At 32.6% G+C, this 53,650-nt stretch overlaps 4 protein-coding genes across 7 annotated transcripts; 1 reads left to right on the top strand and 3 right to left on the bottom strand.

Annotated features, from left to right (window-relative positions):
• Window positions 1-448: 448 nt before the first annotated feature.
• On the bottom strand, window positions 449-2,277 carry LOC137832051 (tyrosine decarboxylase-like). Its single transcript, XM_068640024.1, has one exon. It carries the CDS (start codon window positions 2,129-2,131, stop codon window positions 641-643), a length of 1,491 nt encoding a protein of 496 aa, XP_068496125.1. The 5' UTR covers window positions 2,132-2,277; the 3' UTR covers window positions 449-640.
• Window positions 2,278-12,411: 10,134 nt separating this feature from the next.
• LOC137832052 (LOB domain-containing protein 4-like) lies at window positions 12,412-16,215 on the bottom strand. Its single transcript, XM_068640025.1, has 3 exons — window positions 16,111-16,215; window positions 15,794-15,982; window positions 12,412-13,067 (listed from the first exon to the last, which is right to left on the bottom strand). Exons 2-3 carry the CDS (start codon window positions 15,971-15,973, stop codon window positions 12,735-12,737), a joined length of 513 nt encoding a protein of 170 aa, XP_068496126.1. The 5' UTR covers window positions 15,974-15,982; window positions 16,111-16,215; the 3' UTR covers window positions 12,412-12,734.
• A 13,093-nt stretch (window positions 16,216-29,308) lies between these two features.
• On the top strand, window positions 29,309-36,057 carry LOC137832054 (CBBY-like protein). 4 transcript variants are annotated; one of them, XR_011084507.1, is made up of 13 exons: window positions 29,332-29,659; window positions 29,747-29,796; window positions 29,877-29,940; window positions 30,183-30,231; window positions 30,357-30,425; window positions 32,075-32,136; window positions 32,820-32,900; window positions 33,179-33,333; window positions 33,436-33,520; window positions 35,050-35,193; window positions 35,355-35,474; window positions 35,555-35,682; window positions 35,815-36,057. XR_011084507.1 is itself a non-coding variant. In XM_068640027.1 (12 exons), coding segments are annotated over exons 1-12 (1,125 nt in total). In that variant the 5' UTR covers window positions 29,309-29,414; the 3' UTR covers window positions 35,581-36,057. The 4 variants fall into 4 exon arrangements, 1 of the variants encoding a protein (XP_068496128.1); XR_011084509.1 differs by having other exon boundaries at window positions 29,333-29,659; window positions 35,551-35,682; XR_011084508.1 differs by having other exon boundaries at window positions 29,334-29,659; window positions 35,580-35,682.
• A 638-nt stretch (window positions 36,058-36,695) lies between these two features.
• LOC137832053 (protein ROOT HAIR DEFECTIVE 3 homolog 2) lies at window positions 36,696-50,340 on the bottom strand. Its single transcript, XM_068640026.1, has 22 exons — window positions 49,910-50,340; window positions 49,394-49,460; window positions 49,169-49,271; window positions 48,494-48,564; window positions 47,906-47,969; window positions 47,759-47,824; window positions 47,620-47,667; window positions 47,466-47,528; window positions 47,329-47,385; window positions 46,868-47,026; window positions 46,726-46,794; window positions 46,554-46,645; window positions 45,904-45,982; window positions 43,312-43,477; window positions 41,303-41,427; window positions 40,943-41,205; window positions 40,521-40,617; window positions 40,211-40,381; window positions 40,020-40,124; window positions 38,050-38,144; window positions 37,833-37,929; window positions 36,696-37,228 (listed from the first exon to the last, which is right to left on the bottom strand). Exons 1-22 carry the CDS (start codon window positions 50,058-50,060, stop codon window positions 36,947-36,949), a joined length of 2,490 nt encoding a protein of 829 aa, XP_068496127.1. The 5' UTR covers window positions 50,061-50,340; the 3' UTR covers window positions 36,696-36,946.
• Window positions 50,341-53,650: the final 3,310 nt, after the last annotated feature.

The following is a 53,650-nucleotide window of genomic DNA, read 5'->3' on the forward strand; positions in this document are numbered from 1 at the left end:
AGCTTTCGGATTACATAATCCGGAAGTCTTTTCTAGATATGAAATTGACTTCCGAATTATGTAATCCGGAATTTATCCGGATTACATAATCTATAGGCTTATTATTTCAAATCCAAAGGGGTGAAAAAAAAAGGATAAAATGGTATTTTCATATTTAGTATGGGAGTGGCACAAGAAGATACGGAGGGTGTGGAGGTGTAGGAAAAAAGAGTCGGCACTACCATAATAGACCCACCTACTAATTGTGATAGCTGAAATTTATTTATTTTTATTCTACCTATTATTCCTGTCAAATCCAGTTGGCAGATGATAAGTAGTGGATATCACAATCAAAATATTTATTAATATAAAACTGAATTTTTTTATTAATATTTTACTTTCGAACATGTCGATCAGCATACAAACACATAACAGACTTTTCCATAAATATGAATAGATATAATGTTACTTTTAGTTGATAACAGTAAAAGTAATTATTTTCAATTATAAAAGGAAAAGACACTTTACCCAATCAACCAGGAAAGTACATTGAAAGCAAATTTTGTTTTGCTACCAGTAACGAATGCAGTTCCTGAAGAATTAGATTGTACAATAAAGAAAGAAAGCAAAAACTCTTTTTTCTGTCAAATTTAGACTTGACTCAGTAATTAAGAATGGCATCTGCATATTCCTGCACCACCTTCCAGGCCATGATAACATGTTTTGTTTCAGTGAGGGTTGCTCCTATGGCACACCTAATCACGAAAACCCCTCCAACAATTGCATGAGTCATGTACACAGTGCCTGAACCATTGATTGAATCCAGCAATCTACGGTTGATATCATTTGCAACATCCTCATTTTTGAAACCTCCATTTTGAACCTTGCCATTACCAATCTTTGCAACTGCTGAAGGTAAAAGCCTAAAGCAAATCAGAGCAAGATTTCTAGGCACAAAGATCTCAAATCTTTTGTCCCTTCTCACCAACTTTTCAAAAGTCTTGGCCATTTCAACGTGGCTTCTGAGGAAGTTTCTAAGATTAGCAACACCATAGCTTCTCAGAACAAGCCAAACTTTTAGTGCACGGAATCTTCTGCTCAAGGTTATCTGCCAATCCTTGTAGTCCACCACTTGTTTTGAATCAGTAGCACTGTTCTCTAAATACACTGAATGTGTTGATAGGGATTTTATCACAGAAGCTGGATCCTTCACCCAAAGACAGCAACAATCTAAGTTAGTGAGAAACCATTTGTGAGCATTGAAACTAAACGAGTTTGCATCCTCAACTCCATCAATCAAGTGTCTGAACTCAGGACAAATGCACACGCTACCAGCATAAGCAGCATCAACATGGACCCACATGCCATATTTTTTTGCCACCTTGCACAGTGGTCCCAATGGATCAACAGCAGTGGTTGAAGTTGTGCCCACTGTGACACAAAGATAACAAGGAACCAACCCATTTTGCACGTCTGTTTGAATGGCGGATAACAGTGATTCTGGCAATAAAGTGAAAGAAGTAGACTTCATAGTCTTGATTACCCTAATATTTTTGGGTTGAATTCCTATTATATGAGCTGCTTTCTGAACAGCACAATGTGTTTGATCAGACACATAAACGACTAGCTCACAAATATTTTCTCTACCAATTCGGCTAAGCATTTTATCTCTAGCAGCAACTAGTGTGACCAAAAGGGCCTCACATGTTGTCCCTAACAACACGCCTCCACCATTACCTGAAAAGAGAAAAGCCTTGGGGAGCTTCAGCACCTGGCCCAGCCAATCCATGACGACACTTTCTAGCTCTGTTGCAGCCGGTGATGACACCCAATTGAACCCTACCAAGTTCAATCCTGTGCTCAGCATCTCACCAAGAAACCCTGCTGTGCTGCCACTGGAGGGAAAGTAGGCAAAGTAATTAGGGCTTTGCCAGTGTGTTATGCCAGGAACTATGTGCTGCTGAAAATCTTGAAGGATGGTTTCAATAGGTTCAGGTTTGAGAGGGGCAAAATCTGGTATGAGATTTCTAAGATAACCTGGCTCTACTTGACTTAACACTGGATAGTTGCCAACATTCTGGTAATAATCAGCAAGGAAGTCAATCATCATGTGCCCTTGCCTCCTAAATTCTTTAGGATCTAAAGGATTCATGATGAATGTGGGATTAGCTTGCAGCCTGAAAAAATAGAGAGACACTTAGTGCAGTGTGTAATCAATCTTTTTATTCTTGGTTTCAGACTAATACGTTTTAAAATACCCCTTTTTTTTATATAGCAGAATATAATTATCTTTAATAATATTCATTAATTTATAGAGTCATATATAAACTTTTCTTCTGGAATTGATATTACTTTTATCACTGTATAGGATAAGAATTTTGTTATTTATATACCGATTATTATATATGAAGTCAAATCCGTATTTAAATTAAATATTTTATATGGATTTTAAATACAAATTTAAATCTGTATGTAAAATGATATTACATACGAATTTTTACATACAGATCTTGATCCATATGTAAAATAAATATTACGAACTGTTCTGTATGTAAAGTTAACATTACATACGCGTCTTTACATACGAATTTGGATACGTATAATCAACGTTATATATGAATTTTTATATACAGATTTTAAATCCATATGTAAAATTAACATTACATACGAATTTACTTTAAATATTTTTAATAATTGTAATTATTGATATTTAGTGATAATATTAATATTAATATTTTTATTAACATTAATATTAATAATTTAATAATAATAATGTTATTATTATTTATAATATTTATAATATTTAATAATATTTAATAATATTTATAATATTTAATAATATTTGATAATATTAACAGTATTTAATAATATTTAATAATATAAATGATATTAATAATAAGTATAATAAAAATTATAAAAAAATATGATAACATATATAATAATTATAACTAATAATAAAAAATAGACATAAATAATAATTATAGATAATAATTAGAAATAAATAAAAAAGATAAAAATAATAATAGAAAAATTAAAAATAAAATCTGCTGAATTTACAGATTTGTATTGTATGTAATACTAATTCCGAAACACTTCACCTTGTTTTTATTTGCTTCCAAGTGTCACAGTCGGAGACCTATTCAATTTAGCATATGAAAATAATTTTGGCACCGCCTAATTAATAATTAGACTTTTTTTTTATCGGCAATTAATAATTAGACTTGGTGATTTAATTTTGCGAACTAACTCATTCACATTCTAGATGTCATTAAAAGAGCGTAGTTAGTTGAAAGATGTGAATGTATGGCTTGCATCATTATAATATTCGTCATTGCCGTATGCTTATTCAATGTCATGTCCTCAACTATAACAAAATAATTAATGTTTTCAACATTTTGCTGATATCTCCTTACTTAGGTCACTGTTTCTCTAGTGTTAGTTCAACCAACTTTCTTACATAAGTAGCAAGAAAATAAATGTTGGTACAAGGCTCTCTATTGTGATTGAAAACTAACGTGAAATTTACTAAGAGAAACTTGAGAGAGTTTGAAAGTATTGAAATTGGGAATTTTATTAATCGAAAACAGAGCATTACAACAACAACGTAATCTCAAGTAAAATCAATCTCTATATATTTTTTTAGTTCTGTTTACAACCTCTATTTATAAGAAAAACTAATCTAACTAACTCTAACAACTTCTTACTGTCAATGCCGCAACAGCATGGAGTTAGTTACAAGGCTAACAGAAAACTATGCTTCAGTAGCACAACCATCAGAGTCTGATCATGATAACTTGCACTACAACAACACACCTCCTAGTACAAGTTATCCAAGCTTTCCATTCCCATAAGCTTCTTCAATTCCTCAAACCTCACTCTCTTAAGAGGTTTGGTCAGTATGTCAGCCAACTGAACCTCGGTTCTACAATGCTCCACATCAAGCTTGTCTTCATTCACTTGTTCTCTAAGAAAATGATACCTCCTCTCAATGTGCTTGCTCCTGCCATGGCTAACAGGGTGTTTTGCAAGATCAATTGCAGACTTGTTATCAATCAGCAGCTTCACCTTGGTACTGTCACAAATCCTCATTTCTTCCAATAGCATTTTGATCCACATAGCTTGACAAGCAGCATATGATGCAGCTACATACTCTGCCTCACACGATGACAAAGCTACCACATCCTGTTTCTTTGAGCTCCAGCATATCAATGCCTTCCCAATCATGAACAAATACCCAGCAGTACTCTTCTTATCATCCACATCACCTCCCCAGTCAGAATCTGAATACCCCAAAACTTCAATTTTCTTCAAATTGTTTTCACTTGGCATCAACACGCCATGATCAGTAGTTCCTCTGATAAACCTCAAAATTCTCTTGACTGCAAGCAAGTGGCATGACCTTGGCTGTTCCATGAATCTGCTCAATAACCCAACACTATGACTGATGTCAGGTCTAGTGTTGCACAAGTATCTCAGTGAACCAATGATCTGTTTGTACAGTGTAGCATCTACAAGCTCCCCTGGTGATTCTCTGCTCAGTTTCAAACCAGTCTCCATAGGTGTAATAGCTGGATTGCAGTTTGCCATTTTGAACCTCTTCAAAATGTCTTCAGCATACTTCTTTTGATGAAGAAAGACCCCTCTGTCAGTGAATTTAAATTCCATCCCTAGAAAATATGACAAATTTCCTAGATCACTCATCTCAAATTCCTTCATCAGCATTGACTTGAACTTCATATTCTCTTGCTCATTTGCACCTGTGATCAGTAAATCATCCACATAAAGACATAGGATTATATGATCAGACTTACTAGAGCCCTTCACATATACTCCATGTTCTGAAACACACTTAGTGCATCCTGCCTTTATCAGAAAACTATCAATCCTCTTATTCCAAGCTCTTGGAGCTTGTTTCAGCCCATACAGTGCCTTCTTGAGCCTATACACCTTGCTCTCTTGACCCTTAACTTCAAAACCTGGTGGTTGCTTCACATAGACTTCCTCTTCTAATGGACCATTCAAAAATGCAGATTTTACATCCAGTTGATGCAAATTCCATCCATACTGTGTTGCTATTGCTACCAAAATCCTGACAGTCTCTAGTCTAGCTACTGGTGCATATACCTCATTAAAGTCAATACCTGCCCTCTGCAGAAACCCCTTTGCTACCAACCTTGCCTTATACTTTGCAATCTCACCATTTGGCCTCAGCTTCAGCTTGCAAACCCACTTTACATCAATTGCCTTCTTCTCAGTTTGTGACACAAGTACCCAAGTCTTATTCTTCTCAATAGCTGCCAATTCCTCTTTCATAGCATCTAACCAATTTGAATCTCTCATTGCTAATTCGAGATTTATTGGTTCTGATTCAGCTAACATGTTTTCCTCAAGTAATTCACCCTCTTGGCCTATTGCTTGATCAGGAAACACATCATACTCTGTCAATCTCACTGAAGGTACCCTTGTTCTAGTTGATCTTCTGACCGCTGGTTGTTCAGGTCCAGTTTCAGTACCAACCTTGATAGGATTCTCTTCAGCATCACAGTCATCAAGAGTGGCTCTAACTGTAGGTGGTACAATTTCTCTCTGTGTTGAATTTTCATTCCAGCACCAGCCTCTTGCCTCATCAAATTGTACATCCCTACTCTTGACCATCTTGTGATCTGTTGGTGAATACAATTTGTAAGCACCAGTTGAGTGATAACCAACGAACACCATTGTTTGACTTCTATCATCCAACTTTTTTCTCAATTGTTCTGGTACATGTCTATAGCACAGTGAGCCAAACACCCTAAAGTGACCAACACTTGGCTTCTCACTAGTCCATCCTTCATAAGGTGTCACACCTTGCAGCTTCTTTGTAGGACTTCTATTCAGAATGTACACTGCAGTAGCAGCAGCTTCTGCCCAGAACCTCTTTGGCATTCCTTTTCCATTGAGCATACTTCTAGCCATATTCATTATGCTCCTATTCTTCCTCTCAGCAATGCCATTATGTTGTGGTGTGTATAGAGCTACAATCTCATGAATTATGCCCTCATTCTCACAGAATTTGGCAAATTCAAGGGAAGTGTATTCACCTCCACCATCAGTTCTCAATTTCTTAATGCTACAACCACTGTCCTTCTCAACAAGTAGCTTAAATTTCTTGAACTGTGGGAAGGTTTCACTCTTTTTCTCAATCATATATATCCACACATATCTAGTGTACTCATCAATGAAAGTGAGAAAATAGTGATTACCTCCAATAGATTGAGCCTCCATAGGACCACACAAATCAGAATGTACAACTTGCAATTTCTGTGATGATTTCATGGGTAAATCATGCTTGAATGCCTTTCTTGCAGACTTAGCAATGCAGCATTCTTTGCAAAGTTGTCTTGGAACCTGAATTTTAGGAAGACCAGTCACCATACCCTTTGCATTCAACATGCTCAGGTTCCTAAAATTCAAATGGCCATATCTATGATGCCATGTCCAATTCTGATCATCAGCAACAGTGGTAACAAAACATTTGTGATCAATCATGTTAATGCACACTTTGAAGGTTTTGTTACTTGACAGTGGAGCTTTAAGAACCAATCTCTCTTTTGAATCAAAAAGCTTTATTTCTTTATCCACCATCTTCACTGTATAATTCTTCTCAAGTAATTGACCAACACTAATCAAGTTACTCCTCATGCTTGGCACATACAACACATCTGTGATGATAGCCTCTTTGCCATCCTTCCTCTTCACCATGATGCTTCCAATGCCCTCAGAATTCACTTGACTATTGTCTGCAAATCTGATTCCTCTAGAACTAGATTCATCCAGATCTACAAACCAACCTCTGTTTCCAGTCATGTGGTTGCTGCAACCTGTGTCTAGGTACCACACATTTGATGTGTCATCATCCAATTGTGTTGTAGCCATCAACATTGCATCATCTGAGTCACTTTCTGCCAGTTGAGCCTCATCTTTCCCTTGATTGTTTGATCCTCTACTTGGACAATCTCTTGCATAATGACCATACTTCTCACAACAAAAACATTGTACCTCATTCAGATCCTTCTTCTTTGGATTCTTACTACTAGAAGCACCTTTGTTCTTGGCATCATTCTGATTCTTTGAACATTTGTTCTCAGATTCAGTATTACCCTTCTTCTTTTTCCACTTCTCTTTGTTCTTCTTGAACCATGAAGCCTCATCTTTGACCTTCTTGGTGAATTTTGCTTGCAAAGCCTGATCTGTTCCCTTCTCTGTTTTCCTCTGCTTCAGCCTCATCTCATGAGCTTCCAGAGTAGCTTGTAACTCCTCAAGCTTCATAACAGAAAGATCTTTAGACTCTTCAATTGCAACTACAATGTGATCAAAATTTGCAGTTAAGGCCCTCAACACCTTCTCAATCTTCTGCAAACCAGTGACCGTTTCACCACATGTTTTCATCTGATTGGTCAAGACTACCAATCTTGAAAAGAATTCTGATATGGCTTCACCTTCTTTCATATTCAACACCTCATACTGCTTCCTCAAAGCCTGTAACTTCACCTTCTTTAACTTTTCATCACCTCCATAGAGCCTTTTTAGAGTCTCCCATGCTCCCTTCGCCGTTTCTTCCTCAATGATCTTCTCAAAGACATTACCATCAACGCATTGATGTATGATGAACAAAGCCTTTCCATCTTTCTTCTTCATATCATGATGCAAGGTTCTTGCAGCCTCATTGGTATCTGCTGCCAATTCTGCAACTCCATCATTCACAATTTCAAGCACATCTTGAAATCTGAATATGACCTTCATCTGCGCACACCACCGATCGTAATTCTCGCCTTTGAACACCGGAAGATTCGCTGGAAATTGGGAACTCGTCGTACTTTGATTTGCCATTGTGGAAATTGGATCTTAACCAATGCTCTTGATACCAGTTTGTTGGTACAAGGCTCTCTATTGTGATTGAAAACTAACGTGAAATTTACTAAGAGAAACTTGAGAGAGTTTGAAAGTATTGAAATTGGGAATTTTATTAATCGAAAACAGAGCATTACAACAACAACGTAATCTCAAGTAAAATCAATCTCTATATATTTTTTTAGTTCTGTTTACAACCTCTATTTATAAGCAAAACTAATCTAACTAACTCTAACAACTTCTTACTGTCAATGCCGCAACAGCATGGAGTTAGTTACAAGGCTAACAGAAAACTACGCTTCAGTAGCACAACCATCAGAGTCTGATCATGATAACTTGCACTACAACAACAATAAATACATGCAAGAGGTCGTACATAAAACATTCAATCACGTGTTTAAATCGCGTCAAGTTGTCCCGTTGGATGATTTATGTTGTAAATAGATTGGTTCGTTATTACTCCCTCCATTTCTAGTTAAGTGTGACATTTTTTAAATATTTTATTTTTATTTAAATACTATTATATATTATAATTCATTTAGGGAGTGAATGAAAAAGCCGCAGGTTGTGAAGGATTAAAGGACCAGGTTGTGAAATTGTTTGAAGGAGCAGTAAATATATAGGAGTATATGACAATTTCACAAGTGGGGTTTAATTTGTAATACTAAGTTAAGGATAGTTAGATTGTTTGTTTTAGGATTTTTAAATGTTGGGAAGCAAGTTTGGTTTTGTATTAGGTGGGAGCACGCTTTGCTGTAATATGATCTCCTTATATCCCTAATCTTCTGTTTTTATTTTCTGTTCTATAAAGGTTAAGGTTGGAATATTTATAAAATGTTTCACTTTATTTAGTTTATTCTTTATCAATAAAAAAAATATATTATAATCCTCACTTGCAGACAGTCATTATTGAGTTGGTCAATCTATTATGAATTTAATTCTTCTCAAATCTACATTCAATTTAATTAAATCACCGTGTACTGTATGTATTCATTTCATTATCTTAAATATTTAGATTATGTGTAAAATAGTGCAATCATTCAAATTCTTGAAAATACTAGCAAGAATACAAACTACTATATGAAATACCACACCTAATTGGATGGTTGCAATAAACACATTTCAGACAACCATTCAAGGATATACGAATATCCTTCTTTGGTCCCCTACGTACATCACCATTATTTGCATCACTCTCCACCTTCAACACGAGGCCTACAACCTTTTTCTTCCATTACACACCAGAAATTAGGTTATTCTTTTAACTCTTAGATATTTTTTTTCATTAGCAAGCTCCAAAATCACATCAAACTCCAAAATACAAACAGACATAATTAGCTCATCAAACATTAAAACTACAGTAGTTATAAGTTTAATTAGCACCATACCTATAGTAAGAGATACCATAGTGAGCTTTGGAGTGGTTTCTTCGTGGACAATGCCACCAAATAAAAAAGGCATTTCCTTTTACAAAAAGTACAACACTTTAACATACCATGAACACAACAAATACACAAAAAGAACATAATTTTTGCGCAACACAATTACTCCTCCAAAAAGTCATAATAATCTAATGTAAGAAGGAGATGCTCCTATTGCAATATATATCTTTATTTCATCCAGATAGTCAGATTATTTACAACAAATCTGCAAAACGCACAACTTCTTCCTTTCTAAAACAAGGATTAGCATTACATACCAAAGAAAAGTAAGCAAAATTATTTAACAGATTTCATACATATCATGGGTTACAAACATTAGATTGTAAGATGATCAGAGTTTGAATAATGCCACCATGCATCTGTATTAAAACAAAACCGTATTGCATTGAGTGTTATTTGGTATCCACATGTTATCACAAACAAAAAACTTCAAAGTAGTAAATCACTAGCTTTGAGGCATGTGAAAGACGCAACCACAATCTCACACCCATTGAATATACAATTGTTGTCTAGAAACAATAGTGAGTACTAAGTCAAATTTTGAGTGTCTTTTTGAACTATAGTTGCTACGTGAATTTTATTTAACAATATTGCACAATCATTCTTATAGTGTCTCAACTGTTAGTAGAAATTACACTTTTCTTTTGAATTAGTCTTGGTATTTCTCTATTTCTTGATTTTATTGTCTCTTTTGATTACTAGCAATCCGAAAGACTTTTTTCTTCTTCATTTTCTTTTGTGTTAAGGCAAAGTTCTCTTACATAAAATTTATACTTAACATCTTCTAGCATAATATAATATTTTTCTATACTCAAAAACCTCACCAAGCTCTCATAAAAATGGCAAGAGAGAGGTTTGCAAAGATCATCATTACATTTTCATCTTCTATTTTCACATATATGTTGTGAAGCTCCATCTAAATTGAATTTTGTTTATCAATATAAGTTTTGGCATATCCTCCACCATACACAATTCAAAGATTCATCTTTAACAACTTGTTACAAATGTACTTAGTCATAAAGAGTTTCTTCTATTTTAGTCACAACAACATCAAAGTGTTCTTTCAATAACCTAAAAGAAAATCATCTGACAAATAAAAAAGAATCATTGAATGCATATTTTCTTCTTGCATCTAGAACACATCTTTTTATTCGTTACAAACTCCTTGAGAGTAATGTTCAAATACCTTGTTCCTTCATAGGTTTGAATTATTTTTTCTATTGAATTTTTAGATCTCGGAAGCGATACCCATTTTCTTAAAAGATTTTATCACCAATAGATGTGAAATGAGATCAAATTGATTCTAATATCAGTTTGTTATACATAAGGTATCAAATGAAAGTCCGAGAATGATGAAACAGTTGTGCAAACAAAACAAATTACACTAATAGAGGTGAAGAACACATGAATAAATTACTATGTAGTAATGAGTGACAATATATAATTGTTAAACTTTTTTTTATCAACCAATAAATAAATTAAACAAGATGCTTAAAGGTGTCTAAACTCTTTTTACAAAGAAAACCAATTCAAACTAGGCCTAACCACCAATGTCCAACCTAAGAAACAAAGAGAAAAAGAAGCACATGTTATCCTACCCTTGTATAAGGACAAGACAATTACAAATTAAATAGGACAAAACAAATCTAATAAATTTAATTGAAATAATGCACATGTAGGGTGAGGATAATAAATATATATAATTAATTTTTGTTTATTATTTTTCTCTAATACACAAATAGGACGAGGTTGTAATTTTATATTTGAATAAAAATAGAAAGACAATTGTATGTTTAATATTATTATGATTTTTATTATATTTATTATTATTGGTAATATTGATAATATTGGTAATATTAATAATATTAATAATATTATTAATATAAATAATATAAATATAATATTAATAATATGAATATAATTTATATTATTATTAATATAATTTATATTATTATTATTAATATAATTTATATTATTATTATTATAATTTATATTATAATTATTATAATTTATATTATTATTATTAATAAGTATAATAAAAATCATGAAAGAATTGTCTGGTTTTAGTGTTAATGATCGGGGTATTATCATGTTAGGACATTTAGTTTTTGTTTAAAGCTGTTGGGTTTTGGACATTAATTCTGTTGGATACTTTGCATAACCATTCTACTTCAGGATATTTTTGTTGCTGTTGGTAGATTCTGTTCGCATTTTGATTGCTGTAAAGTTCAAGTGACTGGTTATTTTCAAAACCAATCTCAACTTTTACATCCTCTTTCACATCGAATGAAGAAGTTAGATTAATTTTTCCAGTTTCACTTTTTTCCTGTTCTACTTAATTCAGTATTTCAGTAGTTTTACTAAATATTCTATTTGACTGTGTTAAATAAATTATTATATATCATAGATTGCATTAGTTATCTTATGAAAATTAGTTAGTCAGATCATATTTAAATTATGTTTAATTCTTGATAACATTAAGTACGTATACTTTTTTACTTAATAATAAACGATTAAAAGAAAATAGGAGAAAACAATAAAGATTTATTTTCAACATGTAATTTGATATTTTTTAACTCAAAAATTAAGAATTGTGCATGCTAGAAACACTCAATGATGGAATAATTGCTTCTCTGTTTGTTATTAGTTATCACGATACTCTGCAATTATTTCCCTTCAAAAACTTTATTACTAGAAATAGTGAATTTTTATTTGATTCTAACAACAAAACTCAACATGTTTAAAACAAAAAAAAATATTGCTACCAACCGACACTATTTAAGTTGGCCTATTTTTTTTTATAGGTACGAAATGTAATAAATGTCTGGATATGTCACAATAATTAAAGGCTACAATTTTGACAAATATATCACAAGCAATCAATTCGATCACCAATTTCTTAATTCTCATTAATTCGAACTGTCTGGTATTAGCTAGCTACAACAACTCTATAGAAAAACAAACAACTTTGAAAATGAGATAGGAACACAACACGTAAATTAAGAGTGATTAAGACCAAGTAAATTACCAAATACATTAATTTTATTTCATAAATTATACTCTATATACTCCAACCCTAAATTTATTCTATAGATCAAACTGCAGAAAAAAAAAATCCTTGCAACCATAGAGTCCAAATACATTCACTTCATAAACTTGTCTCATTCAAAGTAATAATAATATTTACACCTTACCTTCAATGACACATCCTTCCCAAAAATTAATTAAGCGGGCGAACGGCCTCCACCACAGCTCCTCCATCACCACCACGGTGGCCAGCCACCACCGGCTCCACCACTCCAACACTCACCAAGTGGAAGTGTAGGCCAATGTATATATTTTTCCTATGCTCCACTAAATAAGGTACTTACTAACTATACTATAATAATATTTATTATTATTATATTATTTTAGTAGAAATCATCACCACATTGAACTCCCATAGCTGGCATGGTCCATCACCATGTCCATGTCAAAAATAGGCTTGGCATGTGAGTCCAAGGTCTTGGGTGATGGAAACCCACTATTGGTTGGGCTATTGGGTCTAGGCCCATAACTTGAAAAAGGCCTATTTTGTCTCACCCTAAGGTGGGCCACCTCAGCCTGGGCCAGGGCCAATTGGGTCTGTAGCACATCAATTTGTTGCTGAAGAGAAGAGATGGCCCCAACACAGCCATAAACGAGGTCTCGGACTCTGGCATTCGCCTCATACACCATGCTACTCACTGCATCCCCTCTTTGATGCATTGGTAGATCCTGAAAATAATTCACAATTATTATGCTCTCATCAAAACAAAAAACCATCACTATCTTTTATTCGTGTAGAATAAACCATAAAACCCTAAATACAAATCAATTCTACGAATTTTGTCATTTTATTTTGATCATGATTAATTCGATCTCACAATTTTGTTTATGTCTTTCTTTATTAAGTCAACAAAATAATATAAATAAGTAGTAAAAAAATAATAATATATTAACAATCAAGTATCATTTTACAATTAAAAAAGAAATATTTTTTATTAAAATAAAGTAATTTTGAAATTATATTAATTATAATTATAAACTGTGTTGTCTTAGCTGTTGGTATAGTAACATTTAAAAAAAAATATAGTTTCTACTTCTAGCGTTGCTTGTTATGTATCTCAACGTTACAATTCGTCTTCACCTTGACTTTTGCATGCAACATCACGTTTGCAATCTCCCATTGGGTACCCAAATGATAATGAAAGAAACTAAAAAGTTTTTTCAAATGATTAAACAAGTTAATCTGCTTTTGAAATTTAAACAACTATTCAATCAGCACAGTCTAATTCAGTCTTTAAAAAGAAAGAAAAATTAAAGAAGCCTAATTAAACATATTCAACTGTTTATCATTCACACACACAACCAAAATCAATGTTGTTTATTGAAAACTGTTTTAAACAAACCAAAACATTCAGCTTATGTTTGATTAGTTTAAAATTTAATAATTTTAGTAAAGTCAAATTAAATGTCCAGTGTAATTTTAACTATAAATTGAATTTTAAACATACACGAAATAGAGAAGGAATATTGATATCAATATTATAAAAGAGAAACACGTATTAGGTGGGGCTTTTAGGTGTAGAAATTTTTGCTCAGGATGTGGTGGGGGTTTAAATTTAAAACACTTAAGATGCTTTTTTAAAAAAAAATTAAAACTACAAAATTTACACAGATGTGAACTTTTAGCGACAAAACATTGTTGTCAACTTTATCAAAATATGAAGAGCATATACAAGGACAGGGTTGTCAAGAAAAAGCCAGTTGTTGTGTCTCTAAGTCATTTCTTTCTCATATATACATTTATTTTTAATATATATATATATATATATATATGTTTTCTTTAAATAAATGACCAGACGGTGTAATTTAATCATTTGTCCAGATAAAAGTTAAAATTAACTTTTTTATATGTACCAAAAAATTCCTTTTATCCTATAAACCAATTTCACAATTAAAAATTATTTAAAAGTTGCATAATAGCCTCATTCATTTTTTGTATATAGTTCAAAATTGTTATCAAAGAATTTTGTAACATATGCTCCCATTTATGTCCAAAATCATATGAGCGAAATCAGATAATTAAAATTACTTGACTTTGATTATGGAATTAATTAAAATAATTTTGGAAGTAAGGCTGAAAACACATTAAAAAGTAACAATACAACATAATTAACAACAACACTGATTTTAAATCAAATTTATAGATAACTCATACTATCATAACTAATACAATATTAATTAATATTTGCAAAATATTAAGAAGATACTTGTAAAATAAACGACAAGATTATTCCAAAAAACTAAAAAAAAATTATCTTGATGATAAAAAGCAAATTTATTTTTTATTGACTAGAAAATATATATATATATATATATATATATATATATGAACATTTTTTTAAGAAAGAATAAATTAAAATAATAGTTCAAAAAACCAAATAATTATGTTTGGATAGTGTTTACATTCGAATAATTAGAAGATCTCCTTTCACATGGCGTGCCCCCAAGATTTTAGCAGAGGTGCCTTTCTGTTATTCTCAAAAGAGTGAAAAAAAAATAAAAAATTCAACGACCTATGCTAAGTAAAAGAGGCGAAAGATTGAAAAATAATTAACTTATTATTTTTTTTTGGTAGAACTTAAATCCTAATATTAAAAAATAAATTAGGAATTTTGTTTTTAAACCTGCATTTTTTTTTTATACCAAACATAGTTGTTAGGAATGAATTAAGAAACGTAAAACTCTCTTAATGTTTGTAAATGTAGAAAACTATCTGCATAAGCCTTAAAAATCTTACAGCTTGCAAAACAAGATACATTATGTTTATAGAAAAATTTACTCAAAAGCTCTAAAAGATAAAAGAAGAACTTGTAAGACAAGCCTTTGAATAGACATAAGATACATTGCATTAATATATGCAAGCAATTTAAATATTCGTATTAATTTTTTAAGACTTGTAATTTAGTAATTTTTTATTTTCGAAATTTGTATAAAATAGAATAATATAACTAAATCAAACATTTGTCTTGAATTTCTTTCTTTGAAACATGTTAGAAATTACGAATCTGATTAAATTAATTAGGTAGGTTTTTGACCGTTAGTTTAAATCTTATAGGACAAAAAAATGTTTCTATCAATAGATCGTGACTAGGCCTTCATCTTAAAATCTAACAAGTTTGCTATTACTTTAAAAAAGCTGCTAAGTTCATCTAAACAAAAGAGGACAACATAACATAAATAGCATTTTTAAACTTACCTTGTAAATTAGCTTTATGTTTAATAAACTTAGACTATTTTCTGAAATATAATGTGTTTGAATGCATTAGGAGGGAATGAGGAACAAAGTCCAATGAAAAAAACCATTTATAATAAACACTGAGAATCAAAAGTTGCATAAGCAAGACATGTGGGGTAGTGATCTATGTAATTGGGAATAAAGAAACAAAAGAGTGAACCTGAAGCATCTTGTTGACATTGCTAGCACCAAACACCTTGTGCACATTTGCAAACTTTTGAGGTTCATCTGCTGGAAAATATGGAGCAAAAACACAATCCTGAGCACACCTTCTTCTCAGAAGCTTGCATGCAGCACAGGGTGAGGCTGCACCCTGCTTTCTACCACCACTTTCCTTCATCAATTCCACCTGCAATCAGAGTATTCCAAACTAATATTTTCTTCTTATTTTTTACCTTCTTCTGTGAAAGAAACTAAATAGAGGGAGAAAAAAAGTGTCGGTACAAAAGAATGGCTAATAAGACACAAGAAAGATACCCAGTTAGTGAGGGAATGGAAAATGGTGAATGGAAGAAGAAAAATAGATGGAAAGTGAACAAAAGTGAGAGACTAAAAAAGAGTGAGGCATGTGGGAGAGAGGAGTGGCAAGCATTATATAATTGTTATTATTACTATTATTATTATTATAAGGTAAGGCCAAAACGTCAATGAAAGAAAAAAAAAGTTGAGGCACCACTACGTCAGGATAAAGTAATCATTCTTAATCAGTAAAAAAAATGTTTATTGTTTTTACAGGTTTTTTAATCATTAAAAAACCACATTTTTTACCGTCCGTTAATCAGTTATCAGTTATTACATGTCAGTTTGAGATTTATAAAGATATCTTAGGCCTAGCTTAGAAATGGCGTTGGGAGAATAGAAATATAAGTTGGGAATTTTTATTTCTTGCTCTACAAAATAGGGCATAGGTCAATAAACTTACAAAAATATTGAAATAGCAACTAAAAATGATCTCAAATTATGCCTAGCTCCGAGATTTATTATGTGCAAATTATTCGTTATATAAGCAATGATATTATTTAATATATGTTTTTTTAAATTTCAATGTCTTAATTTTCTGTGTTTTGATTGATTTAGTGTTGATTGAATTAAATTTTTATGACTATATTGTTATTTTTTTTATTTTTAGTAACAAGAAAGAAATTTATACATATGTTCGCACGTTTGATCGAATAGATTTTTTAAAATAAATTTTCTTTGAACTTTTTTTCATCAAAAGACAATGTCTTAGAAGTATTCGTTTCGGCGCAAGTAAATGTTTGGTCTTTGATTTTTGCAAAGTCTCGCTTTGCTTATTTTTCCTATCTTAGTTGAGTTTTGGATCCTTTAACTTGTATGGTTGATTCTCTAATAAAGTTTGTTAGTGATTGTTTAGGTAGTTTCTTAGTCAAGTTGATAGGCGTGTCTAACTAGGAGAATGATTTTGTGTATTCCTGTAAAAAGGTTAGACCCCTCTAAAGTGGTTCCTATTTATTTATTTTTTTATTGTTAAACTTCTAAAAATTAATAAATTGCACCATTTCAAGGGATTGATTTCTCTACTATATAAATTTAAGATTAAGTGTAAGTTAGGTTTTAATCATTTGGTAAGAAATAATTGATACTTATATAATTATGTATTTTTAATAAATTTTATTATAAACTATTGTAAATGTAGAATAAAGTTTCGAATACACACTAATGGGTTGTCCACTTCATTAAAAAAAAAGATACACTATAATTGTTTACGACAAAAGTAATATGTCACCATGTGTTTGACTGAGGCAACATTACATAAAGAATGCATATTTTCTTAATTTAAGGAATATTTTTTTTTTTTATAAAAGTTCTCATGTTAGGCATCACAATGCAACTTGTCATCTCAGCAAGGCTGACACCTCAAGTAACAACAATCATCTGCCATCACATGAAAAAAAGTATTATTAAAAAAAAGAAAAAAAAAGAAAAAACAAAAATATGGGAGGACTAGACCAAAACCCACATGTTAACAAAAACGATACATAGGTAGACTATACCTATTCATAAAGAATTCTAAAAACAGACTAGATGGAAGTCTATTATACCAATGAAATGATTCTCTATGAATGAACCCTAAATTAGCCAACTTATCAGCACATGCATTCCCCTCCCGAAAAATATGAGTAACCCTAAACCTGATTGTCCCACAGTAATTAAGACAAGAATTCCATCGATTACGAAGCATCCACGGAACATTAGTCCTAGCAGTAAACGCAGCACAAACCAAGACCGAATCACATTCAAGCCAAACATTTGTAAGTCCCATCTTTTGAGCTTCCTCCATAGCATGTATAACTCCATAAAACTCAGCAACCAAAGCAGTCTGAACTTCAAGAAACCCTGAAAAAGCACCAATAAATTCTCCCATACTCCCACGAAAAATACCTCCACAAGAAGCAAGACCAGGATACCCCCTAGCAGCCCCATCCGTGTTAATTTTAACCCAACCTGGTGAAGGAAATTCCCATCTAACAGGAAGAGGACGAAGAACTTTCCCACTACGAGTCTTACTACCAAAAAACTTAATCACATTGAAATCCAACATATCATTCTTCATTGAAGCTTTAGACGAATTTCCCACTAGACAAGTTAAATCTTTAATTACCGAAATAGCCTTAGAAACTTCAATCTTTTCCTGAAATCTAGCATAATTTCTCATACGCCATATCATCCATATAGAAAAGGTTGTCACAGCAAGCTTAATCAATTTAACCAAAGGACTACCATCACTCTTAATAAAAGAAAGAAGATCATCCTTATTAGAGAAATGAGAAGTAAGAAAAATCTGTCGAACCCAACTCCAAATATGTAATGCAGTAGAACATTCAAAAAATAGATGTTGAATAGATTCTTCATGCTTTTCACAAAGCGTACACATAGAACATATATGCAAACCCTTATTCTGAATATGCTTATCCGTAGGAAGTCGCCCATGAAAAGTTTTCCAGAGTACTAGAGTTTTGGAAGGCGGAATAGATGAAGACCAAATGAACTTACCCCAATCACATGGAACTCCTGGTTCCAAGAAAAAAGTCCTAGCCGATTTAAGAGTGAAACGACCAGACTCATCTAGAGTCCAATTAGGAATATCTTGTTCCTCTCTAACCATGATATGATTAAAAAACTGCGGCATATGCTGTAAAGATAAGGGAATATTCCAATCATAACCTGACCAAAATTGAGAGACTGTATCTGGAATGCTAGCCCTATCAGATAACCCTGCAATATTTGCTAAAGAAGTAGTAGAACACCATTTATCATTCCAGAAATTAATAAAAGAACCTGTACCAACAGTCCAAGAAGTATAATCAAGTATGATAAAATAAAATTGCTTAATTCCAAGCCAAAGAGAGGAGGATCTATAAACCATTCTAAACTCGTATTTTGATTTAAGAACTCTGGCTTTCAAGAGTAAAGACCAAGGTTTGTTGCTATAAGCAAAGTTCCAAGCAAGCTTAAGAAGATATGCATTATTTTCATGATGAAGATTAATAATATTCAAGCCTCCATCCGCAAGAGGTGAACAAATTTTCGCCTAATTAACGGTAGCGATACCTTTTTTCATAATATCACCAGTCCAAATAAAATTCCGACACCACTGCTCAACTTGCTTAATAAGTGAAACAGGCCATTTATACATATTAAAACTATAAGCTAGAAATCCAGTAATCACTGTATTGACCAGCTGGATCCGACCCATCATGCTAAGAGATTGACCTTTCCAAGATGCTAGCTTCAATTTGACTTTATCAGCCAAAGGTTGAAGAAACCGACACTTTGGAGCACCAACAAAGATAGGCACTCCTAAATAATTGAAAGGCAAACAACCATGACTACAAGAAAGAATATTTTGAATTTTGGTGACAAATCTTGGAGAATTATCCATGGTGAAGAAACTACTTTTAGAGTTATTAATATATTGACCAGAAAAATCACCATATGTTTTAAGAAAAGTACTCAAATTTCGAAGAGACTTAATATCCCCCCTACAAAAAATAAAAATGTCATCAGCATACAAAATATGAGAGGGAGTGAGATAACCTTTCGGACTAGCCATATTTAAAATCTTCTTATCATTCACAAGCTTAGAGATACCTCTACTAAGAACTTCCTCTGCAAGACAGAAAAGTAAAGGAGACAATGGATCACCTTGTCTTACACCTCGACTGCAGGGAAAAAAACCCACCAAACTACCACTTATTCTGATAGAAAGCATAGCTGAACGAAGAATTGTACTAATCCAACTGACAAACGAGGGGTGAAAACCAAAGCGTTTCAAAACTAATAATAAGAACTTCCAACTCAGAGTGTCAAAAGCCTTATGAATATCAACTTTGTAAGCCACATTACCTCCTCTAACCTTTTTAGAAAGCATGTTAATAGCTTCAGAAGCAATACCAATGCAATCCTGTATCTGTCTACCCTGCACAAACCCATATTGATTAGGAGAAATGATTCTAGCAGCCACAAGAGCAAGCCTATCCGCCAGTATCTTGGAAATAATTTTAAATTTGAAATTAGCAACAGCAATTGGCCTGTAATCTTTAATGGAATCAGCACCCTGAATCTTAGGAATAAGAGATACCACATTACTGTTCATTCCAGGGAGAACCCAATTTTGTTTAAAGAACTGTTGAACAGCATTACAAACATCTGTCCCAATAATTTCCCAGCAAGAATGATAGAAAACACCACCAAAACCATCAGGACCAGGAGCACTATTACCGTTAAGATTAAAAACAACATTCTTGATTTCAGAAAAATTAGGACATTTAATCAACATCATATTCTCCTCAGAGGAAACCATCGCAGGAATATAAGTACCAATAAAATCTTCCATATTATCAGTATCCAGAACATTAGAAATAGACTCAGCATAAAGATTTTTATAAAAGTCCAAAATATGATCCTCAATGATTTTAGGATCCTCCGTAACCTCATTATCAATCCGTAGACGATGAATCCCACTAGAATTATTTCTCCTTTTGACCACAGCATGGAAAAAAGCGGTATTACGATCTCCATCCTTGAACCATAACATTTTAGCCCTTTCTTTCCAAAACAAATATTGACAGTGAAGAGCATGATCAAGCTCCTCCTTAGCAATCTTTTCTTGACAAAGAAGCCCATCACTATCAGACAAACTAGCAGTCTCTAAGTTTTTTTGAATACCAAGGAGGATACCCTGCTTAAAAAGAACTGCATTGTGAACATTACCAAAAGAATTTTTATTCCAGTCTCGGAGCTCAAGTTTCAACCTTTTTAACTTATGTTGCAAGATAAACATAGGACAACCAACAACCTTATTAGCCCAAGAATCATGAATAAGCTTCATACACGAAGTGTCCTGAAGCCACATAGAAAAGAAACGAAAAGTGCTAACCTTCCGCAAAGAATTACTAGCAAGACTAGCAAGAATAGGGGAATGATCAGAACAATTTTTAACAAGAACCTGATAAGTACAAGAATCCCATTCATCCAGACACACTCCATTACATAAAGCCCTATCCAGTCTTCTATGAATTCTATGCAACCCTCTCCTTCCGTTACACCAAGTATAACAAGACCCAGTAAAAGGCATACAAGAAAGGTCATTAGTATTAATCCAGTCCAGGAATTCATTACAAGAAACCTGATTAGGAGCCACCCCCCCTTTACAGTCATCCGCCGAGAGCACAGCATTAAAATCTCCCAGAATACACCAAGGCCCTGTAAAGAAATTAAGATCCCTCCACAAAAATCGTCTAGACAAGTATGTGTTAGCACCATAAACACCTGCAAAGCTAAAACTTTTATCCTGTAGAAGACAAGTTACAGAGATAAATTGATCATGAACCAAGAAATTTTGGACAAGATTAGGAACCGACAAACACCAAAGCTTAGCAACTTTATTAACAATAGGAGACGTAGCCACCAAATGCATATTAACAGATTTGAAAAGGACATCGAAAGCATTAGTGTACGGCATCATGGGTTCCGCAAGAAAAACCAGGAGAGGTTTATGTAGATTAAGTAAACTAAGCAACATCTCCACAGTTTTGTGGTTTCCCAAACCTCTGACATTCCAAAAAAATGAAGAGACCTTCATTGCGACGTTGTAGAGAGAACTGCCTTAGCAGTTTTCCTGGATTTACCAGTCCCCTTAGGTGGTCTCCCTGGAATTCTTTTAGTGCGAACTGTTTCCTCCCCATTATCACTGTCATCATCCTCCATGTCATTAGAGTCAGCCCAAAATTTTGAAACAACCTGATTTTCAATATGATCAGAATTAATTCCAACAGTGGTAGGCGGAATAGTTGACGCTCCCATATGAGAATCACCTCCCACATCTGTAGTTTCCAAAGCATCAAGAGAGGAAAAATGATTTTGAAGGACCAACGATATTGCTTTAACATCCCCAATATATTTAGCCTTCTGAGGGGAGGTATGAGGCGACTGAGATGGTACAGTCACAATAGCAGAGACCTCCACATTAGGATTAGTATCTGCATGTGATTTAGCCTTCCGAAGAGAGGTAGTACGCAACGGAGATGGTACAATCACAGGAGCAGAGGCCTCCACATGATGACCATCAATAAGAGTCGTTGAATGTGACTCTGAGTCCTTAGCTTGCATAACAGCAAGTGAGTCCAAAGTGGGAGTGGACAACCCCTGCTTGGGTGAGGACCTATCATGATCTGAAGCATCCTCAAGAGGAGGCATATCTGCAAAATCATCCTCCCGTCCATTTGTTTTATCAGCAAGGTGACCCAAGGGTGACCCTACATTAACCCCACCAGTAGCATCAACTTTCAAATTAACAATGGGACCTTCTAAGAGCTTCGTCTGCAGATCTTTTCGCCGATATTCTTTACGTTGGTTTGGAATAGTGGTCCTCCCTTGTTCCTGTTCATCAGAAGGTGTCTTCTGAGAAGGTTTATGTTGAGGCCCAGGAACACGACCCTGGTCATGGATCACTCGACATTGAGCAAGCTCGTGCCCAATCATCTTACAATGAGAGCAAAATGGAGGGAGCCATTCATATTCCACACCAGCTACAAAAGCAAAGTCTGGACGTTCAACCAAGAGATGATCAGGAAGAGGGGACAACATATCAATATCCACCAGCACTCTAGCAAACATACCCCTATTCTTTCTCATAGTATGCTCATCCAAAGACAAAGGAGTACCAAGGCCTCTGACGATGGAAAATATTGTCCTTGGTTTCCAATACTCCAAAGGCAAATGGTAAATTCTAACCCAGGTCTGAGCTTTGGTACTCCTCATGGTAGCTGGGACAAAGTCTTTTGTCCAGGCAAACAGTCTCAATAAACCAGGAGATAACTTCAGGGAACCCATCCCGAGAGCCCATCGCATGTCCTCTATAGAAGCGAACTCAAACTCATAGAAACCCTTTCCAAGAGGAATTGCTTTCCATGGTCCAAGAGTTTTCCACACCAGCTGCAACTTTTTAGTTAAATCCAGGTGTGTGAGAGGTTTATCCCCCTTAGATAGCATAACCCGACCATGAAGATGGGTTTTGCAATCCTCAAGACCAGCCAAGTAATCTGTCTCATCAATCCGGACAGCAATCATGTCACCCTTAATACAAGGGGTAGGGAGCTGGGACAAAGGAATGTCACATGTATTTCCCAAAGCCTGAGCAAAAGTCTTCCTTTGACCGGACATAGAATATACTTTATTATCAGGACATACTTTTCGATCCATCAAACAAGTCCATGGAATGAGGAAACCCGTAGAGCCCTCCGCCATTTTAAAAGGCTAACAAGTTGCCGCCAAGAACTTCCGCAAGACACACGGAAAAGCGACCGCCTTCGCTGTCGCGCGAGCCACCACCTCTGCAGTCACCGCCGTCGGCCGCACCGGACGCCTCGCACCAGCCCAACAACCACCGCACTCCGTCGACGTCGTCCCGCAAACGCCTCTGCTGCACAGGACCCGCACCACGTCGTCTTCTACAGCTCTCGCACCACCAGCGAACCACCGTGTCTCCCACTGTAGCACCGCCGCACCTCCAGTTCCGCTGTCGCCAGAAAACCCTAAAACCCCCCAAATCTTCAATTTAGGTTTTGGGTTTCGTAAATTTACGTTCCTGTGTTCAGAAATTGATCCCCACAAGCAATCGCAGCAAGAATACCCACTGTTAATGCATCATCGACACCAGAAATCGGTGAAATTTCCTAACTGCTTCTGCAAAAGATTCCCCTTTTAACATTGTATTCATTATTATATTTTTATATTTTTAAATATTTATACCTTTAATTAGTGATGCAATAATCACCACTCTCTTGCTTGAAGTGTTAAAAGGATTATACTTCCCTTACTATATTATTTAAAAATAACAAGAGCATGCAGGTTATGATCTCAATTAACCACACTCTCAAGACACCATTATATTTTTTTTAGTTTCATTATTTTAATAACGATCATTGATTTGCTTTCCTAATATTATTGATAATAAAACTAAATATATGTGAAAGTAAATTAATATAAGGATGAAGTCCACTATGAATTTGATACATATAAAAATGCAGAAATTTTGAAGTTGTTGTTACACCTACCTACACAAACAGAAACAATACATAATAATGAGACTGACAAACTTTATCATAATGAGATGCTCATTGTCAAGATCTTTGAGTTTATGAACCACAATAATTATTTTCAGTCAACTCTGGGGTCTACTAGTAGTTAGTCACTGACTATGATTCAGGGATACTCACTTAGGCTTTCACTGTTTTAAAGGGACATAAACCCTAAAAGGAGACAACAATAGCTAATAAAATACAACAATTCCAAATGATATATAGTTTTTTGGAAAAAAAGAAAAACCTCAAACGAATTCAATACCTTTGTTAATTCGTATAATAATATTTTAACTTGGGTTCATTCCTCTCACTTCTGTACTATCCCGTATTGGGAACTCCTTGATCATAATAAACCTCAATTAAATATAAAATTAAAAAGAGGATTAAAAGTAAAATAACGTAAAGTATTAGAGGATTAATAAAAAAATATGCTAATACAAACTAAAAATTAGAAAACTCAACTCGTTCCTATAAATAGGTTAACTTTAATATGTATTTATTAAGCATTAATTATCTAAATTACTTCACTTAACTGTCGAAAAATCTTTATATGTATCTGTTAAACATTTTTGCCCAAAGACCAAGACCTTAGCATAGTCTACAACCGCTCACAACAAGAGAAAGACAACTTTGATAAAAGTGAGAAAAAATAATATAATATAAAATATTCTTTAGACATATTAAAAAATATGAATCATATACATTAATTTTATGTTTCTCCCAAGTTATCCCCAACCACCATTTTATCATACCATGATATTTGAGTAAAACAAGTATAGCAAAAAAATATTTAGAGAGAGAATTTATCTTACTCTAATGATATGTTTTAAGCATAAACTAAAACCTATCAATAAAATAAAAATAGCCACAAAATATTAGAGAAAATTTGTGTCACTTGAAGGTTAAGATGTTATAAGTAACTTAACATCATTTCGTTATTAAGACGAGCCAATAGTTCAAAGAAAAACATAATTTTTTTTAACATGAATGAGTAAAATCATATAAAAAAAAGCTAAGAAACTATCTATAACCTAAATAAATTTTTGAATTTTTTTATATATTGTTTTTCTTGGTATTTTTGGTCCAATGTTGGAGTTTCTTTTCAGACTTTAATTCCCAGTGACAAGAGTGTTATTGTTGACTAGTTGGATGAGAAGGTAGCAAGTTATATGAAAAGTTAGTAATGTTACTCCTAAAATATTATGTAGGCGTTGAAATGTGTGTTATTGGATAATGAAAGGGGGAAAAATGAGAGGAAGAAGAGCACAAAGGGAAAATAAAGAACTTGTTGTTGTTAGGGAGATGAGATCTAGAAAACTATTGAATGATTTTGTTTTCTTTTTTTATTCGGACAGGTTGATGAAGCTTTATTGTGATCCTTCTAGCCTCAATGCTACTCCTTCAGATCTCGATCTCTCAGTCTCTACCAAATGAAAGAGGTATCTGCAGAAGGTAATCCGACGTTCAAGACAGTAAAAAGGGTATTCGGCATTCGGGTGTGTACAGTGACTCGGGTGTGTACAGTGAGTGAGAGATAGAATGAATTTCTCCATTTATGACATGAATAATATTGAAAGAGCAGTATTTTCTTGTAAAATAATAAGGTGAGAATAATGCAATGGTTTTGTTGAAAGCAGGAGGTTGGGTTACTTTTTGAAGCAAAAACTAGCATGATTTTTGAAGAATGGAATGATTGCAGGACTTTGAGCTTTAGAGGGAGCAAAAGAAATTCATAGGCAGGTGAGTTAGGTGAAGCAATGATTTCCCATTTTTCTTTCTCAACGTAAAAACCCCACAAAAACTAATCGTGTATAAGACCGTGGGAACAATATCAAATGGATCATGCAGCAACCTTTCATGATCCTCTATGCGCAGAAACCAGAAAGTGTGTTCCTATTTAATGGTCAAAATGAAGAAGACACTGCTTCGACCGTTGGAGAAAAAACAGCTTTCTCTTTCGGTTATTTTGACTTCTCACTTGAAAAAAGTGAAGAAGGCATGCACATTTTCAAATTCAAAGAGAGGGGGTCCCATTTTGGACGATTTATTATGAACCTTTTGTCCCCAACATATACCTTCATTACCTTCCACTATACCAAATGCTTGATTTTGTTTCTCCCACTTTAGTTCCATATGTGTGAAAATGAGGGTTGCATTCATTTTGTTAGCATGTATGTAAGAGAGCAATTGCATAAATGTTGTCTTGTTCTTTTTCACCTTTCATGGTTTCTTTGAAGTGTGGTCACATATGTTCCATTTATATTCACAAGTTCATAACCAAAGGAATCGTAATGGCAACAAACCATTTTCTTTTCCTCTTTTTCCCTCTCTTCTGCCATTGTGACTGCTTTTCAAAGCCATCAAACTCAAACCTTTATTTTAAAATGTTAACAACAAATTTGTATCTTGATGTTTAAGGAAATCTTTATATGGGTCCAAACTCATTATTCTTTAAGTAAAAGCCATTATGGAGTTTTTTAATATTCTACTTTAACCATCATCAACTAATATAATCTTTAGCATTTTTATATAGTACTACAAATTTCTAGAGGCATAATGTGGAGTATTTTAAGTCATCCTAATCATAATTTTTTAAGCACACTTTGCTATTATATTTGCTTGCAGATATGCTGATAATGGGAACATGAATTTGACTTTAGGAAATCACTATGACTTGGTGGTCCCTTTAAAAAGCATAAAATCTAGCAACAACCACACTAAGAGATGCCCCTCTTACTTTCTTCCAGCATCTTTTTGAAGCTAAGTGCATTAGATCGTTTAGGCAATATGCCTATTGCAGAAATTTAGCTTAGGGGTGTGATAAATTGGAATTCTCAAGTGCTCAAATTTCTAACACAGAAAAGGGGAAAATTTGTGGTGGTTCACTAAAGTGCACAAAATCATATTTTTAATGTACTAGTGTGCTAAGCCCCTTTTGCTCAAGGGGAAAAATTATATCTTGACTATTAATACATGAGGGTCCCCATCATTCCCTTTTGCCATGCCCTTGACAGAGCAAACAAAACATGGCTAACAAGGAAATCATGTTTTTTTTGTCACAGGGAAGAAAAGTTGCAGATATAATTGAACATATCTTCCAACAAAGACAAACCATGTAATCGGTTTTATCCACCTTGTCCCCCAAGGATCCTTAAGATCCAAGGTCCAAAATGGATAATGCAGAACAATATCATGGGGGCACATTTTTATTACATGACATTCATAAGTGCTTCTTTTTCTAGCAAAGGTTCCTTTTCCTCTTATTCAAGCTTTTATTGATGAGTGTGCAAATAGTTTTAATGTGTGTACAGTAACTAAAGAACATAAAAGAGTGTGAAGATTACTCAATGAAAGATGAAGTAACAAAAAAGAAGGAACACTGTTAGGTGTCATAGCAGCAATTTATGTTACAGTTTTGATTGTTCACTTAATAAATCCCAAGTGTCAAGAGTACTTCAAAAAAACACAAACTTTAGTTTGATGAAAGTGATGTTTGAAATGAAAGATTGAGTCACATGAACTTAAGTCATTAAAGTTAAATGAGAATGATTTTAGTTAAGAAATTAATTGACAATTTGCTACTAAAATATTTCCTATGTCAATAGAAACTCGGAATTTTCATAGAAAATTTTGAGCAAGGATGAGGAGTGCTAGAATTATGAGATTTTCTTGACTTAAATTTGAAATAAGTTTTAGATAATAATTTTGTTATTATTGAAGATTTTATCTTTGAGAACCAAGTCAATCCAAATGCATAAGTTGCCAACCAATGGCGATATTTATATCTTCAAGACCTTTATGACTTGGCCCATGCATAGGCCATGGGAAAAAAACACGAGTGACAGAACAATCTGCCACTGAAATCATGTCTGAACAACTAAAAATTGGGCATGAAGCTACCACAATCTAAGTCAATCCATTTGGCTAATGAGTGGTAAAGCAAAAGACATGGACCATTTGTCTATAATTATTAAGACAAGACTATCACGTGCCTTGGTATCATTAGAATGAATAAGTGGTCATTAAATTCTCAAATGTAGCAAGACAATTTTGCAACTTGCCAATACAGAGTAAGAACACGAGCATATCAACAATAAAAACACATATTTAAAAATGAAGATCTAGTTGCTAAAAAACAACCTCGGTATGTCCCAATTTTGTTTACTAAGTAAGAAATAACGCTACATAGATTGTCCAAAAAATTATTAAGTATTAAAAATTAAATTTTAAAATTAAGACTAAATCCAACTTATAAAATAAATTTTTTCATTCAATTATTATATGATATGAAGTGTTTTAATTTTTAGTTAAAATAGATGAAGAAAAAAATGTTTATCTATTATCATAAATATCAAAAGTTTTATTCTATATTCCTTAATGAGTATCAAATCTCCAAAAGTATCACCTCATCAATGATAATAAAGATTAAAAAAAATTATAAAGACTAAAAAATTAATTTATCAAAAAGGGAATTAATGACATATATTATAAGACAAGAATAAATAAATAATAATAATAATATAAAATAAATACTTAAATAATAATAAACGAATCTAAATAGTTAAGAGATATGTTTAACTAAAGATCGATTAAATTTCGAAGAACTTCACCCGTAGAAAATACTCAAACGTTCAAGTCAGTAAAAACATAAGATATAATGGATATATTATAAAATATGAGTTAGAAGTACTTTTTTAGTCATGATTTTATCTTAATTAAATGATTAAGACTAATTAATTGAAATTATTTCACTTCTACTCCTTTTAAGATTAGATAGGCAGATAAAAAATATCCATAATGACTTTACAAAGAGTAAAGATTTATTGATAATTTATATTTGAAATAAAACGAAGAATATTTTTTTTTAATACAAAGGTTAAGTCATCCTGACTTATATTTATTATGTTTTGGTGATAAAAAAAAATACACTAATTACTTAGCAGTTTTTAACGACAATAATTAATTAAGGGAAAAAAAAGAGAGTTTGTAGAACTTGTTAAAAATTACTAAAAAAAAATCAGAAGGATAAAAAATATATTAAATAATGGAAAATAATCTATGTTTCTGTTGTTGGTACATATATATGGTTGAATTGAAAATATCATAGTTAGCTTAGCTGGGATTAGAAATCAGTCCACTGCAGTGTGACCAGCGTAGCAGAACTATCAAATCGCCATGGCAACATCACGAACACTCGCATCTTCGGTTCTCCATTCCCACACACTCCCACGCGCTCCATGCCGCTTCCGCTTCCGCTTCCGTTTTCACTTTCGCATTCCCTCAACTTTCTGCAGCCTCACATTTTCTCCTTCCAATTTTCCCGCTAAATCTTCTTCGCGCCTCACCGTCTTCTCCGCCACATCCACCGACCACCACCACAGTACATCTCAAGACCTCGCCGTCCTTCTCGAAGTCGACGGGTGATTCAATTCTTCTCTCGCTACACTCACGATTCTCTCTTCGTATTATGCTTCTCACACTCTTAAACTCTTGTTCTGCTGTTTTAGGGTTCTCATGGACGCGCACCGCGTAGGAAATCGTATGGCCTTCAACAAAGGTTGGACCGATTCTGCATCCGCCGTTTACATTGCCGTGATTCTGTGTAACGCGGTGTAACTTTTCTTCCTGTGCCCGCAGCGTTCGAGAGGCTTGGGCTCGATTGCGCCAACTGGACTGAACCTGTCTATTCGGATCTTGCGAAGTGTGTTTGCTTATGGTTATTTGTTATATTAGAATGTTCTGTTGCTTATGCGTGCGTGTGTGTGCGGTTGAATTAACTTTGCGATTGCCACACTTTACTTTGGCGTCGTGTAAATTGATGCGTTGAATTTCTTTTTTGAAGACTTTTGATCGGTAAATGTTGGAGTGTTTTCACAATTGAGTTGTAAGTTATGTCAGTGAGTGTCTCCATTGCTTACAGACCATTTTCTACTGACTTTCTAGGAGAAGTGCCGGAGATGAAGAAAAGATGGTATTTCTGTATTTTAATCGCGTAAGTTGTTCGTCTTTTGTCTGTGTTGGGAATGAAAAAAGAGGCATGTTTACCGGGAATATCAGTAGTTTTCTTAGTTGCCGACATTAGGTAAGCCATATTCTGTTGTTGTATCTAATAAGCAGATTGGATGGCCTGCTTCGTTGCCCACAAATGAGCAGGGAATATTTGCGAAAAGAGTTTTGCAGCAAAAGGTGTTGTCCTTACACTTGATCTTGATGAATGTTATACTACTGATAATTAGTGTGCTTTTCACTTTGGTGTATGAGGACTGAGGCCTATTAAATGAGGTTAGTTAACTAGGAATGTGTTGTTGATCAAAAGATAAAATTATGCTGAAACTTTCTTGATTCCCGTGAACTTTGCTTTATAAGGAGGAAATATCTGTTATGCCTCTCTCTCTAGTTTTAATACTAACTTTATTAAGACCAGAACATATGTCCTATAAGAGAAATCTTTTTGTCTTCCCATTTGGAGCATTTATTGGACTAGTTACTTAATTGTTGTGTTAATACGGAAAATTTACAGCCACATCTAATTTGATAATAAGATACTATTATTAATTCTTGAACAATTGAAACCAATTCTTAGCTGCAAAAATTAGTGATTAGAAATATCAGATATGTGGATGTGCTTCAAAGCTTTTATCTAGTAAAGAAGCAACATATGATGTGGAAGAATGAAGAAATCAAATGCAAGTGGAAACCTAATCCTGACTTCTGCTCTATTATTCTCAACTCAAGGAAGCTTTCCATGGAGAAAGGTGTTTTTTCTTATGTCAAACTGGTATGACGGCCAAATAGAGAAAGAAGAAAACAAAGGCAGTCTTGACCACAAGGGAGATTTGCTCCAGAGTTGGGACCATTAATTTATCTACTAGAACCAAACTCAGTGGTTAAACAAAACGTGTTGCATTCCATGATTAGTTTAACTTAATTTGAAAACTAAACTGCTCCATGTTTTTTACGAGGGAAGTCAAATCAAATTTGTAATAAATAAATACCTAATATTGAACACCCTATTGGTTTGGGGAGGCTTTTGATTAGCCATCTACCTCAGTTTTCTTGAATAATTTAGATTTTTTAGGTGAGAACAGCAGATTGAAGGTCTAGATTTTGGATTCTTTTGGATACTTGAATTGAAATCTATGTAGTAATTAATTAGCAAATCGTTTCAAGTAACATTGGAAACCTTAGTTTTATTCTTATATTTTATTCTTGTAAATAACTTATTGTAATGTAATTAATTTTTTTCTTGTACATATAGCCCTAGGTATGTTTCTGTCATTTTCCCATACAATTTCACAAATGTATAAGCCTCTTAGTCCCTTCTAGAATTTGTAAACTTTCCTTTTGGCTCCTTATTCAATCTTGTTATCTAAGAAATGTTTGATGCCGACATTCAGAAAGGTGAAGCTCCTGTCTACTAGCCAATTTGCATAGCTTATTTTTGGGACAAAAAACACCCTTCGATAAAAAGATTAATGCGAGATTTTGACAATAATTTATCCCTAAACATTCTATATATTATTCACTGAAAAAGATTCCTTCATCTAGTGAATGTTGTTTTGAGTTCATGGATGCTTTAAATGTCAATTATCAGATCCAGTGGATTATTTGCTTTTTCGTTATTTTTTAAAATTATTAGAATAAGTTGTCCTCCTCAGTTCTTCTACTCCAACTGGAAAGTGTGTCTAATGGTTTGCAAAACATGCCACTTTGATATTCAATTCTATTCCTTGTACGCTAAAAATCCTTCCCAGATGATTTTTCAGTTTAGTCATATTTTGAAGGTTATGAAAATTTGTTGAGAATCCTATTCAATCTTTATCATATACTGGCAGGAAAAGGCGTTAGAAGAGTTTGTCATGTCAAAAAGTCTCCCTTTACGACCTGGTCTTGAACAGTGAGTTATTTCATATTCTTTGAGTATGATTGTATGTCTCATTATGTATTTGATAGATGTTAAAAGAGATCTATATTTATGGTAATTAGAGAACAAGATGTACATAGCTAAGGAAAACAGACTCTTTAAAATGTTTCTATTAAGTTATCATACCTAGTCATTCTTCATTTTGTAGGTCTGAGCCACTTGGTCGTTCAAGTGGATTTTAACCACGCATGTAATTTTGACACTATTGATTTTTCACTGTTCTATTTTTGTGGATATAATTTTTTTCTTTATGATTTAGACATTAACAGGGATATATTATTTAATTGAAAGATTTGTTCAAGGCCAGGAATAAATAAGGGTTCTTCCCTAGAACTTAATTTTGTTTCCAATAAAATTGATATACTGCCAGTGACTTAAAGCTATTTGTGCAAGTCACGTATACGTTTCATGTTTACATTCCTCTTTTTCTCGACAGTAGTTGATCTTGATAGTAGTTTGCAAAAGTCCCATATTAAAATGTTTTTCCTTGTTTCCATTGCCTCTTAATAATTACCTGTACTTTGATTGCTTGTATTAATTCTCTTGAAGGTTCAAATGTTACTAGGATATTTCATGAGTTTAGGAACTTGGATGATTATGGATCTTTAATCTGCTTATTTATATTCCTTAACATATAGTAATGTCTCCATTGACAGATTTATTGATGATGCATATAATGAAGGAATTCCAGTTGTAATACTAACGACATACAGTAAAAGTGGTGACAGTATTGCTGGGTAATTTTGTTTAACTCAAAATTTTACATGGTACTATGATACTAAGCAGGATAATATTATGATTATTGATGGAATTTGATTTTGTGGTCTTGAGATGTTATTGATCACTGAGAAGCTCAGCTTACTGATTTGCTTACGAAGTTTCTTTAGGTCTTGTAAGGGGGTTGAGGTGTGCTTGGTTATTTTTATTTGGCACTAATTTACATTTCAGGTTTTCCTGGATAATGTGAGCATACTAATGTTTCCTTCCTTTTGCCTTGTGCTTATTGAACTTTTAGGTCCATAATGGAAAAGCTTGGTAAAGATAGAAGCATAAAGGTCATTATTGTAGGGAATAAGGAGGTTGATCAAAGTTTATATGGACAACTAGTCTCGGGAAAGGTAATTGCTTCTGATTTGGATGAAGAGCTTGCCAAGGAAGCCAAGAGAGCTGGTATATACTTCAGTCGTTGATTATGTATGTGCCCCCCTGCCAGCATTTTTAGTGCACAATGTTCTTTGCTAAGGGACTTTCCACTTCTGCCATTTTTGCTAGTTTCTGCTGAAAGACAAAGACTAGCTAAGGAGGTAGCATCCATGCTAAAATTGAGCGTTGAGATTGATACCAACTCATCTGAAAGGTTAGTTCATTTGTCTCCAGTAATTTTCACCAAAAATAAATAGAATATCTTGGCCCTTTGTTTCACTTACTGTAAGGATCTATACTCGCAGGATAAAGAAACTTGAAAATGTGTATTACTCAGCTTTGTAGTTATTAAGGAAACAATGGTTGACGTATGTTTGGAGAGGGTAAGGAAAGCAAGAAAGAAAAAAAGGAAAGAGTGTGAGAAGGGATGGGAAGAGAACTGGGTGTGAAAGTAGTTTTTGTTTGTAATCGTTCAAAATTGGGGGAACTTCCTAACAGGAGGGAGATTTGCTCAAAAGTTGCCCTTCCCCTGCTTTATTTTCCATCTAAATATTTCCTAAGGTGCCTTGTAGAGAAAGGAAAAGTGCATATTTATGTTATGCAAAAGAAGAAATGAATTTAAATTCTTTCGACTACCTGTACAAATCTTCCACAAAAGGACAAGTTTTTTTTGTTAGCAAAAATTGAAAATTAGAGTCAAAATAAAGTTATATCTAAATTGTAGACATTTCGTCTAATTATTATACAAAAGTTAGATTGAGCTAGAATATGATAGTAGGCCCCTTATACTATCCCATTTTTTAGGTGTACTGAATGATCTATTCGATGCTACCATCATTTGAATGCTATTTACGTTTATTTATTTATTGTGTTTAAGATAAATTAGATAATATTAGGATATGTATGCATATATATAACAACATTACTATTTTATTAAAATTACATAATTAATTTTAAAATTATTTTTTGAAATTTTTTAAAAATATTATACATTATCCTTTTTTCGACCTCTATACATTTTTTAATTTTTTATTATATAAAAATTAGCTAACAGATCAATTGCACTAATTGCATTTTATTATTAATTTATTTATGATATAATGATTATATTAATATTACCAAATTTTTGCTTCTAATGGGAAACTCGTATTCATGAATTTATCTTTAAAGTAGTTTTTCAAAATCTAAAAAACGTCAGACCAAATACTGACATAACATATAGAAAAACTCTAGATTTTGGGGTTTTGTTCATTTAAAAATGCTTTTGTTTTCAAGAGCTTCCCTAAAATTATATTTGGCATGGCTCTCCTTTTAAAGATGGGTAATGTAAAAGCTGCATTAAATGCTACCTAAAGGCATTGAAACTGAAAATCTGATGGTTAGAAAGTGTTCTTTCAGATTTATGTAATCATTTTCTGTGTCAACTTCTATACTTTGTGTTTGATTTCCCCCTGTATTTATGATTTTTTATGCCATCTAGAATTTGTATGTTCATTAGAAAAATTGTTCTTCCATGAACTATAATAGATTTGTGTATATATTGAGTTATATTTTTCTGTTGATCCAATGAGATTCTGGATATTTTTTGCCAGTGCTCTGGAACTGTGGAACATGAGTTGATGAACACAAATTATAATTTGACAACGCAATCTATCAATTGTCCAATTATTAACTGATTTGGATTTCAGTTGCATAGTTAAATATTATGTCAATTTTCATTAATTTGTTGATTGGTCTGTCCAGTCTAGCTAAGATTGTGGCTGCAATACGTGCGGGAGCAGAATATGCAGGGTTACCCGTCTGCAATTGTGTCCTTGTTGCTGGAAGCCAATCTGGTGTATCTGGAGCTACACAGGTGGGCATGCCATGTGTTGTTTTACGAAGCAGGTGATTTGCTCTTGGAAGTTCAACAAACATGTTATGGAGGAGTTTACACAATTGCACTATTACATTCTTTCATCGGAAGTTCCTTTCTATCAATAGAATTGTAATTGTTTTTAAGTTGGTGCATTCAAGAACTGTTTCTTATATTTTATTGTTTCCTACAGTTTGACTTCTAGAGCTGAGTTTCCATTGGCAAACGCTACTGTGGATGGATTTGGAGGTGCAGATCTAACAATTTCAAAATTACGTAATCTACGCCCGAATAACAAGCAAAGGACTGAATAGTAATTTTCTCAACTTCAAATCCATATTTTTAAAGAGAATGTTTTATTACATGAATCAAAGTTGTGACGACCCTAGAAAGTGTTGCGTCATATTTTCATGTGCAGAGAGCTCTATACTTTCCAAGAAATTAGCAATAAACACAACAGAATCACACTTGCTCTGGATTTGAAGCATTTTTTGCGGGCAAGCAACGGGAGTTTAAGATAGGTAACTTCTGGAAGTATGTTTGCTGGTCTGATAATTTCATGTTACAATTCCGCAAATGTTCGAATAGAGCAAATACACTGAAATGTGTGGTTTTTGCTTTCTTTACTGCATGATCTGTCATCGCTCTCCCAGCAACCTGAGGAAAGACTATTCTCTTCTCGTTTGTGATTTGGGATTGGCTGTGGAGAAGCTTCCTACTGCAGTTGCTGGGTAAATATATTTGTAATACGTATGATGTAAGATTTTTATCTGAATCGAACTGAGATCTTTCTTGCAATGTGTAGATACAAGATGATAATGTTATTCTTTTCTCTTAAATACTTGAAAGAGTCACCTTTATCACTACCCATGGGGTGGGAATGGGACTTTGTGTTAGTGGTGGTCGAGTTCTTTTTGCTTTGATTTCTATTTTTACATTAAAAAATTAGGGAGTTCTTTTATTATAATATCTTAAAAACATGCAATACTTCAATTGAAAAATTACATGCACAAACTATAACGCACTCATCGACTACATGAATTTTTATAATTAAATCATCTTATATTTTAATAAAATAAATGATTTTTCCGTAGTGTTCTACCAACAAAATATGATAATATTATGCTATTTAAACTTTTTTAAATGTTCTGATTTTTTCAATATATTTAACATTATACTAACTAAACAAATAACTTAAGTGATTGCCAACAAATTAACTTATTGTCAACACACTGTATTACATTATACTTTTAATTTTAAAATATATTAAATAATAAACAAAAATAAATTATCAACTTCATAGAATTACTTCTCGTGCCTCCACGAGTAATTAAACATTTTAAAATTTAAAGTAAGACCATTTAAGATACTCGTGTTGTGCAATTGTATTAATTTGTTCCTCCTATTTCTTGTATACAATTTTCGGGGAAAAGCAAACGCTGTTGTGGAAAAATAGTGAGCCTTTGCTACGAAAATGGATTTTCTGCAAAACACAAGAGTCAGTTTCATCAGAAACATTTCAACGTTCGTAAAATTTTAAGGAAAACTAGTTTATAATGTTATTCCATCGCAATTGAACTGAAGATAATGTTCTGTAGTTGCAGAACCCAAATAGGGGTCCTTCATACTACAATAAGATAATTTACACGTTAAAGTGAACAGTAAAATATAGATGTAAAATAGAGATCGGGAGTAGTAATACAAAACTGATCTGGGAAGTCACCCTAACTGGTGCATTTCTATTCTGATGCCAATCGCCTCCAAATCAAATTGTCACGAATTCTGTCATGAAAAGTCAGCTTGTGGAGCGATTGTTCTTCTCCTCTGAGACAAATTTGTAGTTGAGTATTCATTATCATCATTGGATGAGCCAACACTAGATACATTGGAAATTGAGCTTGATACTGAATCAGGTTTGTGCACTTGATTTCTGAATATCTGTGTCTGAGAAGCTGAGCCTTGAGATTCCTCAGGGGTTTGATTCCCCTGAGCTTCTTCGGCAAGACGCTTAATAAGGTTCATAACTGTGGGAAGAAACCTTGATGAAATGGATAGTAGTCCAGGCAGCTGCAAACATTATAGCCATAACGTTAACAAAACTCAGAATGCTAGTCACCTTTGTAGCTGACATCATTCAGCCATCTCTTCTATTTATCATTGTTTCTCTTAAGATAACATTCAGACAAAGCTAACCAAGACAAATAATAAATTTTGAACTAATAAATCCTATTCGTTAATAAATTACCAGACTTTGTTTTGGTCCCTTAAAAAAATATTGACCCTAATAAAAAATTTATTGTTTTTTATATTAAAAACGGTTTAGAGAATGCTTTAAACAGTGAAATAAAGTGATTTAAATAGTGTTTCTAAGATAAAAATAAAATAAATAAAAATTTATAAGGAACAAAAAAGTTAAAAAAAAAGTGTATATATAATATATATATATATATATATATATATATATATATATTAGGGACCATATACAAAATGTGATAATTTATCAAGGACCAATAAAAAATTTATATTTAGTGGAAATAATAACTTTTACATTATGTAATTTAAAACAATGGCAATGGGCCTAACTAGTGCGTGTGTACGTGTAAACATATCATGATTGTTAGAGTCATATTCTTGGACAGAAAAATGATCACATAATCTCCACTATACTCACAGTGCCATGTCGAAACTCTCCAGCTATATCCATTTGTACCCAGATAGCCTTTCCAAGTAGATAGGCAACAAATATAAACATCAGGTAGAGAGGATTTCTGTTTTACATACAAGTCAGCAAATGTAATCATTAAACTGCAGGAAAAAAGGTCCAATGAAACAGAATAATGTAAATAACAAATAATTCAAAGTTAAATATTTTAAAAAGTGATATTTACTTTAGTAGCATCATAAACTCATTAAAACCAAGTATGACCAATGCCATTATTGCCCACGGAGGAGGTAACCAATTGTTACTCCGCTTGAAGGCCTCCTGAATACACACCAAGAAAGAAAAAGAAATAATACCTTTGTTAGTATGTCTGAAGTTAGATAAATGTTCAAGACAAAGATAAAGGACAAAAAAGATTTTCATAGAATCTGCCTCTGGGTAAAACTAAAGCACCAAAAATAGTAGAAAAATAGAAGCTGCGTAAAAGTAAACCTTGGAGCAAACGCCATTTGTGATAATTCTTTCTAATAAATCCTACCAAGAAATACTCTCACTAAACTGGTTTTATCATGCAAATGAGGCAACTGAAGCAGGACAAAACCAGGCCACAGCAAATGGATGCAGAAGAATTGAGGTTCGAGATTAGCATTCTAAAAGCCAGACTGGATTAACATTATTTTTAGTTCGAACGTTACTTTGTTCAAACACAGTTCATCTTAAAATTTAGCTGGCAAAGGTTGAACCAATTAAACACGAGCTAGAGCCTGGAGGTCTTGGCTGTTGAATCTCAGTTTGGTTTTCAAACATCACTCAAGACAGACATGATGATTAACATGACTGACTGCTATTCATCCATATAAAATTTCATTCAGAAATTTATATAACTGCAAGGCTTTCAAAATAAGTTCTGCGTCATAGTTTTTTACTCAATCCAGTATGCAAGGTTACATATTACAATACAAGATCCCCCATCAAGCCAAACAAACAGTCAAGGACACAGTAATTGCCTTGTCCGAGCTGCGTCCATATTAAAAGTGTCATTTATCTTATTTCAGTATCTGAGCTTTCATAAATTGAGGTTATTGTGAATTTAATAGTATAACAATATTATAAAATATATTATTATTTGTTTAGCTACGTTTTGTTTTTACAATGCCTTGAAAATGAAATACAATCATAATAATGTAGAATGAGGGAGAGTGTGTTTTATTTGAATAAAAAAACTCAGTTTGTATTTATAAAGCCCAAAGAAGTGGTGCTTGTCCCTTTTTATGAGACTCCAACCATAATGTTTCTTGCATTTATTATTTCAATCTAAAATACCCTAAATTAAAACAGAGCTTATGCTGGCAAACAATTAGGAGAGAGACAGAAATGAGTGTTAATGATAAGGGTAGCTTTCATAAAAAATTTAGAACAAATTTATAGATATTAACTAAATTAAATTTTTTTATTCTAATAAATTAAGTAATAGTCTTGTAAATAGGAAGGGAGAAAGTTATATGTTTTATAGTATTTGGTTGAAATAAAAGGATGACACCTAGGCAAATATATCAACAAGGCAAAAACAAGTAAACTCCAACATGGCAGCAAATTAGATCATATTTCAAAACTTACATTATAAATAGATCATTCTGTCCACCCAAAAGCCATTTTATACAAGATTGTGAATTGCATATTCATTGACATCCATCCCTCTTTCTCAATGCATATACACACACGCATTAAGGTCAATCAGGTGGTAAATATTTGATAACCAGCTAACTTTATGGAACTACCCCAGGATTTTGTTTATATTGTTAGGAAACAACAATTCGAAAAGCTAAGGTTTTTTTATTTAAAGCACACTAACAGTTTTACATCTACCACACCTTTCATGCAATGCAAGAGCCTTCTGAACTAGAAGCATGGAGAATGCATATCCGACTCTACTTTGCCTTGAAACTTGACTTTATTTTAGAAAAATAGAAATGGCATGTATTAAACTTTTCAAACCACTTAATGGTACAAGCTCTAATACCATGTCAATGATCAATTGTACCAAAAACCCGAGTTGTCAAAAAAAAGGTTAGGGCATCAAAAGAGTTTTTTACCTCAAACATATACTGCAGATAAGTTGGCTAAAAATGCTGAAAATTTTGACTAACAACAGGAAAACAGAACAAGTAGACAGGAATATATTAAATATGATTTTACCTGAGCCGAAATAGCTTGAGTAACTGTATACTCAGTTTCTCCCAGGAATTGTCTCCACAAAGCCTTGCACTGCATTGGAGTGATAAGCACATCCTCTGGGGAAACCTACATTTTATATAGATTCTCAAATATGATACTTTTACTATAACATTAACACAAGAAATCAGGAACCACAAATCCCTATATACTACCTCCTCCCATGTGCTTGAAGCCAAAGTATCCACAGAAGCTTCCCTAGTTATTAATTGTGAAGATGTTGAAGCACTAGTTTTATCTATTAGAGATGAATGAAGTACGCTTCCAATACGATCTGGCTTCTCATCCAGGCGTATAGCAGCCATATCTGATAGAAGCTTCAGGGACTGATACATGGCAGCAGAAGTTACTTCAGAATGTGCCAAAAAAGAGGAGAAATTTCCAATATAATTTTATGTATGAGCCAAAAAAATTTATAATTTCATGTATGAGACAAAATTTTATCATTGATCTTGCTATCAATACCGCAGAGCGAGCATCTCTTGTAATAGCTCTAATATCTTCCTTCCCAGTCCAAACTCTAGGTAGTGAATCATTATCATGATTGAATACTGTAGAGAACCTGAAAATTATTACGGAGTCAGAAATCAGTAAGCCACCAAACTAATCCAAAATCTAAACTAATCCAAAATCTGAACATCTGTCGGGAAAAGTTCTCTTTCTTTCATCATAAAATAATAAAAATGTACAAATAGCCTAGAATGCATCCTCCAATACATCAATGAAATACAAAAGAAGCAGTGTATCATGTCATCTTTCAATCCTTACAACTCACGAGTTCCAGAACATTGATATTCAATAGTCAATCAAGTTTTATACACATTTTACAATTTAAACCCAAATTTCACCAAATAAATGACGTGATATGATATTTAAAACGCAGTTACCTATCTTTCATGCGTATCAAAATCTTTCCAGCTTCTTCTCTTGCTTTATTTTCCACCACTTTTCTTGCGTACTCCCTTAAATTTTGTTCCATTCGTTCAACTGTTTCTTCATCCAGCTCAAAACCAGCAATAGAAGCCGAAAATTCGGATGCAGCAGCTTCGGTCTCACGTTTAAATAGTTCTCTTACTGAAAGCCAGGTGTCCTTTCCATCTGATTCAAAGAGGGACTCCACTGGCTTAGTCAATGCTTTGGTCAATTTTGTCTGCATAAGATACTTTTATTTTAGTGTCTGATAGAAATAGTAGGCATTAAGAAAACATAACCCAGCTCAACCACTGTTATAGAAATGACAATATTACCTCAAAATTAGTTGTTATCTCGGACAATTTTGCAATGCGCACAGATGAAGCATGTGAATCAATATCACGACGAAGTTTGTCTCGCACTTTTGAAGCACCCCAATTAGCATGTCTTACAGCAGCATCTGGGAAGTGCACATATTATTAAACAATCAACAAATAGGAGTGGGAGTTTCAGTGATTATACAAAAAGCATTTAAATGATGACCAAAAAGATATAGTTATTCCACTTCAAGTATATCTATATATGAGAAAACAAAATTCTAAAGAGAGTCAACAGAAACTGCTGAGTTTAGGGGGAGGGAAAGGGAGAAAATAAAGACGAAGGGAGATAGGATAGAATTGCTAAATTGAAATTGATGACTATGCTGTACTTGGATTATGAAAAATATCTATCTATATCTTTAAAAGCTATTTTCTCTTCCCCTCTTCTGAATAGTAGCCTGCAGTCAACTATAGGCACGGTCTGCTCTGTTTTCTTTTCTTAGTACACACACACACATATATATATATAGTATTTATCTCTAATCTCTCAGTAATTCAATTGAACCAAACAAAAATAGATTATCTCAAAACCACTTCTTACTTACATAACATATCCAAACAAAAAACTTATATCCATAATTGATATTATTCAAATAATCTATCTTTCCCTACTAACACAGACCCACAAATAAGATAAATCTATGATGCACAGATATGATACGAGTATTTGATACGACACGTATCAGATCAGATATGGCGATTCGTCCTATCTTTAAAAATATAGGATATGATACGTTCATATACATTTGAAGTACATATCTATGCATATATATACATGTATAAATATATATAATTCCCACAATAAAATAAATATAACTATTACTTTTTCAAAAGCTATATTAAAAGTGAAAATCGTTGTTAAATATTATCTAAATGCATATATAAATAGTGAGTGAGAATTGTTTATATCTACATTTGTTGTCATATTGCTTGTATTTTAATTATGTGGTACTCATACATCAAATCCTGAAAATTATTTCATGGAATAAATCACAAAAATTATATATTTTATGTATGTTTAATGTTTAGAATAATATAAAAATAAAAATGATGACAGTTATAATACTAAAAAGAAAAAAAATGATTATAAGAAAATATTTTGATTGTTAACTTATATATATTAGTGGAATGTTATAGCTATTTTAAGAAAAAGGGGTAGTGTGGGATCTTGGGACGTGTTGTCTTATTCAGCATGGGCAATAAAGTCTTCTACTGTATCAAGGTTTAACATAAAGGACAATGCATATTCATAAAACAGGATCATTAGTTGCACACCAATAAGCAACAGTAAGCACTCTTTCTACGTATATTAAGCACTATTTATTTATCCCATTGATGCGCGGATACGCTCATCAGGCTAGCATATCCGTGTCATCGAAGACATATCTGATACAGATATGTTCAAGTATGCATCCTTTGAAGCATTCGCTTCTTCTCCTTAACTAAATCTAAGTCATTTAAATATGCTCTTGACAAAGCCAACCTAAAAAATTCACTCCATTAACTTAATAAACACACATAACCATAGTAATATACATTCTCAGAAGCACTATTTCATTTTCCCCTGATCCTTTCTGAAAGCAGTCACCCTTATATTTTGTTAAAACTATGGATTGAAAGTAAGATTTCGTATTATACTCAATAAAATTATCATATTTCTTTCACACGCAGAAGTACTTGCAAATTGATGTCATGTAAAGCTTAGCAGAATACGATCGAAATCCTACCAGATACTAGTGATTCTCATCAATTTTCTTTACTTTTCAAATATCCACATCCATGCAAGTCTTAAGTGGGAAAGTAAAAAAATCAAGGCAGAAATGAAAGCATGATAACTAATATAAATTCAGAAGAAATGGAAAGTCAAGCTAGCATTGGGACCCCAATTTTCAGGTAATTTTGAAACATGCATATAAAGTCAGAGACAGTTGTACATGCTATGAAGAATTGAATCAGAATATTACCAGCAGCTCCGTTGTCAAATTCAAGCATAATAGTTTGAGTCCAAGTACGAACAGATGAAGCAAACCCCTCTCCGTTGTTTAGTGATTGGTCCAGTTTCGTCTTAAAATCATCTAGAGCTTTAGAGTGTATATGCTCTAGCAATGTTGTATAAGCAGGATACACGAGCTGAAAAGTTGCCACCAATAAAAAAAACATTACAGGAGTTTTATGTACAAACACACACTCTTCAGAAGTCAGTATCAGTAATACTTCAGTTCAGTACTCGGTGGTTTTAGGATTTAGGGTTTTGTGCAGAGCAGTATGAATAAAAATATAGGGAGTGGGATGATATTGTAGCTTTAAATGGATCAATTATTATAGTAAACAATATTGAATATTCGTACAGGTTTATTGGTACAACTAAAGTAGAGTAATGTTTAAGAACTCAAGTATCATTTTCTATTGTTATAATTACAGAAATAGGGACCATATATTTATAATTACAGATATTTATGATCAGACATATCAACATGATATCTATATTATAGTGACATTTACTATTCGTTCTAGTATAGTATCATAATTTTATCATTAAAACATCACAAGTTGACCAAATTACAAAAGATGGTGTCAAATTAAAAAAAAAAATCTATCTAGTTTGGATTGTTAGTCATGTCAGTTAGGTAAACACATTTGTCAGTCCTTTTCTAATAGCACTAATAAACAAGTTTTGTCTCCTTTGTCCTAAGTTCACTCTGATATTTGGGGTCCTTCTCGTACTATTACTCTTTTTGGTTTTAAATATTCTGTTTCATTTATAGGTAATTATTCAATATTTACTTGGATTTGGTTGATGAAAAATTGATCAAAGTTGCTTTCTATTTACAATGAAATCAAAACACTATTTACTATATCCATACGCGTTTTTCATGGTAAAATGTATGTGAATACATGTCTTACCATTTCTAGGAGTTCATGTCATCCAATGGTATTCTTCATCAGACTTCATATTCTCATACCCCTCAACAGAATGGGATCGTTGAACACAAAAATAGACATCTTAAAGAAACCACTTGGACCCTTCTTGACAGTCATGTTCCTCATCATTTTTTAGGAGAAGTTATCCTAATATCATGTTATCTCATTAATCCGATGTCATCAATCGTTCTTAATGATGAAGTACATACTTGTCCTTTCTCCTTTTTACCCTCTATACAACCTTCCACTATGTTCATTTTGTTCCACATATTGTACATAACCTCACACACATGTTTTGTACATATTCTTATAATAAGAAATATAATGATCTTTTTCATATTATTAGTGACATTTATAATTTATTCTAGTATCATTTCTTTATTATTAGAGGGTATCAAATCTCCTCTATTAATCACATGTATTATCGTAGAGATACAAGGTTTCAGCTTAATGATTATCTTTTTCTTATAGTTCAACATCTATGTTGCTAAGATATCTAAATGAAGTTTGACGACAGCTCTTGGATGGGGTTACAGGATGGCCTTTAGAAGTACAAAACATTTTAAAAGTTCAATGATGTGCCACCTAAAAGCAGGAGAAGGCAGGGATTTTTATTGATACAGCGATATAAATTATCCCTAAGCCTACCTGGAAAATAAAGCTTTTAGGAGAGTTGGCCATCGAAATAGTATAAAAGCCTCTATGAACAAAGGATCAAGAGTTTCAACCATGCCACCCTATTTTTTATAACTAAAATAAACTTCAACAATCAACTTAAAGATATAGAGAGAGTGCCGAAGCTTTATCTAAGCATCAAGTGTCCCAAAGACCTTTGCAGGAAGAATGTTAAAGAAGAAATATAAGCAATACCTGGGACCTGACTTAACAATTTGGGCTTTTATCAGAAAACAATGGAGGTAAAGGCTTAAAATCTCTTAATTATATTAATGTAAAAGGAAAACATACATATGTGTACATATATACACATATACAAAGAAAGTGAGGTAGAGTAGAGAATATAAAAGACGCCTCACAGAATTCTTTCTCTTATTTTGTGTTTTAAGTGAAAATATAGTTTGGAAAACAGTGACCCATTTATTCTTATGTCATTGAGAGCCCCTTGGATCAATCTGTTTGCAGTTCTTGGTCAAAGTACAATACATTCTACATTGTTGAATTTCACAAGATTTGGTAGGTTTCTTCAAGAATAAGTTCAAAATTGTGTTAGTGGAGATTATGTTGTTGAAGCAGAAGACCCAAAGTTTCAAGGGTATCATCCATTTGCCCCAACATTGTCTATGGGGCAGGATTTGGTTTAGAGCCTTTGTTTGGTGCTCTGCTCAAAGCTTGTTTCCAAGTAGTAGTCATATTTCTATGCAGAGATTAGTAAATATAATTATAGTTTCAAGTCACTTTAGCTCAGTCTTCAATGTTCAATATTGTATTTCTAAAGGCATTATAATCTTCCACCCATCCGTACTTCACTTCCCCTTCCCCACCCCAAAAAGAAAAATTCTTTAGGTACGCTTCAGGTTTTCTGGAGGATTAAGTTTATTACAACAGCACATGGCAGCTTTATCAAAATTCAAAATAAAATAAGAAACAAATAATTAAAGCACAGCCAGAAGCCTTACATCCAAAGCCTTCGTTTCCAATTGCTTTCGTTTTGCATTTCTCACAGATTCATCAAAGAAGATTGCCTCCTCATCATATCTGTTGAAAACAAGATATTATCAGCATATAAAAAGAAAGATTGAAACCTTAGGATACAATTGAATAATATAAACTAATGAAAAACTAACTACTACCCCCATGAGTTGCACTGGTGAGTAAAACACGTTTAAAGAAATGCATATTTTTAAAACTTTTAATTTATTTACAAATACAATTTTGATAAAATAATACTTTCTTTTAAAATGCTGATAAATTAAAAGAATCATAATACTGAGAGTAAGAAATTGAATGAACGAATATATTTTGTTATCTTATGTTAAATGTTCAAATGGAAGAAAAATCAACAGTTAGTGTTGTTATTAAAAGAAAAATGATCAAATCAAAGTTCAGGGTAGGAAAAACTCAGTTATGTATATAAGATTTATTCTTATGCATTAATACCTAATATATATATATATATATATATATAAGATTTGTATAAATATATATATATATATATATAATTAAATATTTAATCATGAAAAAATAACTGTTGATTTGAAATTTGTAGTTACTGAACACAGATTTTTCTTGAACTTAAATTAAAAGTCCACCGGCATCTGGAACTTACTGTGAAAGCCTGGCATCAATAATGGAGCTCAGCTTTTCCCCAAAACCTCGTACTGGACCTAATTGAACAGCTTCTTCCAATTCCAACCAACCCTACGCCAAATTCAAACATGAGATTATTTGCTCTAAAAATAGCTGAAGCAACTTACAATAAAAAGGAAATGGATAAGCACCTTATCAGAGTGTAGTTGGTTAAGTTTTTCTTCAGCAATTTCTTCACAACGCACAGTCGCAACCATTACCTGTTAAATGACAAATTGAATAAAAATACAAACAATTGTTTCATCCCATCCTAAAAATAACCTAATAGGAAACCTTGTGAGCTGGAAGATCAAGATCCTTGTTTTCCCGTATGACTTTCCATATTTGCTGTGCACTAATAGAAAATGCAGAAGCAGGAACGACACCACGCCTATCACCAGCCAAACCTCCAGGTGATATAGAATGAAAGAAACGTTGCCGTAATTGAGCAACCTGTATGAATAAGTGTAACTCTATGATCCACATCAAATCCGAGTGTAATTACAGCTGTAAAAGAATCTTATTATACTACACTTTAACACTGAGATAAGGAAAGAACCCAAAATGGAAAGGCTTCATGTACAAAAGTTTCCAAATTTTCATTACTTGCTAAAACACTGATGCAGAAAACTATCAACCAAAAGAACTAGGTCTAAAAGCAATTGAATTTTAGAAATTAGAAATCACTCCAGAACAGGGAAAAAAGTATCCTAGCACAAATTCGAAAAGTGATGCACTGTCTATTGAAAGGGTACCTCCTCGTTGAACTTATCCTCCTTGTCCTCAAAACTTGACAAAGCAGTAACTTCCACCTTCATTTGAAGATTCATTAATCATAATAATATATACATAAACAGTTGACACGTGAAAAGGGGAGATAGATAGAACTTACATTAAAAAATTCACTTAGAGGAGTATGTTGATGGGCTTGTGGTTTTCTAACGCTATCCCAAATCTGAGGAATTCACATCATGGTAAGCACCGATGATGAAGAAAAACAATAAACCACAACAAAGAAAAAGTCAGATATTAAATGGGAAACACACCTTCTGAATATCTTCTCTTAGAATAGGCTCCAAATGTTCAAGTGGGGTCTGCATAGACAGCCAGAAACATGAAAAACATTGAATAGTAAAATACTATAAAAAAGGGTACGTTCTCAAAAAAGGACCCATGATTTTAGACCTTTGTTTTATCACGTATAACAAAAAGCAATGTCGTTTTCCGGGGACTGAATAATCGCATCATAACCTGCAAATACAAGAAGTATCAAAGTGTGAAAACTCAACTTTTGAATACCCAACCACAGGTAAATCCATGGCTAAAAACTACCTGAAAAACTGTTTTCAAAAGAGGTTTATTGGCCGCTTGTTCTCTACCAATGTCATGACACCACCTGTGAATAAAACAAAATCTTCAAAAGTTGTCCAAAGTGGATTGAATGTTTGCACAAATTTTACTGTAAGCTCTCATGAACCATGAAACAGAGTTCTCTTTTACTTTCTGATAAAATCCGAATAAAATACAGAAATAAAAAAGAATTGAGACGACACAGATATAGAAAATGAAAAAAAGGTTATGCACCTTTTGCACCCAAACATATTATAATTCATCCTATACTCACTGACATATAATGTGAATGATCTAACTACCAGATGTCAGGTGGACAATAAGAAAGGTTATCTTAAAACGCAAGTTACTAGAACAAACAGGCGAAACACCAAGATAGACAGAAAGAATTGAAATTCCGCGTAAACTTCAGTTAAGCAATGCAGCTTGTACGGACTGGACAAACATGTTGAATGTAAAGTTGTTAAGAAACTTTTAAATAGTCAAGCATAATGCATTACTTCAATGATTGCCCCATAATCTGATTCATTCAATCATTTAGATGGCAATAATTTAGAGCTAAAAACATACATGTTTATCAGAACAATATCTGATACTGCCAAAGCAAAAAGAGCACTCTGTTTCTCGAAAGCAGTGTCATCCTGAAAGTTATATTCAAAAACGAAAGCAGTGAGCCAATAATAGTGAGTTCTGATGCACATACAACAAATAAAGATAACAGGAACATTTTTCAGTAAAATAAAGCAACAACTGTTTTATGAGGCACTGATATAGCTTACAGTTCAAAATATCAACCAAAGATATGGTCAGGGCAATTTGGTGTTTATACATTAAATTTTCATTTATAAACAAAACAGTAAAAGAAAGCATCTTGCAAAACAATTAAAATAGATTTCAATTACCAACTAGGTTTGTCACAAAATAACCTTTGACAGTTAGGGGAAAAAGAAACTACAAAAATGAATTTGAAAGAAAACATTGCAGCAAAACCAAAGTCAACAGTCAACAGGATGCACAGGTTAAGAAATTATAGTATTTTCGTAGTATATAATATCAGGTCATTCTTATCAGATGCTCTAAAGGCGACGGCCTAAAATGACAAACTAATCAAACTGGTGTGATCATTACACTTTTTATACAGACAAAAAAATGACTTGTGTAAAAAATAACAACCAGAATAGCCCTATCCCACTAGGTGATAGAAAATAACAGAAAATGAAAAAAAGATAATGCGGAATTTATTACCTCGCCCCTCTCCCTTCCATCAGTGCCCTCCAAATCCATAGCAATTGTGCTTGGCTCAATCCCGACACATTTGGCAATCCAGATGCCCTTGGTCGTTTGAGATCTGCAACAATACGATGCTCAATTAGATGCTGGCCATAAACTAGAACATGACAGACAGCAAGAATGTCAGAGACATTCAGTTTTAAGCACCCAAAACAACAGCTCAGTAATTTCAGAACAAACCTTCCCCTGAAAGCATCCATCTCCCTGAAACTTGTGTGGAAAAGATGATTCATTAACGTGCTCTTCCCTGCACACAAGAAAAACATAATACTAAATCACACAAGTCCACTAGAGAGAGAGAACCTAAAGCTAAAAAGAAACTGCACTCGATTGATAACCAAAACCGGTTAAAACTACAAAATCAGAAACGGACATGCATGGCAATAGCAACTCCAATAATAAGAATTATATACTTCTTTCCGCTATAACTATAACATGTTATCTTTCTCCTAATCCACGAATGCATCACATCTCAGTCTCACTTTCAAGTTCCAAAACAAGTCACGTCAATCAATCGTCAAAATAAATATAAACCTAATCACTAACTACAACACTCCACTTCAGAGCAGACATAGACTCACAAATCACGCTAATATAAATCGATCCAAGCTCAACAGCGACAAAAGAACAACAGCACAAGTTCGGCGGAAGTAAATCAAGAATTCGGAACGAGCAAAGGGAAGGATCGAGACGCACCGCTACTCTGCGGTCCCATGATGGCGACGACGGCGTAGGAGAGGCCGCATGAGGCAAGGTTGACAGTCTTGATGAAGTTGTCAAGGCCGGCGACGTTGAACTCGCCGTCTCCGTCAATGAGTTGCGTGGAGCAGGAACCGTCGTTGGCCATGCCTCGGCGGAGAGTTGAAGCGAAGAGAAATCAGAGAATTGACGAACAGATTGCGTTGGATCTCTGATTCGCTTCGCTTTTCTTTCAGTGCAGATTCTTTGATTGCGGTGTGGGCTTGCTACTCTGCATTCGCCTAAAGACGGAAAAGAATGAACAGAAGAAACAAGTCTTGTTGGCTTCTGTTTGACGTGCGTCTAATGACACGTGCCACTCGCACCCAATCAAGCTACCTAATCATTTTCGCTTTTGTTTCAAATTTTAAATTAATCAAAACAAACAATCCACAGCATTCTCTCTCATTGTTTAAATCTTGGAAAACCCATCACGTGATAATTCACCGCTTCAATCAAACTCATAAAATTTAATAAATTTAATAAATCTTTAATACGTCTCTTGTTACCTTTGATACATGGATCTTAATTAGTGTTAATTTTATGCAATCTATGACGTCGTGATACATAAGCTAAGTTGGATGTATCAACTTCAGTGCTTAATTTTGTTGGAAGAAATAAGTCACTTACCAATTCTAAAAAAGCAGTTCTCTTTTTCAAGATTTATTTCTTTAATTACTAATCACGACTTATCTAAATCATTAAACTAAAGGAAATAAATAATGGAAAAATTTATATTTTCAAAATTAATTAATTCCTCCTCAATCTTTTCAAACTTGAGCTATTTTGTTTTTTTTTTCTTCGTCTTGCTTTTTTTTATCATTTTAAGTTTTTTTCTTGATTATTGTTTCATTTTATTCTTCTTCTTTGTTTTTTTCTTCATTTTAATTCTAATTTTGCCTATAAATGAGTTTTGATGTTTTGTGATGGAAGTGGGTTTCAATCTTTTCATCCCAAATTAAAAATTCATCTTTATATAGATATACATTTCTTCTTCTATATTAATGTATAGAATTTAAGTATAATTCATTGTTAAATTTGCTTGATGAAATTAAATTTATTCTCAATTACATATTATAATTTTATTTTGTCTTTAATCGATTTCTAATATTATGAAATGTTTTTATATTTAGTCATATGTGATATTTAATTCATCATACTCGTAAGTGATATTGTATATTTAAATCTAATACAAACTTGTATTATGATAAATTCTAAATGACTCTATTGTCATTTTAAAAAAACTGATTTTAAGTATAACTCAATATTGCAAAAAAAAAAAAACGTATTATAGTGATTTTGTAAAAAAATTAAGGAATGACAAATATGATTATAGAACACATCAATCACGATGACTTATCTATTTGATTGGTTATATTGGATAATAATTTTCTTTAGTGACAAGACTTTGTAATGTATGAAAATATCACACGTTTAAGATAACATATATTACTTTTTCGTCTTATTTTTAATTTAATTTATTTTTTATAAGAACCGAAGGGACAAAACAAATATATTATAGTGTAAATTCCTATTTAATCTTGCTTTTCATATTTTGAAAGGTATATATAATCATATTTATCAATATCGTTAGGGTTAATCTCTGTATCCAAAGTATTGTTTGTTTTGGAGGTCAATATTCCGTTATAATTTTATCTTTAAAAAGCGTATCGATGGGTTAAAATGTATTTAAATTGTTTTTCACCTTGACTCCTAAGCCAGCCATGTAAGACTATATTGGGTGTAGATAAACAACAATATATATAAGGTTTTATATTTTCTTATAAAAATTTAAATATATTTAATAATTTTTATTTGAATAACAAATTGAAAAGAAAAGTGATATTTGTTTAGTTTTGTTTTTCTCCAATAAGGGGTGAAATGACTGTGAGTTATACAGTATTTGTAATTTTACATTTGGGGTAAAAATTTATCTTTATATTTCTCTTCATAACATGCATAAATTTTGTTTTTTCCTCTTCGTCTCCATCGGTAGGGATGTACTCATACGTGTGTCCATATCCATCTTTTTATTATTTAAAAATTAACTATTTTTTATATTAAAAAATCATAGCAAAATAAATATAGTATTATCAATGTTTAAGGAAGTCCATCTTTTTTTTTTCTTTAATATTTAATGTTAAATATAAAAAAACAATTTATAATTATGTAAGTATCAAATCAAAGTACAAAACAACAATTAAATAAACGTTAAATAATTAAAAAAAATTAAAAAATAACAATAAAATATGTTAATTCAAAAAAATCGTTGACTGTATTTGTTGAAATGTAATAGATCATTTGAATGAAATTAAATAAAGAAAAAATGATAGTCAGTGTGTTAACATGAGATAGAAAATCTTGAAAATCCAAGTAAGTTTGGTACTAACAAGTCAAACTCTTGAAATAGTATTTGTTTTAAGAAAACAAAAGTTTTTTCAAATGAAAGGAAACAAAGATCAAATAGAATATAAAAGATAATCAATAAAGTGTAGAGTTTAACTGATTTAGGATTTAGCTAAATCCTAAACCCAAAAAATTAAGAGTTTATGTTTATGTGATTAAATACTTAAAATTCAGAGAAACATTCTTATAGAAAAAAACACACAATGAAATTATTAAAAAAATTGAAATAATCAAATTATTTGATTAAACAATGTTAACTTCATGTTTCTTAAAATGCAATATACAAGAATGAAACCATACAAAAGTTGTGTTATTAAGGTTGTAACAAACAAAAAAATGGCTTGTGTAAAAACAAAAACTACTTGTGTGGCAAAAGCACGGAGAGATAATAAAAAAAACTATATGAAAAGAAAAACAAATATTAATTAATAATATATGTATAATTTAATAATTTAAAATGAATATGAGTATAATGAAATATTAGGATGAGAATCATGACAAACAAGTATACACATACACATTTTTGTTTCCATGACAAATTTTTAAAATCAAACATTATCCATATTTATAATCAATTAATATGAATATTTCTTATCAAAATAAAAACGAGTTTAAATAATATCTATATGTTGACATTAATAAACAACTCATAAATATGAAGTGTAATTTTAAAATAAATAAAGATAAATATTTTGTTTTAGAAAAAAATACTATATTATATTTAGGTAAAACCATTAATTAAAATATATAAATAAAGTAATTAATATAAACAAAAAAAATATCTTAAGAGTAGTTGCATACAATTATAATTAAATAAGTTGTTTTATAGATATTTATTTATTAATGAAGTTATTTTTTTATTTAATATTATCATTCACATTAAAAAAATAAAAAATGTTCTTTACTCGTGTAATGAAATAATGAAAAAAGTATTTTTTATCAGTTTGATTTGATAGAGAAGTTTGTAAGATAGGAGAAACTTAATTTTATATTTGTTTTATATATACTATACAAATTTCTTTATATTTTATCTTTATTTATATTTTATTTTATTTTAAATATTGTAGTCATTTTTTATTTTTAAAATATTTAGTAAATAATTAATTATTTTTATAATTAATTAAAAACTGTTTTTTTAATATTAATATACTTTTTTCAAACGTGGAAGGAAACAATATTTTATTAAACGTAGTTTATTAGATGTAGAATATTCTTGCGGCGTCAAACAATATTTTTTTTATTCTTTATTTTTTTTAAAATTATAGTTTTGATATTTTATTATCATTTAATTTA

Source organism: Phaseolus vulgaris, chromosome 6, assembly GCF_000499845.2.
Source record: "Phaseolus vulgaris cultivar G19833 chromosome 6, P. vulgaris v2.0, whole genome shotgun sequence".
NCBI classification, from domain to species: Eukaryota; Viridiplantae; Streptophyta; class Magnoliopsida; order Fabales; family Fabaceae; genus Phaseolus; species Phaseolus vulgaris.

What these genes read in the sequence shown, in the direction of transcription:
- LOC137832053 (XM_068640026.1), bottom strand. Translation starts at nt 50,060, where the DNA reads ATGGCCAACGACGGTTCCTGCTCCACGCAACTCATTGACGGAGACGGC. An exon ending in CTCTAAGTGAATTTTTTAAT is followed by an intron (nt 47,386 to 47,465) that starts GTAAGTTCTATC and finishes CTTCAAATGAAG; the next exon opens with GTGGAAGTTACTGCTTTGTC. An exon ending in AGATAACAACTAATTTTGAG is followed by an intron (nt 41,206 to 41,302) that starts GTAATATTGTCA and finishes TATCTTATGCAG; the next exon opens with ACAAAATTGACCAAAGCATT.
- LOC137832051 (XM_068640024.1), bottom strand. Translation starts at nt 2,131, where the DNA reads ATGAATCCTTTAGATCCTAAAGAATTTAGGAGGCAAGGGCACATGATG.
- LOC137832054 (XM_068640027.1), top strand. Translation starts at nt 29,415, where the DNA reads ATGGCAACATCACGAACACTCGCATCTTCGGTTCTCCATTCCCACACA. An exon ending in AGTGGTGACAGTATTGCTGG is followed by an intron (nt 32,901 to 33,178) that starts GTAATTTTGTTT and finishes TTGAACTTTTAG; the next exon opens with GTCCATAATGGAAAAGCTTG. An exon ending in GATACCAACTCATCTGAAAG is followed by an intron (nt 33,521 to 35,049) that starts GTTAGTTCATTT and finishes TGGTCTGTCCAG; the next exon opens with TCTAGCTAAGATTGTGGCTG.
- LOC137832052 (XM_068640025.1), bottom strand. Translation starts at nt 15,973, where the DNA reads ATGAAGGAAAGTGGTGGTAGAAAGCAGGGTGCAGCCTCACCCTGTGCT. An exon ending in ATGTCAACAAGATGCTTCAG is followed by an intron (nt 13,068 to 15,793) that starts GTTCACTCTTTT and finishes AATTATTTTCAG; the next exon opens with GATCTACCAATGCATCAAAG.